General features: G+C 33.7%; 12 protein-coding genes across 29 annotated transcripts in view; 7 read left to right on the forward strand and 5 right to left on the reverse strand.

Annotated features, from left to right (window-relative positions):
- Positions 1-282: 282 nt before the first annotated feature.
- Positions 283-4,206, forward strand: PUR2 (Glycinamide ribonucleotide (GAR) synthetase). 6 transcript variants are annotated; one of them, XR_011084099.2, is made up of 6 exons: positions 318-457; positions 787-1,059; positions 1,708-2,078; positions 2,484-3,014; positions 3,561-4,029; positions 4,101-4,206. XR_011084099.2 is itself a non-coding variant. In XM_068636816.1 (5 exons), the coding sequence occupies exons 2-5, from the start codon at positions 795-797 to the stop codon at positions 3,975-3,977; spliced, it is 1,584 nt and encodes a 527-aa protein (XP_068492917.1). In that variant the 5' UTR covers positions 283-457; positions 787-794; the 3' UTR covers positions 3,978-4,206. The 6 variants fall into 6 exon arrangements, 5 of the variants coding, with proteins under 5 accessions (XP_068492917.1, XP_068492919.1, XP_090161180.1 ...); XM_068636816.1 differs by having other exon boundaries at positions 283-457; positions 3,561-4,206; XM_068636818.2 differs by having other exon boundaries at positions 315-421; positions 3,561-4,206.
- Positions 4,207-4,610: 404 nt separating this feature from the next.
- LOC137829850 (sodium/hydrogen exchanger 1) lies at positions 4,611-10,650 on the reverse strand. Of its 10 annotated transcripts, none has more exons than XR_016523304.1 (14): positions 10,340-10,650; positions 10,094-10,212; positions 9,473-9,570; positions 9,237-9,296; positions 9,080-9,126; positions 8,654-8,848; positions 8,159-8,205; positions 7,860-7,926; positions 6,592-6,609; positions 6,215-6,316; positions 5,906-6,044; positions 5,768-5,830; positions 5,369-5,455; positions 4,611-5,246 (listed from the first exon to the last, which is right to left on the reverse strand). XR_016523304.1 is itself a non-coding variant. In XM_068636815.2 (14 exons), exons 1-14 carry the CDS (start codon positions 10,511-10,513, stop codon positions 4,941-4,943), a joined length of 1,605 nt encoding a protein of 534 aa, XP_068492916.1. In that variant the 5' UTR covers positions 10,514-10,650; the 3' UTR covers positions 4,611-4,940. The 10 variants fall into 10 exon arrangements, 5 of the variants coding, with proteins under 5 accessions (XP_068492916.1, XP_090161175.1, XP_090161177.1 ...); XR_016523302.1 differs by having other exon boundaries at positions 5,906-6,039; positions 6,592-6,692; XM_068636815.2 differs by having other exon boundaries at positions 6,592-6,692.
- Positions 10,651-11,547: 897 nt separating this feature from the next.
- Positions 11,548-14,491, reverse strand: LOC137829855 (tagatose-6-phosphate ketose/aldose isomerase, putative (Mog1/PsbP/DUF1795-like photosystem II reaction center PsbP family protein)). Its single transcript, XM_068636822.2, has 7 exons — positions 13,814-14,491; positions 13,319-13,398; positions 13,172-13,232; positions 12,876-12,933; positions 12,692-12,749; positions 12,285-12,357; positions 11,548-11,870 (listed from the first exon to the last, which is right to left on the reverse strand). The coding sequence occupies exons 1-7, from the start codon at positions 14,120-14,122 to the stop codon at positions 11,778-11,780; spliced, it is 732 nt and encodes a 243-aa protein (XP_068492923.1). The 5' UTR covers positions 14,123-14,491; the 3' UTR covers positions 11,548-11,777.
- On the forward strand, positions 14,483-19,427 carry TLP18.3 (thylakoid lumen 18.3 kDa protein). The gene is made up of 3 exons (XM_068636820.2): positions 14,483-15,111; positions 15,276-15,468; positions 19,008-19,427. The coding sequence occupies exons 1-3, from the start codon at positions 14,674-14,676 to the stop codon at positions 19,253-19,255; spliced, it is 879 nt and encodes a 292-aa protein (XP_068492921.1). The 5' UTR covers positions 14,483-14,673; the 3' UTR covers positions 19,256-19,427.
- A 525-nt stretch (positions 19,428-19,952) lies between these two features.
- On the reverse strand, positions 19,953-23,084 carry LOC137829856 (GDSL esterase/lipase At1g54790). 2 transcript variants are annotated; one of them, XM_090305055.1, is made up of 6 exons: positions 23,019-23,084; positions 22,220-22,473; positions 21,383-21,580; positions 21,111-21,277; positions 20,744-21,014; positions 19,953-20,361 (listed from the first exon to the last, which is right to left on the reverse strand). In XM_090305055.1, exons 2-6 carry the CDS (start codon positions 22,452-22,454, stop codon positions 20,105-20,107), a joined length of 1,128 nt encoding a protein of 375 aa, XP_090161181.1. In that variant the 5' UTR covers positions 22,455-22,473; positions 23,019-23,084; the 3' UTR covers positions 19,953-20,104. The 2 variants fall into 2 exon arrangements, with proteins under 2 accessions (XP_090161181.1, XP_068492924.1); XM_068636823.2 differs by lacking the exon at positions 23,019-23,084 and adding an exon at positions 22,641-22,946.
- A 3,629-nt stretch (positions 23,085-26,713) lies between these two features.
- LOC137829859 (Mitochondrial inner membrane translocase complex, subunit Tim44-related protein) lies at positions 26,714-32,982 on the forward strand. Of its 2 annotated transcripts, none has more exons than XM_068636826.2 (12): positions 26,714-27,078; positions 27,220-27,260; positions 27,397-27,497; positions 27,587-27,667; positions 28,846-28,925; positions 29,201-29,252; positions 29,585-29,674; positions 30,880-30,948; positions 31,086-31,187; positions 31,844-31,912; positions 32,020-32,076; positions 32,719-32,982. In XM_068636826.2, exons 1-12 carry the CDS (start codon positions 26,999-27,001, stop codon positions 32,818-32,820), a joined length of 924 nt encoding a protein of 307 aa, XP_068492927.1. In that variant the 5' UTR covers positions 26,714-26,998; the 3' UTR covers positions 32,821-32,982. The 2 variants fall into 2 exon arrangements, with proteins under 2 accessions (XP_068492927.1, XP_068492928.1); XM_068636827.2 differs by having other exon boundaries at positions 26,889-27,078; positions 27,620-27,667.
- Positions 32,983-33,383: 401 nt separating this feature from the next.
- On the forward strand, positions 33,384-34,171 carry LOC137829863 (uncharacterized). The gene has a single exon (XM_090304654.1). The coding sequence runs from the start codon at positions 33,480-33,482 to the stop codon at positions 34,044-34,046; it is 567 nt and encodes a 188-aa protein (XP_090160780.1). The 5' UTR covers positions 33,384-33,479; the 3' UTR covers positions 34,047-34,171.
- A 238-nt stretch (positions 34,172-34,409) lies between these two features.
- Positions 34,410-36,689, reverse strand: LOC137829860 (phosphoglycerate mutase-like protein AT74). Its single transcript, XM_068636828.2, is given in 3 exon segments — positions 34,410-34,650; positions 34,653-35,057; positions 36,044-36,689. Coding segments are annotated over 3 exon segments (897 nt in total). The 5' UTR covers positions 36,510-36,689; the 3' UTR covers positions 34,410-34,624.
- A 6,544-nt stretch (positions 36,690-43,233) lies between these two features.
- On the reverse strand, positions 43,234-44,200 carry LOC137829862 (uncharacterized). Its single transcript, XM_068636829.1, has one exon. The coding sequence runs from the start codon at positions 44,128-44,130 to the stop codon at positions 43,312-43,314; it is 819 nt and encodes a 272-aa protein (XP_068492930.1). The 5' UTR covers positions 44,131-44,200; the 3' UTR covers positions 43,234-43,311.
- A 1,076-nt stretch (positions 44,201-45,276) lies between these two features.
- LOC137829858 (receptor-like cytosolic serine/threonine-protein kinase RBK2) lies at positions 45,277-48,385 on the forward strand. 2 transcript variants are annotated; one of them, XM_068636825.2, is made up of 9 exons: positions 45,277-45,650; positions 45,766-45,872; positions 45,964-46,317; positions 46,394-46,645; positions 46,732-46,889; positions 47,104-47,183; positions 47,439-47,574; positions 47,673-47,822; positions 47,993-48,385. In XM_068636825.2, exons 1-9 carry the CDS (start codon positions 45,619-45,621, stop codon positions 48,167-48,169), a joined length of 1,446 nt encoding a protein of 481 aa, XP_068492926.1. In that variant the 5' UTR covers positions 45,277-45,618; the 3' UTR covers positions 48,170-48,385. The 2 variants fall into 2 exon arrangements, with proteins under 2 accessions (XP_068492926.1, XP_090160779.1); XM_090304653.1 differs by lacking the exons at positions 45,277-45,650; positions 45,766-45,872 and having other exon boundaries at positions 46,202-46,340; positions 46,435-46,645.
- A 2,825-nt stretch (positions 48,386-51,210) lies between these two features.
- ATG18H (autophagy 18h-like protein) lies at positions 51,211-58,612 on the forward strand. The gene is made up of 9 exons (XM_068636830.2): positions 51,211-51,857; positions 52,636-53,079; positions 53,388-53,828; positions 54,137-54,382; positions 54,645-55,439; positions 55,521-55,696; positions 57,458-57,588; positions 57,799-58,113; positions 58,307-58,612. The coding sequence occupies exons 1-9, from the start codon at positions 51,687-51,689 to the stop codon at positions 58,309-58,311; spliced, it is 2,724 nt and encodes a 907-aa protein (XP_068492931.1). The 5' UTR covers positions 51,211-51,686; the 3' UTR covers positions 58,312-58,612.
- An 8,534-nt stretch (positions 58,613-67,146) lies between these two features.
- The window catches only part of LOC137829857 (histidine-containing phosphotransfer protein 1), a 1,703-nt gene continuing 375 nt past the window's right edge, over positions 67,147-68,474 (forward strand). Inside the window, exons 1-5 of the mRNA XM_068636824.2 lie at positions 67,147-67,364; positions 67,518-67,648; positions 67,768-67,836; positions 68,121-68,192; positions 68,326-68,398. Coding sequence (XP_068492925.1) covers positions 67,302-67,364; positions 67,518-67,648; positions 67,768-67,836; positions 68,121-68,192; positions 68,326-68,398 — 408 coding nt within the window. The 5' untranslated portion in view covers positions 67,147-67,301. The remainder of the gene's footprint in view (positions 67,365-67,517; positions 67,649-67,767; positions 67,837-68,120; positions 68,193-68,325; positions 68,399-68,474) is intronic.

Genomic DNA, 68,474 nt, shown 5'->3' on the forward strand with positions numbered 1-68,474 from the left:
AAAACCAAATTAAGAATAAGGTATAAATAATTAGGATCGAGCTATAAAGTAAATTATTATCACTGCTGTTCGATTTTTGTCGACTAAAACATCATTAATATGTTTATTACTAATAAATACATATATTTTAGTTACACATCTTATATGTAATTGGTGCCCACATTAAATTTTAAATTTATATTTGGTTTGAATTCTTCTAAAATTTCTAATTGGTTTGGGGTAGCAGTATGTGTATGATACTGTTAAATTTTATATTAAATGATGCTTAAGAGAGATAGAGAGTTTAAATTTATTTAATAGGTGGTGATGGTTACCTTCTTTAACATTTAATAATACTACCAGTAGTTTTTTTTGAAGGGGTAAGGGGAAAAAACACAACAAGGCGCACATAGTTTTTGTCGGAAAACATTTGAGGAACAAGGTTGGTTGTGTGTGAGAGGAGGATTGTGATTCATAGGTGAAATTCATTTCATTACTCTCTAACTCTCACTTCAATATTCTTAATCTCTAACCTTGCTTTGTGCCACTGTATATGTCTCTGCCTTTAAAACCATTTTCGGTGCATCAATCCACTTTTTCTTTTCTTGTTCCCTCTCACTTTGCCTACACTTCATCTTTCTTCTTCAAGTACACAACCTGTTTGATAAATTAACTCAACGGATTTTATTTCAGTTTAAGAGTGCTGCTTTTGGAATTTTAAAATTTTCTTCTTTCCCTCTGCGTGTCTCTTGGAAATATTACACTTTTATATACTGTTTTTACTAAAGCTGGATAATTTTGTAACAGGGAGTACAATGTCTTGCGCCACCTTCAATGTTGCAGTTTCTTTGAATCTTCATGGATGCAATAAGAATGCAGTTTCTAAGTCAATTGGGTTCCGACACCACACAACTTTCCACAAGTTTTCTTCTCTCTTTTTCGAGACCTTGAATTTGAGCTCCACTGATCGTAGTTTTGTACGGAATACACCCTCACGCGCATTCCATAGTGTTTTCAAATGTGCTGCTCAGAATTCCGAAAAATCGCCTTCAGTTGGCGTTGACACAGAGAACAATTCCGGTAAGCACTGCAGTTATTCTATCTACACTTTCCCATCTTTGTATTGCAATATTATTAGGGACTTTGTCCTCTAACACCGCTATTGGTCAATCACATTAACGTAACCAGTAGTTTTTCTCTGTGGTTCTGAAAATCATCGAAGAGACACTGTATTATGGAGTAAATTTCAAAGTTGTCGAGGTTGCCCTTTCTTGGTTAATACCGGTTGAGTTCTCATTAACATCCAAGTATAGGTCATTGTAGCATAAGTTTACCATATTTAATGTCTTAAGTCCCCAATTATTGTTCCCAGTGAAGTGTAAACACTTGGTATATTAATGGAATAAAGGTTTCGGGTAGCTGGTAAGCTGCTGCCTGACAATAGGAACTAATATCTTTATTGAACAGGTGATAAGTTTCCATTGGTGACTTTTGTTTTTCACTTTTTGACATGATGTGGATTTCCAACGATATGAATGCTGTGCACATCATATAAAGTGTACAAGCGCATTGATAGTTTCTTGACAATTGCAGCTGATGTAATCTTTTGTTTCTGTTAAAGTTTCAGAGTCAAGAAGATTCAATGTCTTATATAAGTATTTATTCACTTTATTACATTTACCGATATTTTTCTTATTACTTTCAAATTTCCTTGTGCCTCCTTTAAAGAAAGAGTGACTGTGCTGGTTATTGGTGGAGGAGGACGTGAACACGCACTTTGCTATGCCTTGCAACGATCACCATCCTGTGATACAGTGCTTTGTGCCCCAGGCAATGCTGGGATTGCTAGCTCCGGAAATGCTACTTGCATCTCAGACCTTGATGTTTCTGATGGAGCATCAGTGATCTCATTTTGCCAGAAAAGGGGAGTGGGACTAGTTGTTGTGGGACCTGAGGCTCCACTTGTTGCAGGTCTCACAAATGAGTTAGTTAAAGCTGGAATCCCAGCTTTTGGTCCATCTGCTGAGGCTGCTGCTTTGGAAGGTTCTAAGAATTTCATGAAGAATTTGTGTGATAAGTACAATATTCCAACCGCCAAGGTCTGTCTTATTTTGAATCTCATCAACCAGATACATTTTTAATCCTAATTCTGCTGGAATGATATTTGTGCATGTTTCCGTGTATTGTATCTTATTAGTAGCTTCTTTGTAAAATTTTTAACATACTAATTACTAATTAGTAAGCAGATTAGATAAAACTATATCATGTTGATTTCTGGATATTAATTTTTGATAACCTGATTGGGTTTCTTTGATATTAAATATGAACAATTTGGCTCTTGATTATTCTATTAATCAAGTCAGAATATATTAAGAAGTCACTTTTATGATATTAGTGAAGTTATCATGTGTGTGCCTCCACTTTCATTTGACCCTATTTATGTCAATTTCACTCTGAAGAATTTTTTTTTGTTAGTTTTTACTAACTGTGGTTTACTAGTGCAGTATAAAACATTTACCGATCCATCTGCTGCAAAGAAATATATTCAAGAACAAGGAGCACCGATTGTTATTAAAGCAGATGGACTGGCTGCTGGAAAAGGAGTTACTGTTGCCATGACACTGGAAGAGGCTTATAAAGCTGTTGATTCAATGCTGGTACAGGGTGATTTTGGTTCTGCAGGTTGTCGTGTCATTGTTGAGGAATTTCTAGAAGGAGAGGAAGCATCATTTTTTGCATTGGTTGATGGAGAAAATGCAATTCCACTAGAATCTGCTCAGGATCATAAGCGAGTTGGTGATGGTGACACAGGGCCAAATACTGGTGGTATGGGTGCATATTCTCCGGCTCCTATATTAACCAAGGAACTTCAATCTATTGTAATGGATTCTATAATCATCCCAACAGTAAAGGGAATGTCAGCGGAAGGTTCCAAGTTTGTTGGGGTTTTGTATGCTGGGCTTATGATTGAGAAGAAGTCTGGCATGCCTAAGTTAATTGAGTATAATGTGCGATTTGGTGATCCAGAGTGCCAGGTCAGTTAAGTCATAAGATGCTTATTAGAATGAATTCACTTTCTAATGTAAGTAGTTAACCCTTGAAATGCGACAGGCTAGAAATCAGAAGGCATTACTGAAAATAACTGCTTTAGAAATTCAGCTTTTGTCATGGTTAGATATATGCAAATTTTAATTCGAAAGACTTGCAATTTTATTATAATCCTTTTGTCGACTTGTTAATTTGAAAAATCTGTCAAGGGATACTGATGTCTAAATTTCTTGCGATGATTGTCCTTGTTTTGGGAGGTCAATTATATTTGTTTACAAATTGCAAATTGACAAATTGGTGACCAACTCTTTCAAAGCATTTTTAGTCATCTCATCTTTCTAGTTCCTTGATATCATACGTCTCATTTAACTCAAGCACATGCGCACAAACACACAATCATAAGTTGATTTCCAAAATACAAAGTGTACAACCTATGTTTACAACATATCACATTTTCGCTGTTTTATGTTAGTAACAAGGAAGCTATGCTAACGGATAATGTGCATAATTTTTCCTTCTGAAATTTTGAGCAGGTCTTAATGGTTCGGTTGGAGTCGGATTTGGTACAAGTTCTGCTTGCAGCATGCAGAGGAGAGTTGAATGGGGTATCACTGAAGTGGTCTCCTGGGTCTGCCATGGTTGTGGTAATGGCAAGTAATGGATATCCCGGATCATACCAGAAGGGAACAGTGATTGAAAACCTTGAAGAAGCTGAGGTTGTTGCTCCAGGTATCAAGATATTTCATGCAGGAACCGCATTTGACTCTGAAGGAAGGTTTATTGCAACTGGGGGACGTGTTCTTGGGGTTACTGCCAAGGGTAATGATCTTGAAGAGGCATGTGATCGAGCTTATCGAGCTGTTGAGAATGTTAATTGGCCTGGAGGCTTCTACCGTCGGGATATTGGCTGGAGAGCCCTACCTCAGAAACAATATGCTAAAAAGGAATAACTTACTGATACTGAGAACATTAGTAATAGACATTGGTCAACGCTCAATACTGGTAAATTGGTTTACAAGCAGTATGTAAGAGGGGATTTCTAGTAGATGAATCTTGTCATTTTTGCTTTTCAGGTGTAACAACATCATGAGCCATGGTGGGGAACCTCGTGAGAAACTATTCATCCTCCCCCATCTCTTCAAATTGGTTTCAATAAAAGAAGTTAACTTATATATTAAACTGGGTGAAACGAAATCCTTCCTCAAGACATTTTAAGGTTCAAACTTGAATTCGGTGTATTTCCATTGATTCTTTAATTGAGGGGTCGTAGTTCACATGTTTACAATGAGGCTATTAAAAAAGTAGCTACTGATGTCAACGCCTGTCAATGTCCCCTGTCAATTTGCTCATCACATCATTGAACAGAGTCAATACTGCTAAATTTTTATAGACATGTGAACATCTTCAAAGGATTAAAGACAAAGAGACGACCTTTATTTACGCTTGGAACATTGCAAAGGTTAACTTAACAGTAAAATGCTAGATAAATATAATCTTGTGCAGTTGGTGCTATATAATCATAATCACTATATCCATGACTCTTTGAACAAAAATAAAATAAAATAAAATTAACAACTAACAAGTAATCGTTTAACACAGTTCAAGAATTCATTGAGCACAAGGATCATCCAACACTCACAATGGAGTGAGGGACTTAGCTGTTTATATAAAATTTTGTATTCAGAATTCTTTGTGAACTTTATGAATTTTTTTTCTTCAAAAAATTATCACAGCACAAATATTACATGACAATATATGATACATCTCTTGATCACACTCAAATCCGATTTCCGCCATTTAATTTACGGCAGTTTAGAGAGAAAATGTATCAAACATACAGTGCATATAAGGTAACCTTTGTGCACCACATTATTGAAGGAAAAAAGTGAAGAGAAGCTGCTAAATTGTGTGTTTCAAAAATTCTCCGCTGCTTCGACAGGAACAAATGGCACAAAACCCCTTCCACCAAACACAGGCCTCATAAACTTGACATCAAATTTTCTCCAAAAGTAGTGAACAGTTATGCTTGGATGGCTTATTAGCATACTTATCCTACTTTCCCTTTGAAATGGCTGATTGTTGCTTTGGTTAATGGGACCATTGTTTTCAAGCAATAGTAATCTCAAATCTTCCACGTTATCAGTAGAATCAAAACTGGTTGGTTTTGGATGCCTTGGTTGCACAGCCTCTATCAGCGGCTTAGTAATGGAGCCAAATACCTGTTTGCATTTTTTGATTGTTTGCAATGAAAGTAAAATACGCGAGAAATGAGTAATAAAATTCACAAAATAGTAATTGAGTGATATTAAGACTGTTTATATCTATAGAAGATGAAACCCACCACAGTGCTGAACAAGACCACAATTATAGAAGAAGTGATCATTAATGCAGAGTCTTGAGTTGATGATGTACTCTTGGCTTCTGCAAACTACATTTCAAAGCATCACGGATGATTTAGTCTCCTGGATTCAGTCAAACTTTTTTTTTTATAATTTTGATCATTGCAAATATTATTTTCTTTTGAAAGGATTTGCATAATTATTTAGTAATGACATAACTGCTACTAGATATGTCAAGTAACTACTTTGAAATAGCATCAGCCATGTCTAGATGCACAACATGTCGTTATAAAAACTATTTTTAAAATTTATAAGAATTAAAACAAAAGTAATGAAAGACTAGAACCAAAATTTGCATGGACTAACATATAAACACATAAAACCTTATATCATGCACTTGCCTGGTTATAAGATAGGGCAATAGTCACTGCACCTCTCATCAGGCCAGCCCACCATATGATAAACTGCATTTTGAATAGTTTAGCAGAAATTCAGTGAGGTCAATTGAAAAGTCAATGTTTGAGGTCCACAATTATCACCTGTGAACGAAATTCAATTTTGGTACTCTCTCTAGTATTGATGCGATTCTTAATATATGCAATAGGGAACACAAAAGCTGCTCTTCCAATCAACACTAATGCAAACAAAGTTGAACTCACAGCAAATGAAATTCCTGTACTGCTCCAACAACATGGTAATGTGTTGAGAAAATGACAAATGATAAAAATAGAATACTATGTGTTCCTTGATGAAAAAATATGGTTGCATCAGTGGTGCTGAAGATCCTGGCTAAAATAATGGTTTTTAACTCAAGCTATACAGTGCAACACAGAGACTTTTTTAGTTACCTGGCTTCGCTGGATTTCCATTTGTCAATGTCTAGAGCATCCATGCCAACACATATAAATATAAAGGTTTCAGCAATGAATGAGAGGGTTGCAAAGGCGTGCCTGAAATAGTGAAAGTGTTTTTCAAATTTAGATTCTAACTTGTTTCATTTGTTTGGTTAAAAATTATTTATTTTACACGCTTCCATGGTCAACTTTCTTTGAAAAAGAAGCGTCAAAACAGAGTTTAGATTGCTGAATAGCAATGGTTCAGTAGAATGAAATGGTTTTCGTAAATCTCATAACTATGTGATTATTATTGCCTTTCTCAGGGTTGACTAACATTAATGTATATTAATTTTTCTCTTTCAAAAAGAGTTAAAAGATCATGTCCTTACTTGGTTGTTGTCCTTGAGCTTAATGAAACATTGTGCCAAGTGTAGTGTGACATAACAATGCCACAGAAGAAAATAGTCAATATCCCACTGAGATTCAAAAGCTGCAGAAGCCAATCATATGTGTATATATATACATATATTGAATTTCTAAAGTGAAATAACTGCATTTATAATACACTTTACTAGTGAGTATTTTTAGCCATTCTGCAAAAAAATTATGACCCTCATGTAGTAGAAACCACTGTTGATACTAATTTATTCCACTGTTTTTACCTTGTCTGTCATAATTTAATTACTTTCATCCACTTCCTAAGGAATATTGCCCTGAATAACCGGAAGGGTTGGAACTTGGAAAAACTATGTTAACTATTTGAATGACACATATTGTTCTTGACACTGTATTTGTCGCTGGTAAGTGGTAATGGGGATTTGATGAAAACTATATATACTTTTGGTATGGCCCTCATTTTCAATTTTACTTTATGCAAAAGTTTTCAATTTACTCTCAGTATGTATAAATGTTTGATCTTTACTATATTTTATTGTTATAATAGTTTTTTATAACTTTTTGGGTACATGGATCAATTGATATCGAGATTTTTTAGTTTAATCAATAGTTTTCAGTCTAAGTATTATATAACTGTTAAATACTTGCCTTTTTTTTTGTCGTCGTCTATACTAATCCTACTAAGCAAAATTACATGTGAAAAAAGTTTCTAATATTTTATATTATATTAAAACTGATTTTTCTAAATAGTTGAAAATAAAATAAAATTAAGTTTTGGCGTCTAAAATGTAGTTAAACAGTATATATATATATATATATATATTAATTCAAGCACCTTATAAGTGTAATGACATTATATAAATTTTTAATCAAGCACTTAATGTGTCATGGGTCACATTATATTGGATGTGAGAAAGATGTTAAATCTTACAACTTACAATATCTCTTTTTAATAGGTCACGAGCCATTATAAACTCCACACTTAACCTAATTTTTTTAAAACATTTAATTTCAAAGGTTTTTATGCATATATTCTTAACTCTTTTTTCGTCTTATTATCTAATGCAAGAGATCTTACTTATACTTGCATTCTAAACTTTAGTGTGTCTGTATCGAGGAAAGTTGCAATTAAACCCTAAATCTTAAATTTCATTTTAAATAATTTTTAGTCGGAGGAATGAGGATGTTTTTAACCTAAAGATTCAAGAAGAAAGTAAATAAAATAAAATAAAATATGCATTTTGTAGATGGTGATTTGTACCTCAGCGATCATATATGACAAATATGCCAACAACATCATAAGTGCAAGTTCACGATCAGTAGAATGCCTGCAAATGAAAGGAACTATGTGAGGTACATCGCACAAAGCCACCAGTTAAACATAGTACAAGTCATATCTATAGTTTCATTAAGTTTTCAAATAGATTCATATAATTCAAAACTAGTAATTGGGTTATCATAAAAGTTTGTAATTGGGTTCTGATTATAAATTACAAACTTTTAAACTAAAGGAAGCTATTTGAAAGATTAATCAGTAAACTAGAGGGAAGGAAACCATACCTTCCTAGGTAGAGTGTTTTCATAATATAAGCACTTAAAAGGCCAACCTGAAAAAGCCATCATCTATAGCAACTCAGAATAAATCTGCTTCACCACTCTCAACAATTAGTAATTCAAAAATTGGACGAAACTTGAATGCCATTTTTTTAAAGTATTGATGGTGTTATTCTCCTATCAGAATAACTATGAATTACTGAGGTGAAACTTCAATCTTGTTTGAAAAACAATAGTAGCTCACCTAAGAAACTGTATCTATTTTGTTTGCTCATAAATGTGGCAGTTGAATCATGTTTATGTAATGCTTTCATGGAGCAAATATTTCTTCAGGCTGTTTATTGTTAATGCAGATAATGAGACAGGTGACTACAGAAAGAGAAAATACAACCATAGGAAGCACAAATATGCTGCCTTACATTAACATATAGAATTTCTCAGTATGACATAGTTTTGCCTCCCTGAAGTCTGCTCTAAAGAGTCTTTTCAAGTTAAACTTACTACTATGCCAAGGGCAGTACTAGAGCAGAAGAGGAAAAGAAAGGTCCCCAACAATTTCAAGGCTGTCATAGAAGTGGTGCTGCTGAAGTCAAGGGATTGGACCGAATTGAAAAGCACAATAGACGTGGCATCATTTACTACTCCCTCCCCAAATACAATGCTGTAAAGCAAGGGTGTTTCATCTTGATTGAGAACCTTCACCACAAAAATGGAAAAAGGAAGGCATTTAAATGATAATATATGAAGATTTTAATTTCAATGGCTGTCACTGTAAATAAAAAAGCAGGGTATGTATGATTTTTAATGTAGTTATTGTGAAAGACCCTAAATTTAATGTTTACTTGTGATTAAGTAATAGTAAAACCTTTTACAGTGTAAACTATGTTGTTTTATATAAATTGTACCTCCACCAATGTTAGAATATACCTGCAATGTACAAACTGAGTCCGTTGCTGACAATATGGCACCGATGGCTTGACATGCACGGTGCACGAACAGTTATCAGAATAGAAGGACAAGTGCTGATTAGATTAAGGGATAGTGAGTGAGATGAGATTGCTCTAAACGAAAAACTATTTCTCACCTAGATAATCTTTTATGTCAAGGTTAGCTATTCCAATCCACTGAATGAGCAGAAGGGCACCTACAGAAGTTGCAGGAGAAATTATAGAGTCTTTAATGTGTTCATTCCACATAGATTGTGTAATTGACAATGAAAGCAATACAACTGTTTATCATTGGTATTCACCATAAGGCTCAGTACGTCTGAAATTAAACGATTTGAAACTGAAAAAGGTTACCAGATAAAGCAGATCTTACCAACAGATATCAGACAGAATGAAATAACTGTTCCAATGACTCCAAAGAGCAGTATAATAGTGAAATTCTTGAAGAACTGTTTCTTCTTGACTTGGAAACTAACATGCCATTTGAAATTATACAAAAAATCAAATAAATTATAAATAAAATAATTGATATAGAAATAATAGACAGATGGAGAAAAATGACAATTGTTGGGTTAACAACAATAACACAGAAAACAAGAAGAAAGAGAGATGATAGAAACACAAGATCAAACACATAATATTGAAATCAGAACCTTATTTGTAGAGTGGTAAACATCTATATATAGACTTGAGTGTAACAGAAGATCGGAACAACGGTTAAGACGCTAGATGCATTACATCATCGTATAAACAAGAGTAGAGGATCTAGCTAGAAGGCTACTAGACGTGTCTCACTAGTGTCCATTAGAAGCATCCAATTACCAAACACTCTCATGTTCATAGATGCACTTAAACACTACTAGACCACCATTCCTTTCTTAACACTATTACTAGATTGTTTAACCAGACAAACCAGTAGAAGATCTCATGCACTCTTTATAAGACAATCATGATTTTAGAGTCAGTTATTGCAACAACTGATAAGCATACTTACCCGGCATTGAAAATGATCGGCGGAAGCAAGTAAAGAAAGAACAAGTCTTCACTGAATATTAAAATCTTGGCACTTTGAAAGTTAGTCACAAACAAAACCACCGTTCCAGAACACAAACCCTGCAAGTTTTTTAAGCAAGCCAAGCAAATGTACCATAGTATATTAATATTGAAACTCTAGAACCACTATATTGCGTGTACCTACGTGGAGAGTAGAAGAATGAGTTGAATGTGTAGTGTTGTGTACCAGAAGGAGGGCAATGATGGATTCATTAGCCCACCGATTCTCTTCCAGAAGATGGCCAATGATGACACAAGTGCCTAGGAGAGTGAAGAATACACAGAGAGCCACAATGGTGCTGGTGCTGAGATAGGGAGTTGAAAGATGGAGTGGTGGCAGTAACAAAGCCATTGCGAGCATTCAGGTTAAAGTACTTAATAAGTTTGTTGTCCTTTCTGTCAGTGGTGATGAAGATCACTGAGGTGAGTTATATATAAATTTGGTTTGCGTGGTTTGATTCTTTACACGTCTGAGAGTTTTGGCAAGTGATATTTATTTTGTCAGAACGTGAAGGATAGCACATATTAGAAGTAACGTTCAGAACTGACAACAAACTGCAAGTCATGTCTTTCTCTCCCTTACTATTTCTGAATATTGAGAGAAACCTAACATTCATGCACTAAACTGACCTGCTGTTTCTATTTCCTTTTCTCATTTCACGTTAATAGTATCACACATATTATTTGCTAATCTAGTACTTTTCCTTAATTATGCATGCGATGCAAAAACAGCATCACTAGTGACGTTTGTTGAAAGAGATCATAAATAAGTATGTATTCCGTGCAGGTTATTCTTTGAGTCCATTATCAGAACAGAACCCACAAAAACAATTTTGATAACTTTTTTTCATCTCCACAATGAATCCTGTGATTGATTTTGGACAAAATTAATTGAACCTCTAGGAGTCAAATTATGTTTTTTAACACCTCGAAAAGAAGTTTGGTTCTCAAAACACACTATTTTAGACGTTTTTCTCAAAGAAAAAAGGTCATTGCGAGTGAAATGGAATTTGCTAGTAAAGGGGCTCAAAAATAAATTCTTCTAATCTCATCTTTAAAATATGATGCCCAAAAACAAATCAATTATTTTTTTAAATTAATCCAAAATTATTTTAACGGAACAATAACACAATCTTTCAAAATTTGGAATTTGTCCCTCTCCTTTAACACCAACCCAATTCCAATTCATCTCTTCCAAACCTCAGTAACTAAAAAAATGCATTTTGTCCCATCAAATGGTACTAGATAAAAAATCAGTAATCAGTAAACGCATTTGCTTTACAACATTTATTAACTTCTTTTCAGCTTTGACTGGCAGCTGAAAGCACCCAAGATGGTAAGGTTTATGCAGTCATGCAGGCGACAAGTAGAGAAGTGGTTCAAATCAGAAAGAGAAAAAAAAAAACATTATTATGGAATAGAAGCTAGAATGAGTCGGTTGACAAGAATCATTGTTCATGCCAATAGAATATTGATTAGACATTTATCAAAATCAATGGCCTACATCGCCAGTTGTGACTTAAAATAGCATATAATATTACACTAGATTAAAAGATTAAAAACCATACCACTTAAGTGTTGAAACTATGAGTGACATACCCAGCTACAAAAAATTCAGTACATGGCTACAAAAGTTTTAATGATATTGCAGCAGAACGAAGCTTTACACCATCGCTGTCCCACTTCGACTGTGGTGAAGTTGCTCCAGCAATAAAAGCCTACAGAACATAAGGACCAGGTATCTTACTTTTTCTGTAATTTATGTTGGCGAAAATATAAGGTGATCGATGTGTATCACCACAGAAAGAAATGAGAATTTCCTCTAGCAGAAGTTGATGACCAATTGGCAGTGATTTATGGACAGTGGCGAATCTACACTGAATTGAGGGTGCAAAGTTTCATCCTCTTAATGTTCTAAATTTATAATAAAATATGGTAATTTTTTATTTTTTACACTTTTTAAATTTATTTATTGATCTTATTGTCAAGTGATAAACATATTATATATTGATGTTAAAATATGCAGATTAATATATTTCATGATATTAATAATTATTATTTATTAAAAAAACTATCCCACTGGTCCAGAGTCACTAGGCTAATTGTATCAGTAAATGGATGAAGCAACAAACCGTTCCACTGCTGACACCTGTCATCATTGCTACGTGCTGATCATCTTTACCAAATTCATAGAAATAGTAAGTCCTGGAAATGTAAAAGCCAATATTGCATTGGAATTTGATGCAATAGAAACACTCAATATTATAGAGACACAGTAACAGGGTTGGTTCCAGTTGAAATAACAATGGCTTAAAAAATTAATTCACACTCAGAATTTTCCACACTAGCATTTTTAGTATTCAATCAAACATTGGGGGAAGGGGTATGAATGCTGTTTACTTTTAGCTATTCTGTTCTTAAGACAACCTCTGTTTTCTATTTAGTAAGAATTTTTTTTAAAAAAACTATTTTTTGTATTTGTCCCAAAAAGGAGAAAAGTTTTGGTCTATATAGTTTGAGTCAGTTGAAATGAACTTACGTAAAACTCTCGTCTTCTTTTATTTTTATTGATCTTGCAGAGTAAAGTTTGGACCCTCCTGCATGCAGAATATGGGAAGAATGAAATACTAAAACCAAGAACTATGAGTAAACAGAAGGAGCAACGAAGCATGTCATATAATTTGAATAACTAAATGTTGGATACAACAATCTACAAATTGTACCTGGAACAAATATTTTTGCTGCTTCCTTCAGGGAACCTAAATCAGATATATTCTGAGCCTACTCTAATCAGAGAATAATACGTAAGTTCCTTGAGAAGTTCTCATAAAGAATAGCAAACAGTGATATAATCTCAGTTACAGTGGCTTGTCACAACATAGGCACAAAAACTTGATGACTGATATGCAGTACAGTTCTCCTCGGACAAACACATTAAGAGGTGAATTTTGTCTTACTGAAATAATTTAGAGGATAAGTGTTCATGTGTATAATAAAATGTCATTGACAGCCTGATTACCTGTAAGAAGGTGATTTTAAGTTGATTGGTTGGACGAGTAACAACACTTAGAATCTCAGATCTGTTTCAATCGCAGAGAACATGCTCATGTTACACAAGTGCATTGCAAGAAAATGTGGAATTGTGAGGGATTCAATATAAAATTACCCATCGGAAGATGAAAACCGTGCTGAAAATGTTTTTGCTTTTGCCTTGTCCCCATAAAGAGACTCTCCAGCATTGAAATCCTACAAGTAAATGAATATTATCTCACTCAACTAAATTTCACAAATGTTTCAAAACCTTCAATGATATTGTTGTTAACATGCAAGTTCTGAAAATGAATACTATTGAGGAGCATTATGCTGATCAATCAGCTATATATAGCTGTACAATTTCAATTCAACTAATATTACATCAAACTCCAACTAACTGAAAACTGGATTCAGCTGAGTTAAACAAACCTCTCATTACTAAAAGTTGTAGACACCTTCAACTTTCTATTTACACATTGCACAATCATTTTTCAATTGTAAATTTCTATATTACAATATACTAAGTTGAACAAGGAAAAAAATTGACTAAATAAAGAATTAATTTGATTTTCAGTAATTCAGGAAATTATAATTAAAAATTGAGAGAGAAAAGTAGTTAAGAGTGAACCTCAGGTTCCATGATATCCTTAAACTCTGGCGGGACTCTAATGGAAAACCCATCACCGTAGAACTGAAACCAAGATGCCGTGTTTTCAATGCCAGAAAGAAGCGATTTTGACGGCAACGCTTGAGGTGACGATTGCGCAACTGAGACAAGAGGAGTTAGGCCAATGCCGATGCTGACAAGAGAAGTTTGAAGGATAAGGTTCCGTTTGGAAGTGAGGTTCTTGGCCTCACAAATTATGGGTTTTGAGGTGAAAGAGAAGAAGGGTTTGGTGTTGTTGGTGATGCAGAGATTTGATAAAAGAATGGCCATGAAAGAAAGTGCATGGAGACAGTTATCATTAGTTTCAGCCAAAATAAATTGATTTTGAAATTTACCCAATTCAGGGGCACATGAATCATTGTAAAAAGTAGCTTTTTTTTTTTCAAGAACATTATCCTCACAGAGGAACAATCATGATCAGACAAAAATTACCGCTTAAGCTTAAACACTGTTTCAAGAATACATTATAGGTAACAAATTCTGAAAATTCAGAACTCAAAATAACTAGTTAATCAGAGAAAACCCACCTTAATTTATTTAGTGTAGTAAACTTTATTTATGAATCAGGGAAAATAATATATAAAGATTTGAAATAGGCTTATTTATTTATTTAATGATGCAAGCTCACTTGGGGAAAATGAAAAGAAAAATGAACATTTGTAGTTCTGTGGACCAAAAGATCCACATGGCTAATAGACGTTATCCACTTTCAAACACTGCCAACCAATGGAGACCACCCGAAATCTGAACCAAATCAGAGAACAAGGAATGATGTGGAAGAGAAGGAGCCTTCTGCAATTGAATCCTTGCTGATCCTCATCATGGGAACCATTTTTCCTCCTCACTCCCTCTCTCCAGTCCTCAACATCAAACCTTCACCCTCAAGAATCCTCTTGGCTCCATTTCCCCAACCCAAGTCAAGTTCTCTCTTTTGCTCCAAACCCATTGTTTCCAGCCTCAGAAAGAACCAAACTTCATCTCCCAAACCATCATGCACAACCTGGTTGTCTCATGCTCAACAGGGCCTAGCAGCTTTGGCTATCTCCTTGGCCCTCAACTTTAGCCCAGTTTTGCTCAGTGGCAATGCACTGGCATCTGAGTTTGATGTGCTTAGCGAGGGTCCACCCCAAGATTCTTATGTGGTTGATGATGCAGGAGTGCTTAGTAGGGTGACCAAGTCTGATTTGAAGCGGTTATTGTCTGATTTAGAATCAAGGAAGAACTTTCACATCAATTTTATTACTGTTAGAAAACTCACGGTTAGTTACACAATATGTGGTTAAATAACCAAACTGTCTTTCTTATTTCCGCATGACGTTCTGTGAAGAAGCATTTGGCTTCTTGTGCAACTAAATGGAGAATGAAAGGACTAAAGAAAATGCTAAATGAAATGTTTTGATTGTATGAATGTGGCCAATTGCAGAGCAAAGCCGACGCATTTGAGTATGCTGACCAAGTCCTGGAGAGATGGTATCCTTCTGTAGAAGAAGGCAACAACAAGGGTATTGTGGTTCTTGTCACCAGTCAGAAAGAAGGAGCAGTAACTGGTGGTCCAGCTTTTGTCCAAGCTGTGGGAGAAACTATCCTTGATGCCGCTGTCTCAGAGAACCTTCCAGGTATTTGCAAGTTTGTAATACTATTTATAAGAGTTTAATTGTCATACACAGATTTTTATAGTATCAAACAATTAGAAATCATCCTGTATATGACATTCAAAGATATTATTATAAAAACTAACAATATTTATAAGTTTAAACACAATTTAATTCTTATATGTGTCGCAAATTCTTAATTTGATTCCTTTAAGCACTCTTAGTTTGGTTCTTGTAAACATAACACATTCTTAATTTGGTCTCATGTATGTAATTAAAAAAGTGTTAAGAGTGTAGAAAAGTCACTGGACAAGGAATCACATGGAAATGATGAATTGGTTAGAAAGGAACCGAGGAAAACCATTATGCGGAATACATGTGACAGAGGGTGAGGAAAGCCAGGCTAACAAAAAATAAGGAGGGCCAATCATGAGGTTACTACGTAAGGATTTGAGAGAAGGGATCAAAGGGGAGAATATTTTGGGAATCTATTTCTATCTCAAGGGAAATTTCTCTTCTTCTCTGTTTTCTGCTTCCCTGATTACAGTGCTAGCCTTCTTTCTGTAAGTATGAAGAACCGGTAGTGGGTCAAGCTGTTTCAAGAAGTGGTATGTATGGCAATGGATCAGTCCAAAGTGCAGGCAATATTGAACTGGTAGATTCCATCTACATTGAAGAAACTAAGGGGTGTTTTGGGCTTAACTGGATATTATAAAAAATTTATTAGAAGTTATGCATCCATAGCTACACCTCTCACTAATTTGTTAAAAAAAGGATGTTTTGAGTGGAATTCTCATGCTACAACAACGTTTTAGCAATTAAAGGAGGCCATCACAAGAGCGGAAGTTCTAGTAGAAATAGATTTTTCAAAACCTTTCATCTTTGAGACAGATGCTTTAGGTACTAGTATTGGTGCCATCCTATACTAGGACCCTCACCCTATTGCATTCTTTTCTAAGAAATTATTTCTTAGGATGCAAAAACAGTCAACGTATACAAGGGAGTCCTATGTTATCACAAAAGCAATTTCCGAACTCAAGCATTACCTATTGGGCCACAAATTCGTTGTTAGAACTAATCAAGAAAGCTTAAAATGCCTCATGGATCAAACTATCAAAATACCAAAACAACAAGCTTGACTTCATAAGTTTCTTGGCTATGAATTCTCTATTGAATATAAACCTGGTAAAGATAATGTATGGTTGATGCACTTTCTAGATCATTTTTCATGGCTATTTCTCAACCTACATGCTCTACATCAGTTGCTTTAATGGAAACAAAGATTGGTCATTCCTCCTAAGCATCCCTTGATTCAACAAATTCTCCAAGAATTCCACAACTCTCCCGTAGGAAGACATGCCAGAATTGCACATACTATGGCTATAATTTTTGCCCATTTCTTTTGGCAAGGCCTATACTATGACATTAAGAACCATGTGCAACAATGTCTCATGTGCCAACAAACTAAAACGAATAAAATGCTACCTATTGGTCTACTATTACATCTTCCCAAATTAAGGAAGACTCAGCCATGGACTTTGTAAAGTTAGTTTACCTCCCTCTCGTGGCATTATAGTTATTTTGGTGGTTATAGACCAATTATCTAAATATGCTCATTTCGACACACGCAAAACCAATTAAACTAGCAACCAAGTTACTAAAGTATTAATGAACGCACATTGTGAAATTGCATCACCTTTGAAAAAAAATTGTATCTGATTGAGACAGGGTATTCACTAGCAACTTTTGGCAACAATTGTTCAAACTGAGTAGCACTTACCCTTGCCCTGAGCCCATCATATCACCCTCAAAGTGATGGACAATCAAAGGCCTCAATAGGTGTCTAGAGATGTACTTAAGATGCTTCATAGTGAATCATCCAAGGGAATGGTTCCTTGCGCAGAATTTTGGTACAATAGTTCCTTCCGATCTAGTATTGACATAGGTCCCTTTCGAGTTGTTTATAGCAGAGATCCCCCAACCGCTACCAAGTACCAATTGGATTAATATGATCCACCCTCCCTACAAGAGTTGTTGCAACAATGGATTTAGCCTTTACTCAGCTAAAAGCTCATTTGCTTAAGGCTTAACACCAAATGAAGAAATTTTATTGATAAAAATAGTATTCCATTGGAGTTTGAGGAAAAGGTGGATTAGTGTTGGGCAAATTACAGTTATACAGACGACATTCAATGGTCCTTGGAAGGCATCAGAAACTAGGACTCAGATATTTTGGTCATTTTCCAATAATCCAGAAAATTGGTACAGTAGCATATGAGTTAATCTTGCCTGCTTCAGCTAAAATTCATCTAGTCTTCCATGTGTCCTTATTGAAGAGATGCAAAGGTGATCATCAGGAGCCATATCTACTTCCTTTACTCAACAATGAGTTCGGCCCTATTGTTCAACCAAGTAGAATTCTAGATTCTCAAACTATCATAAGAGGTGATCAGCATATTGTCCAAGTTTTGCTACAATGGGATGGTTTTCGATGCAAATCAAGATACTTGGGAGGACACTACGAGGGTAGAATAGTCATTGGACAAAGAGTCGCATGGAAATGATGACTTGATTAGTAAGGAACTTGGGAAAAGCATTATGCAGAATACACATGTAGAAAAGGGTGAGGAAAGCAAGGTTAACAGATAGAGTGAACGTACGAGGAGGCTCAATCAAACGTTGAAGGAATTTGTGTGGTGAATGAAGTCACTCTATAAGGATTAGAGAGATGGGATGAAAGGGGAGAATATTTTCAGGATCTGTTCTCTCTCTGGCCCTTAGAGGAAATCTCTAATCTTCTTCTTCTTCTTCTTCTCTGTATTCTGCTTCACTGATAATAGTGCTTGCCTTCATTCCCAAATGTAAGAAAACCATATACTACTATATCCATAATACAATACAGAGATATTTCATTATTACACTTGTTTTCCATTGCCTTTTACGGTGAGCTTCTTAAAGAATGTGTGTATAGGAACCAAATTAAGAATACATTACATGTATAAAGAACACATAAATTAATAATGCGTAAGGGGTTAGCATGTTGAGTGTGAAGCCATAATCAATTGGGTTGGATTGACTAGACACCATGCTTTAGTGAGTGTCTTAATTATTGTGTCCCCTCTATAATCTCTATTTAAGAAATCTTTGTTCTTGTAATAAAATTGTAACAAACAGAGTGAAAACATAATTAGTTGTCCATGGACGTAGGTTGCATATTGGCGACCGAACCATGTTAAATCCTGTGTTGTTTATTTTCTACAGTTGAGTCATGATTATGTGTGTTGCTTCCACGTGTGGTTTTTCCCATCATAGCAGTGGCATGAACCATATCGGTTATGTTTACATGTGTAAAGACCAATTTAATAGCTTTTTTTCTAGGGATGTGATTGAGAATTCATGCAATATATAACTACTAAAGAAGTATATGTTGAACCATTTACAATGGGAATGCATTCTAAGTAAACTCTATTTGTAAAACTAACTTTACTCGTTAAGGAACAACTATAATCATTTTAATTTTCTTGAGGTGTACAAAACTACCTATTTGTGGTTTATATATGCAGTTTTGGCTACGGATGAGAAGTACAATGAAGCTATTTTTACCACTGCTAAACGTCTAGTTGCTGCCATTGATGGCCTTCCAGATCCTGGTGGGCCTACATTCAAAGACAACAAACGTGAGTCTAACTTCAAGACCAAGGAAGAGACAGAAGAGAAGCGTGGACAATTCACTCTGGTTGTTGGCGGTTTGTTGGTCATTGCATTCGTTGTTCCTATGGCACAATATTATGCTTATGTATCCAAAAAATAAAATAATATAAGTAGATCTGTCTTTCAAATTCTTACTCTTTAAATTCAGATGTATAATGTGCAGTTGTAACCATGCTCATCTTACAATTGAGTTTGGGAAGGCTGAAGAATAAGATGAGAGTTTTTTCTTGTAAATGCAATTCCAGAATATATGCATATGACTGTTATTAGAAGGAGTTCTAGTTCTCCGCCTCTCTTCCAATACTACTCTTGTCAAAGTGCCTTTTCTTTTTCAATGAAACTAAAGGAGGACAAGGGTTCCTAGCTTTTGTACATTGCATTCTTGCATATTCTTTAATCCCCTCCTAAAGAATTTGATCCTCTCATACTTCTAAAAGCCACATTTTAACATGTGCACAAGTTAATTTTAATTATAGGAAAAGTTTTTGCCTCTCCATATTATTTTCGTCTTCTATGTTATACCATTTTTATTGGAGATCTCACATAAAAAAACATTAGAGAGTAAGACATTTAATAATTTATAAAGTGGAATTTGCATCCACTTATATACTATTAAATGTCCTACTCTCTAGTCGATGTATAATCTCCAACACAAGCCCCTGCAAACTCATGCGTGAGACTATATAATAATGGGTAGTCCACTTCTTAATAACTTTCATAACTTCAGTTAATCAATTTTTAGTTTTACTTGTATGATACGTCCAAGTAAGCTCCATAGAAACTTTTCACTGACCATATCACAAAGTCAGTTTATTTGATCTTGAATCGTATTAGTTTGTAAGATCATGACTTTCAGTCAAGGTTACAATCAGCTGTTCGTTTCACTACAACAGTACCAAGAGAATAAAATTGTTAAAACAATAAATAGATAAAGGGTTTAGAACTTGAGCTAGAGAAGGAAGGGCGTTTTGTCTCCCAAAAGAGTATTGGAGTAGTTTCCAGTGAGAATTTGTGATGCCACATGTTGATTTGCTGCCTCAGTGTAGTGAGTTCCGTCCCAGTTTACATACACACTGCTGTCTTTGCAACTTTTTGCTGTTATTTCCGTCCCATTCAATATCTTTGTTAGCCCACAAGAAACTCTGCTGTCAAAGTTCAATGGTGGACCTCCATATCCACAACATGCCATACGGGATTGTTTAAACCCTGCAGATATATATTCACAGAAATTTAGTTGTTTGGTCCAACAACTAATGTGTTAGAAAAGAAATAATGCCATATTGGCCTATCCTGATCCCTAAATTCATCAGACTTAGACACAATTCTAGAATTTTAACGATTTTGAATGTAATAGATAACTGGAATATTTTGCTGCAATCACAATTGTAATGCACTGAATTCCCATAAAGTGTTATGCAGTGTATATGTGAGTTGCTCTTTTATACTCATGATGTGACGAATTCAAGATTTACATAAGCTAGCATCTATAACTATTGGAAATAAATAATCATTACCCCAGAAAAAGGTGAAATCAATAGTAATTGGAATTGAGATGAGGCAACAAATAAACTTCTTAACTTACACTCACCATATCTAGAATAGTTTGCAATGAGGTTTAACTTTATGGTAAAGATGTCAACATGTGTTACATTTGCATCTGGATACTGTCCTTTCAATTTACTACAAAAGGCTTGAAGCTGTACATTAAAGGCTTTGGCAGCTTGGTTGGGTGAACTAACACATCCTAGTTCATCAAGTGTTGAAGGATTAGTGCCAAATTTGGCAACAACCTGAGGCAAGCATCCGAGTGGACCCGTGTTATGTATCCAGAAATTCCTTGCCCCTTGATCATACAGTTTCTAACTCACAAAACACAGAACAAATGTTAAGTTCAGTATAACTATTTTTATGGAAGTAATGAAATGAAACTTTTAGAATAAAAGTATGTTATCAACCTTTATTCCAGTTTCAAATTCCAATAAAATTGCTGGAATTGAGGCGAGTATTTGGTCCAATGTTTTTGAATAAAACGCACCAGCTAGATCGTTCTGGCCTATGTCAAACATGTATAACCCCTTCTCAAAGGAGTCTTCAGTTGGGACGTACTGATCAAATTTCTTTTCTGAAACATTATTGAGATCACTTTCCTTCAAATGAACGGGATAAGCAGAAAACTATAGTTTGAAACCAAAGGAGTAAGAACACAGTTCATTAATTTATCATATACCTTGAAGCAATTGAAGAGACAGAGCTCTGAATCTCAGAAACTGAGATACCTGAACCCCAAAGCTGAACGGGCTGATGGATGCTGCAGTGGCTGGAAGTATGGTTGAACCTGCTGGTGCAAAATTGCATCCTCGCTGAAAATTTGGCAATCCCACAGAATCCATGTAGGCATTCAAGAATGGCAATTTCATCGCATCCACTGCAATGAACAACCAACAACACATGGATATGGTGGTGCTCACATCGCTATATATGTTCACAATTGCATGGATAATATTCAAGCCTTCAGAGTTATATATGCTTAGTTACCTCACATTTGTAACATCAGAAGGTTTGTCTAGTAAGTCTTGTTATGGAAGTGAACCATTGTTGTATTCTATCAATAATTAAGTTAGTCCAACCTCTAATCTTAAAGTAATCAATGAGAACCATTGACAGTAACACGACCTCTCCAAGAAAATGAATTTACATCTTCTGATTGAGCATGCACTCATATCACTCAGGCTTGATGTTTGAGGTGTTGTGGACCATATGAAATATGATAAACACAGTTAAGTTTCAGATCCTCAGACCTAGTATAGTCATTTCTAGAAAACACACTCAATAAATAGAGATGTGACTCATGCTTATGAGATGATGTACTGAGATTTCTTGAGTTCCAAACTAACTTTAGGACTTCTCAGTGTTCTCTCTCATGTGAATATATTAGAGGTAAGGTCCTAAATTTGAAAGGAATAGTGAAAGGTGAAATGATTGTGAGTATTGAGAGTCTCATCAACATTCTTGATTAATGTTTGCAGTAAGTGTATGACAATTTCATGAAAGATTAGAAACTTACTTAGGAAATCAACAATGAGACGTCCATCACAGAACCTCCCAGATGGGGTTAAGAAGTAATTTTGTCCATTAGGCGGGGAAACTAGAAATCCCATGGCTGCAGCAAGTTCACCTGTGTCTGAGTTTGAATCACCAAAGTTGAAAACTGCAGGGTAACTGAAATCAACCGAATTTGCAGCAGCCAAACATAGGCAAAATGTTACAACTCGAAAAGCAACAACATTCTTAGAATCCATGGCAACTCTCACTTTATGCCTGCCAAATACCAATAACACAAAATGAATTCCAATTATAGCTAGATTTTATGCATGCTTGTGCCTTGCATTGCACTTGCTTCAAAGTGAAATTCCAACTGTCATTAAATCAGATTCTATAATTTCGAAATAAATAAATTTAATCAAATCTTTTGCCTTTTCTAATACCTCAAAAATACTGCACCAACATCAAAGGAAAAGCTTGCTTATGATAGTAAGAAAGCAACTGAATCCAGAAGGAAACCGTTCCTTTTGCTTTGCATTACCATGTTCTTATAAACTAATTATGCTTTTCAAGAAAACTAGACTTTTGCATTATTCAAAGACTATTCCATAAGTTAAGAGATGGTTTATCTTGCATTGGAATGCATGAATTAATTGTCTTAACTTCTATTGCTTCCCGTGAACCTTTACACATTGCAATGACAACTGTGTGCATGCAATCCAACGAGAGTGAAAAGACAGAAAATCATCAGCATTAACAAATCACACGCGTTCTCGGTATGTGTTACATGCAATGAACATTTTGATTCTTTTGAAGCATACCCGTGAGCAATAATGTGCCAAATCTGCAGCAGAAACAGGATTGGTGATCTTGTTATTAGATTCTTTTGAAGAGAAAACAATAAGTACTGTTTTGTGGCAATGTTAGAGGACACAAATAACTTTACCCTTAAAAATATCAGCATAGAATAAATAATTTTTAGGTACAGATATAGTCAAATGAACCAACATTTAGTTAAATTTCAAATGTACTTTTTGAAATAATGGTATAAGGTCTATTCTAACTAAATGTCCTTTGCATATAATAAATATATAATATGGTTTTGTTCACTATTATCTGACGAGTACATGTTCCAAAGTAGAAAAGTTTCTTTGAAAAAGAAATTCATTGTATTGAAAATATAGAAGTCACCTGACTCGTTTCTTTAGTAGTAAGTAAAAGTGTTTAACAAGATGATCTATTTAATGTTTCTTAATTGGCATCATTAGGATAATGATTAGCAAAATAATACTCCAACATTTATAAAACTAAAACTCTTAATATCATTCATTATTTTTTGGTAAAATATAATGTGGCTTTTTTCTTTTTACAAGGATGCAGTAATAATGTTTTGTAAAAAATTAAAACGTTGAAATTAATTCGAACATGTGATTAAAAATTATTTTAGTTTAACTGTACATATAAGTTAAATTATTACTTTTTCAAGAAAATAAAATAAAAAACATGGAAAAATGAATATTGCATATGAAAAGATTTTTCCGAATGGTATGGTTATATTTATTTATTTTTTAGAAATGATATATTTAAGGTTTGTAAGTTTAAAAAGCGCTTGGGGTGTGTAGGAGAAATTCATATGTACTGTGAGGAAGAACAAGTTCTTCCTGCATCTCCATATTTCTTCTTACATCTTCCTATTGTAATTTCAAAAATGTCTTAGGAATTTGTATTTTAAATTTTATAATTTAAAAATTATTTTCTAAGTTAAAAATGACTTTTGAATTGTAAAATTTGGAATACAAAGTTTCTTCCAAATTATATACCTAATTGTAGAATTTGAAAGTGAACTTTATATTCTAAATTCTAGAATTTGGAAGTCATTATAACTTGAGTTTTATAATTTAGAATACTTTCTACACTAGAACGAAGATGATGGAGGATGAAGGACTTAAGCTTAATTTTTAATTAATTAAGGGTAAATTTGACTTTTCAGCAAAAATATGGAGATACGGGAAAAGACTATGGAGGTGGAGGAAGAAATTGTCTATGAGAAAATAGTCTCTCTTAAGATTAACTCGATGGGCCCAACCCAAAGATGAGGACTTGTTTAAGACTAATTCTCCCTATACTATATAACTTCTGACCCGTACCCAACACTTTTATAGTAATTGACTATTTTACCCATAACATTTTATGTCCGCAACACAAATAATGCATTTTCGGATCTGATTGTCTGGAACTGATAAGTAACTTTCAGATATCACCATCCATAGTCTTTCTTATCAAGATACCCAACAATGATTTCTAGACGTCAAGATCTGGAGGCCTTTCTTAACATTCTGGATGCGAATATTCGCAATCTACATTGAATGCTTTCGGATATCTACATCCATAAGCCACTTTCCAAAAAATGAAAATGAAAATTAAAACGAAAACGACCTGCACCATTGCCACTGCATCCACCACACGAAAACAAAAATGCTTACCTGAAAACACAACTCCATTGCACCTAAATACAATGTCTTGACCTCCACCACCACAAATGACTACACCACCACCACCTCCACTCAAAGCGCCTCCACCACAGCAAACCAACTCCTTCGCAAAAAAAAAAAATTGAAATAAAAGTGACAAAGACAGTTTGGGAATTTAAAAAGATGTTCAATGCATGTTACAATTGATCTGGTACATGAAGAATTAGCCCTTGGTCCAATCAAATGCTATTCTAAGTAAATTTCAGGCTTTTTCTTTTTGCACCCTATGCTTTCCTTCTGCACCCGTGGGAGTGTGTAAAATACGAAAGTACTCTTAGTATAATATATATACATAACCTAATACTCCATCATCTTCTCCATATTGCCTCTACTTTGCTTGAATTTCTCAACAGTCAAAACGACCTAGTTGCCAGTATCATCCTCATTGTCATTGGAACTTTCATTATCGCTACAAGCAAAGAATCTTTGTCACTCAATGTCACAATGTTCTCTTTGAGTTGAATTAGGTTTGGTTTCATCATTTTTGTTCCCTTTGTTATTGACAATTACTCGAGAAAACACATCCACTTTAAAAAACAACTCTCTAAATATTTTAGTTGTTTTTTTTCTCGTTCACTTGCTAATAACACAAAAGTCACAAAGAAAATCAATATTGTGGACGTCACACCATTAATCTCAAGTAAAGACAGCCTAAATCTATTGGTTGTCCATCAACAATACAATATTAAATGCATTCACTAATTTCACTAAATCATGATGTGTTTAAAATCATCTATTACAACTTGTGGAAACTCATCAAAACTACTCTAGTAATTATACATGTCACACTCCAATAATATTTTTAACTATTGCATTTTAGTTTTTGGTTCTCTTTATGATTTCCTACATGCATACTTGTCATTGTACATTTGCTTTATAGTGGTCACATTGTTCTCCTTCAAAGTGAGTAGGATGTTAGTCGAAGTTCCAATAAACTTTCAGTCATGTCAACGATCATGAAAGACTTGTTAAGTTTTAATTTGTTAGCGTATGAATGACTTACTAATGTATCAATCAACTCATGATTATGACTCCCACATATTAACTTCACAATCTACCAATCTTCATTGCATACTAGTTTACCTAGCAATTTAAATGGACAGTTACATATTTGTGTACTAGTTATAATGAGTTGTAATTCCTTTTTGTATCTCTTATATATTTACTTTCTATGTCACATCCTAACAACACATATGTCTTTCTTCATCGTTCTTTGTTTTTTATATCAGACCTCAATATCACAATTATAAATCAAAGTTTAAATATTAGCTAATAGACGCGTTTAAGTAAGTCATATCGTGTTTTCAATAACTACACAAATATATCACAAACTAAACATATATCTCTTGTCACATTTTTTACAAAAATAATAAATTTTACTTTTTGTACAAACTTCAACGCAATCACTTTCAACTAATTTATCTTTTGTTGTCTCAAATTTCATAATATCAAGCATTTCATCCATTTGGAACAACTTCAACTTCATTTTATATTTTACTCTAAATTTGAATTCCAGATCTATAAAAAAAACAATCACGGATAAAATAATGGTAAAACTGATAACAAAAGAATATAACACTTTGATATTGTTATGCAATTATTGTTATGCAATTAAACAACCTTAAGTATGAACTAAGAAAAAAAATAATCAAATAATATTATTAATTTTAACTTTTAGATTGTATAATCAAATATACACAATTTTTGTTCTCAAATACACAATTCAAAAATCAGTTATATATTATGAATTTTAAAAAACTGAAACATAATTGACAAGTCAATTTTAACTTTTAAATTATGAAACTCTAAATACAATTTTTTCTAAATGTCATAATTCAAAAGTAATATTAATCTAAACTATAAACTAGAAACCCAAGACTACTTTAAATAAAAAAAAACCTGAAATTTAAGACTAAAATAACTACCCCCAATTTGACTTTAACTTAATGATGTGTCAAAATCTATCTCTCAGCTCCTCCTTTTGTAAACTCTCAAAAAGCAAAAACTAACAATGGATGTGCCTACAACAACCTCCGTTGCCATTTAATTGAAGAATGGTAAAGTGGGCATTTTGAAATTTATGGGGTGCAGAAACAACCTTTTGGGGTGCAAAAAGAAGTTCCCTATATTCCAAGCTTCTGCCTTTTCTAATGAAGAAGGCTTAAACCCTTGAAAAACCAGAAACCTGTGTGGTGGTTAATCTTGCATTCACCGTTCATCTGTTATCAAAGCTGTAATTGTAACATTAATGTTTCTGAATCACGTTGAAGATGATGACGCCGTTCAAACGCTTTCACTTAGTTCGCACACTTTATCGTTCATCTCAGATTGGAGAATCTTCGTCGTATCTGTGAGTAACAACACTGCTTTCATTGCGATCTGACAAAGTGCATTTTCTTCATCAACCCAAACGATTGTTTTCCCCTTGAAATGAAAGCCATGGTGCAATTTTCATTTCCTTACTATCAATTCGCTGTGTTTGAATTTTCAGACTTGGTAGCTCCAAGACTTATTCCTCTGCTATATCAAACGGTAATCTACTTTAATATTTTCTTGTTGCTTCATTTCTATGCGAAAGGGGTTTTATAAGAGAGATGTATCTGAATGATTAGGAACTGGTCTTTAACATCTATTTGTTTACCGTTCAAGTTCATTTTTGCCTGATCAGGTTCTGAGGGTAATTTCAGGAGCTTCTATCCTAATTTATTAAAGGGCCAAGATGGTTTTCCCTTTGCTGGTGTAAAATCTTTGACACTTCGATCTACAATGGTAAATATTCTTGAACGTTTTAATTTATCAGGACCGTGGTTTTTGGGATTTGAATTTCTAGCTTTCAGTCCTTTTTATGTTTCTCTTAGGCTGCTGAGTTGTCCATTTTCATGAACGATAAGAGGATGATAACTACTCAGGCCAAAGCCCCAGCACAAGCGCGACAAGTGGTATCTCTCTTACCTTTCTTTTCTTTGTTTTATGACACTCAAGTGTTTTCTGCTATTTTTCATAGTATATAGTATATTCTACATGTGTTTTATCCGAGATATACTTATTGCATTGGATTGAAAAGATTTATGGGATGATTTTTTTTGTATGGATGTTTCCTATATCTTTTCGGCGTCAGTCTTTAGTTATGAAAGTGTTGATTTTGTGGTGTTTTGAATTGACTTGTTACTATCTCTCTCTCATTTATGCACTTCTTGTATGCTGGATTATATATCCATTTCTTTGAATATTGGAATTCAATTACTGGATTTATTATCTTGTTTCCTTTCTATGAAAATAATTGCCATTTGAGGTAAATGGGTTCTTCAAAAGAGTTTTTTCTACTCTTCAACGAGATGGTGTGCGGAACCTAAGAGATGCAGTTTATGGCTAAAGTTAAGCTAAGGCATTAGAAAGATTTTGATCATTCATAAATTTTGAGTATTGTCAAAAGATTCAAAGCATATTAGCATTTCAAGTAACAGACCACCCGAAAAGCCTCCATCATTTTAAAACTTGGATATGCTAGATGTAAGTACATGTGCTTCAGTTGGGTCTTGTTCTCTAAAACAGCCACCTTGAGAGTTGATGATTAGATGGATTTCAGGCTACCCTCTTATTTGAATTTGAGCATTTATCTACAGCTTAAAAGATATTGTAAATGAATTTTATATATAATGGCTTTCTGTGATTATATAGAGATTGTTTGATTTCTGTTTTTTAGTTTTTAAAGATAAATGAACAGATAAAACCATGTTTGATAGTGTTTTCTTACTAGATGTTAAAATTATCCTATAAGATCAATTTTGAATACTAAAAGACAGGAACAGCTAAAAGATGTTTCCTCACCAGTTTCCATAAAAACATGATGGCACAACTGTAAGTATATACATTCACTAGAGGCAGTTTTCTAACTAACAAAAATACAATCTTATCATTTGCATATCGATGAGAAGTAGACCACTGACATACAAGTTTTTCATTCATTCAGTTTTCAAAATGTTATCCTAAAAACAAATTTTAAAGCAGTTTTAAGAACATGTTTTTAAAATTAAAAACAGAAACAGATGTCAGACAAGGCATTAATTTGCAGATCAGATAATAATTTTGATATTTTGCTGTCATTTAATGTATGCAGGCTCAACAGATATCCATATCAAGTCCTGGATTTATCTATGAACCTTATGAACCTCGTGCAAAAATGCCATTTTGGAAGAGGTTAGATCTCAGTGGTTTTAGATCTCTATGGTTTATACAGGGCTTTTCATCACTAACAGAATTTAGTTATATATATATATATATATATATATATAAACAATATTTAAAATTTGCATAGCCATTTTTGGTTTTATTTTAACATTTAGAATTGTTTATGCCTTTTTCTAGTTATTTTCTTTCAACAATTTGATATGCCTTCCATGTATTTCCTTATAAACTATTATAATTAGTTATCATGATCTTATGTATAATTTCTCTGATATTTGATGCATCAGATGGTTCACTAGAAGTGGTTGGAGAAGAACAAAACATGACATAATTCTTGAGGTGATTATGTATATATATCTTATTTTAATTTCGGTTTGCATTATTCCCCCAAATTTCGAGAATAGAGCCAAAATTCATCCATTTTTTTCTCTCCATTCTCTCTTTTCTTTACACCCAATCTTGTAGAATCACAGAAGATTGTTGCTTTCTTTTAATGAGGAATTATTTTCTTCTCTTTGATTTCACTTTTCCCTTTTTTCTCCTAAATATTCTCTTTTATGAGAGATTGGCAAAGAAAGAGAAAATTAAAATTACTCTGAAAATATTGACCCTGGACCCTAATGGAGGCTATCGATAACCTTAATCAAGCCTTGTGTTTTACTCTATTGCAGCTCAAAAGTGCCTATGCTATTGCGAAGTTAAGAAAAAAGGGATATTCAAAAAAGCAGTTCTACAATGAGGCTGTCAATATGTACAAGGAGGTGTGGTCTGTAGTCTTTACTATGTTTTTTTTTTTAATTCATGGTGACAAGATCAAACAACAACTGACCAACAAAGTCTTTCTCCATTAAGTGCTGGTGTCTGCTAAATAATTCAAACAATGTGATTTTGTTTCTCTTACTACTGATTCTGCCATTTGATAACGATCTTTTACCCATTGCCCGTTAGTTCAGGCAGCACTACAGTAGAACTAAAAGAAATTTAGGAACTAAAAGAAAATAAGAAGTGGAAAAAATATTGTATTTTAATTACACTTTTGGTCCCCCTAGTTCCAACTTTAACAATATCATTCATATTTTTCAAATTCCAAATTGATATAAATAAATAAATTCAGTCTTCCATGAGTTTCATTGTTTGTATTGTCAGAAAGATAGTGCCACTGTGCCACGTTTGTAAAACTGACTTGCATGCCAATATCTTTCCTTACGGGGCTCATGTTTGCCTGTGTTGCACTATCTCTGGATTCTCTACTGACATGGAGATGATGTGGATCAGTTCCAAACCAACGAGATTGTCATATGATATAGGTCTACTTTACACCAATTTGTTGAAAACTAGAGGAATCAATTGTTAATTAATTTAATTTCATACAAGTGTTTAAATTGGTAAAAATTATGAATGATGACTATGTTGCTCAGAACATGCAGTCTTTATTTAAATTTGAAATCTGTTTTGGTTAACTACCTATGGTGATTTCAAATCCTTATTTAATTGAACAGATTGTGTGCCTGGTAGAGCATATATCTAAATGGCATTTGAAGCCTTCTTAGAAACAAATTCGCTCTTATTTTGTAGACATGCCACACCTTGTGAATGCCAAAATTGGATGCATGCAGTTTCTTTTACAGAATGTAGGTGTATGATTGCTATAATTTAATATATTAGGAGAATGTATTGTTGGAAAGATTTGAAGGGAGACCATTTTGGAGTGATATACAGCCACTACAGATAGTGTTCAGGAGAGTCAATTTAAACAAAATGCCTTGAAGAAATTAAGTACAAAAGACATTATGTCTGATCTTTGTTCATGCTTTGAATTTTTGCCAGCTAGGACATTTTATAATCCCTATTTCTTGGTAGTTTCTTTCTTTCAGTTGCAGGATGTGTTTTGTTCTATTGACTTTCTTTTCCTCTATGATTTCAGTAGGGATATCTTGTTTGCCCCAATGCTGATTTTTTTTTTCAGATAAACACGCTAATTGCTAATGGTGACAGAAGATCATTACGGAAATCAGTTACCGAGAAGATGTTTTCTGTATGCTTCAGTTCTTTTATGTGGTTTTATTAGTGAATATGATCTATAGTGCAATTTTGTATATTTTTTGCATTAATAATTTCCAAAGAGAATATAGTTTAATTTATGAGATCTTGTGTTTCATTCTCTTGTCCAAGGCACTTAAGAATGAAATTAAACTAAGAGAATCTGCATGGAGCAAGGTATATTGGGAAATGGTTGAGCCTGTTGTTACGATTCGAACTTTGCGGGCACGTCTGGTTAGTATTCTTCTGCATTGTGTTTAAGTTTTGGTCATGATGTGGCAAGGTAACTCGAAATGTAGCACAAATATGAAACAAGAGAAAGAACATCTGCCTTTACCGGCACTGGATCACATCAAAGAGCTGACATGTGAACTTGCTAACACTGAAGCATCACTGATCAAAATCTGGTCCCACTGGATCAAGTAATAGTATAACTATCATTAGCTTTGCTAGGATGCATTACTGGAGATGTTCTGACAATTTTACGAGTGAAAACTTTGGAGTTAATCCCTTTTTGTTTCTTGGTATCTTTGTTAAGTTTCTCTGGAGATCTCCTTGGAGTTACTGGTTATATCTTGTAGGCACCACAAAAAACTTAATTTCGAAGTTTTTAACTAGTTTGTGCTGTATAAAGCTTTTCTGGGATTAAATAGTTAAACAAAATTTTAGTTGTATATAATTGGTATTTTCTGCTTGAAGTATGCTGACAAATCTAGAAGTGCTAGTCAACCAAACACGTCCTTCTGATCTATTAACTTTATGCAGATATGCAGATTATATATGATGCTGAATTGTACTATCAGTCTCTCTTACACAAGAGTGCACATATTTTGAAATCAGTATTTTGCTTTTCAATATTTTTTTAGTGGTGACTTTCTTTTCAATTACAGATTGGAGTTGATCGGAAAGACCTGGATAAAACATTTATTCAGCTTACTCTTGAGATTTTGGCTAAACAGGTATGCTTTACATTAAAATTGGTCCAATCCCTGAAAACTTATGCGTTTCATGAGTAATGGGAATTTCAACAACTCAGAACATTGAATGAATGTTAAATTAATTTCAGAAATTTGAAGCATATGACTCGAAAGGATCTGTGGTAGCTGGAGATAAAAGCAAGGAGGTAATAATGATGCTTGCTAATTATTATTTTTAAAAACAGTTTTTTGTCATTTCAAATTTGTTTCTCGTCACATGTAAAAGTGATTATCCCATGTACATATTTATGCTTTTTAGAAGTTTGTCTACGGAGCAATCAAGCAGAGTTTTTTCAAGAGAACAGAAGAGGATGAGAAACCATCTCCTAACTATTTTTGTTTTTTTTAACTTAATAGAACTTGAATTCAATATTATTTTAGGAAACACTATTTAAAACAAAAAAGTATAAGAGAATCAAATGGGCTCTTGATTTCTTTGTTTCCATTCTGTCCCTGTGGCATTCCTGAATATTCATTTCCTTTTTCTTTCTTCCAATTTATCAAAAAGCATTAAACCATCAAGGAAAAGTTAGTTGGTTCTTTCTTCATTACCTTTTATTTTCTCGCTCATTGTTGGTATAGAAGGGAACAGTTTGGAATCAATTTTCTGTAGCATGAATTATATAGTAGTTGGTTACTCATTAATTTTCCGAAGGGAACTTCAAACTTTTGAGGATTCAACCTTTTGACTTCCAAAATCAATTGTTCACTCAAGTTCAGTACATTGCTCTTTATTTTATATAAAAGGTCTTCTTTCGCCCTGACTTCTGGTTTCCTATGTTTACCAGGTTCTTGTCCGTGATATATGGGTATTTGAGAAGTCTATGTTTCACCGTGGCGCAAGCTGGCGTCTATGTGGACGGATAACACCAAAAGCGTCAAAAGCCTAAAATTTATGATAGTTAGGTGTTCCTATGTTGCATCTTGTAACTGTTGAGCTGAATTCTTATATTTGTTTTGTCTGGAGCTTTGTCCTCTGAATATAAATCAAGTATAGGTGTAAACCTATGCAAATTTTGTAATTCGAATGAAATTCATTTGGAAATGCTTTATTTCTTCGCGTGTCCCCTTATCAGTTTCTTTCGTTGCGGGAAAGGAATTTGCCAACATAAAATATTAATAAAATAGTAAACGTGGAAGAATGGGCAAAATAGATTCTCTTCTCCAACCCCTTGTATCACCACGAAAAATAAATTATCAACTCCCTATTAATTTGACAACCCTGCTAATAATTTAGAAAGAGTAACTAAAGCATAGAAATTTTTGCATCTGTCTTAAGTCATGATTAATTACCTCGCTTAAATGTGCTGATACCATGCAGTAAACATAATCTGAGCAGGGGAGATGCAGTATCAAGCAATGCCTTCTTATATTCTTGCTTTCTACTTTCAGATTCAATGGCAACTTTCTAAGAAAAGCAAAGAATATCTTCCAAATATTTCAACATCTACTTCCTGATATAAACTTGTATTGTTAGTTGACGGTGGGTTTAATCAATCTCTTCTTCCACCCTTTTCATATCTTTTATTCTCTGGGTAAGTTTTAGCGGATGAACCTAAGAGAATTCAATCTTCAACCTATGGCCTTTTGTTGCAGGCTCTACAACTTTCTCAAAAGAGCTCTGACTTTACAAGCGTCGAAGACAGTGACTTTAGGGCGTTCTAGACATGACAGTTCAAGCTCGACTGCGCTAAGCAGTTCTGACTCTAAAGAAAAAAAGGAGGTTCAGTCAGAGACACCAAGCGAAGTTGATGATGGCAAGAAGCTTCCACCAACTGAAGGTGTTGTAGGTGACTCTGTTTCTTCTCATGTACAGCAAGCTGAAGAGAAGAATAACTCATGCATGAACATTGATGATAAGAAGGAAGGAAAGAATGAGGTATTAACATCGGCAACGCCAACTTCAACTTTAGCACCAACGCGATCAATAAAGAAAACCGTAAGCATAAATGAGAATGTGGAAGAGATTCGGCCACCTAACAAGCTTAAGAGGATCTGGAGCAAGTCCTTCCAGAAAATAGGTTCTCGGGATGAAGAGGAAGAACCAATGCCTCCTCCGCGACCAATTCTGAAACTTGCTTCTGATCTCACTGACAAGTCATATTCCTGTTCTTAATCTTATTAATATTTCTAAGTCCTCTTCTGCTTCTTAAATTCTAAGAAATACAATATTTATCTGATAAAATCCACAAGTCCTCTCATCTGAGTTTCTCACGAATAGATATAAAATATTTGCAAATACTCCAACTTTGTCATGTGCAAAATCTGTTTGTTTCTACACTATATCTAAATGGCAATTTAGAATTCTTGGGGCACACAGTACTAAACCACATTTGAAAATGAATGAGACAAATTTAATAAAAATGAGCGTGCCTAGATTCATCATAACCATTATAGAAACCATACTACTGAACTCATTAAAACATCGCAATCTTTGTAAACAATGATAACGCAGGCTTTGCCATCGTAACAAATAGTCTACAAGAAGCAAAAGAAGCTTTAATACAATAATGCAAAGCCCTACAAACAGTATAAAGTTGAGTAGTCGACCTACAATCAAAAGGCCAGCTATTAGTGTCAACTACCACTTTCCTAGTTTTCTTCCCCTTAATTTTCCCAATTGCATTCTATTGAAGACCCTTCTCAAATAATTTAAAACTAAAAATCAATCCATAAACCCATATGGGAAGCACACTATGTACATACACTTAAAGAATTAGTTCCCCTTCATTTTCCACAGCATCATCATCATCATCAGAGTCAGGAAGATGATCAAAAAAATCACCAAGGTACCAGGGACACTGATCATTCCACTCACCCCGGCTCGCCGTGGCGCGCCATTTTTGGTCAGCTATCATATCAGGAGAGAGTCCCCATTCAAGCATTTCTTCTTCTGTATGATGAACAGCTAAGCTGTATTCACCACCACTTCCTAGCTGCATAACACGGAACTCGCAGTTCCCAAAATTGTTTAGGTGCTCAAACTGGTCAACCGTCCACTTGAACCACTTCATAAGGAAAATACGCGATGTCAGCCCGTGAGAAACAATTACGAAATTCAAATCATTGGAAGGATCGTGACGAAGCCTGTTCATGTCTATGTCCCTCCACAGAGATTCAAAGAAACCTGCAAACCAATCAATTCAGTAATCATTCATGTTTTAAAATTAAAGAAAAAATTACCTCTTTTTTCCTTTAGAACTTCGACAAATATTAAAATAGTGACTACGTGACACATTCATGAACTATGAAATAGTTGAAACTAGACTAAAAATTTTAAAAATGTAAAATTTGTTTTAGTTTGACTCTAATTGCAAATTTTACCATTGAAATTTTTATTATCTAAGTTTCAATTCAATAAGTTTCATCACTAATATTTTAAAAATAAATACATTTTATTTCTTAATTTCAGGTCTGATAAATGTTAATGTTATGATGAGTGACAGAACAAGAAAGCAAAATATACTTAATTATAAACAAATTATATGGAAAAGCGTGAAACCTCGATAGTGAAATGTGTAATGAAGTTTAAATGAAAAAAAAATCTTATTTTTTAAAAAATTAATTTCATTTCAACATCATGTCAGAAAACATTAAATATTTGGTGGAAAGATAAAATATGCTAAATTTTAAAACATGATGGGTGAAGTTAAGTCGACATTTTTCTTATTCTAGTAGTACGAAAATTTCGGATAACATGAACCATGTGACAAATTTTGTGGTCAAGATTGCTTTGAAATTTTGGGAGCGTTTTCATCGTTGAAATTACAAAACAAGATGATAATTTGGTTCCTAAAACCTAAATTTAAAACTCATTAAATCTAGTAAAACATGTCAATTCTGATCATAAAATCAACACAATGATTTTAAAAGACATCCCCATAACATAAAAAGCTAAGATTCAGCTTTTCGTAAAAAAAATTATAATCTAAAATAAGATAATACATAAATTAAAAAAGTGAAACATTTTTGCATACTAATTTTAATTTATAAAAAAACTACTTTAATTTATGATGTGAAAGTTTGTCCTAATCGTGTTAATTTCAACTGAAAATGCAGGATAACGAGAAATTCATTTGGAGAGCAATGATAAAGAAGAGAGAGAGAACTTACTGGAAACGCGATCGAAAACGTCCGCGGCGGACTCTCCCTCCGGAAAGCGATAGAAGAACCTTCCGAATCTCTCGCGGGTTTCCTTTATTACCTTCATCCTCTCTTCCACCTGAAAGTTCCCGAAATCCTGCTCCCGAATCCGTGACTCTTCTCTCACGCCAATAATCCTCTTCTTCGAGAAACACCGACCTACCTCGCGCAGCGTCGATCGCGTCCGGTCGTACGGCGACACGTAGAACTGCACTCGCCAGTCCGGGGAGCAACCAGAGGCGCCAATCGCGCGGCGGAGGCGGACGCCGGCGTCACGCGCCTGCTCCAAGCCCTGCTCCGTTAAATGAATGCCGTGGTCGGGAGTGGTGGTGTACGCCGCCGTGTCTAGGTTCCCTTGCGACTCCCCATGCCTCATCAGAATTATTCTCCTCGGCAGCACTCCTCCCTTCATTTCTTCTCCAATATTTTCCCTCATATTTTTTTCTCCCTCAATTTCAAATTTACTATCTTCTAACTACTTCAGAATTTGAACAACCCTTTCTTTCTGCAACTGATTTTGAAAATAAAATATTGTTACTCGTAAATATCAACATTTATGTTATATACACAACTCTATGTAAACATTTGTATTATGAATAGAAAACTGTTTTTATAATAAAAAGTAGTCAAAATGACCTTATTATTATATTAATAATTAAATTAATTTGATTTTAGGAGTTCCTCTGGTCACGCCCACCAGCTTAAAGCGTAAAGGTTTATTTGGTACCGTTTTGTTGAAAATTTTAATAACTTTTTCCTTTTAATTTTGAATGTTGACCATATTAGCGTACACGATGTTTACGCATTTTTTTTTATTAAAATGATATAATTTAAAAATATATAGAAAACAAATAATATTGTGTTATGGGAAATACAATTTCTATTATTGGACGCTCAGATTCACAGGATTAAGATATTATTTTTTATTGAAATACTCTGACATAATATAAAAAAATAAAACTTCAAATCTCATATAAGATCTTTAATTATAAAAATAAAAATTATATTTTTATTTTGAAAATATATATTTTTATTAATAAGCAAATAAAATATTAATAAAAATATATGTATAAAATCCTTGTATTGGAATAAAAATTATAGAAATCTTTAAAACTATATGGCACATTAAAATTCACAAAAAAAATAAATTAAAATTTCATATAATAAATCGAAGAGGTTACATTCAACCACTCTTAAAATGTATTATCCCCGAGGAAGCCACCTATGTTATGCAGAAGATACACGAGAGATATGTGGTACTCATTCAGGAGCTTGAACAATGGCAACTAAAGAACTACGGTCGGTTATTACTGGTCGACCCTAAACCCCATACAGTTTGACCTATGGAACGGAAGTTGTGATTCCTGTCGAAGTAGGAAAGTCCTCTCTACGACGACAAACACTGGATTTAGATTTGAATAAAGAAAGTTTGTTGGTCAGCCTTGACCTTATCAACGAACTCAGAGACAAGAGCCGAATAAGAGAAGAAGTGTGCAAAGTGTGGTGGCAAAAAGATATAATTCAAAGGTAAAACCAATAAACTTTCAAAAGGGAAACTTGGTTTGACGAATGTGCAGTGACACCCGAAAGGATGGCGACAAGTTCTCAAACTGGGAAAGACCGTTCTGCATAGACACAACGACATGTGGATCTTATTATTTAGAATTTTTGTCAGGTAAAAATGTACCGAGAATGTGGAATGTCACACATCTCAAAATTTATTATAGTTGATGAAATTTAATAAAATAGTGTACTATTTCCTGGCTTGGTTGTTTTATCCCTAAGGAGGGTTTTCGATCGAGAAGGTTTTAACGAGGTACTTTAAAATTATCTTGTTTTTCATATGATTAGCCCGACCGATCGGCCAGAAATAACAAGGAGTACCAACTCCAACTGAATCCATTGAGGATAACCCCTCAACCGGCGTAACTAAAAACCACAAATAATTGTCTGAATAGAATTAAGGAGTCACAACTTCAATCGCATTCATCGAGAGTTCATTCTAGACCCGTGCATTTTAATAAAATTATCGCTAAATGCGATTTGAACCACATAAAATATTGCGTCAAGTGATCAAAATAAAATAAATATCGCGTCGAGTGATCGGAATAAAATAATTTAACACTGGAAATCCCTACTTCATATTCGTTCAAGCCATATTTTCTTTAATTAGAAAGTAAAAGTGTTAAAGTTTTATCATACTCCATTGTTCAATTGGTCAGATTTTATTTGTCAATGATCGAGTTACGTTAGTTAAATTACTAAATGCCAAATTATTTTTCTATCTACTCGACGGTCATATATGGATTATTATACTTATTTTAGTCTCGTATATCGATTTAAAGTACGATATTTGTAATCATTAATTGTTGAAAGAAATTTAGGCTCAGTCAGCCAGATCTTTAATGAAAAGGAGCAATTAAGGATAAAATACAAATAATATACATATTATGTTGATCGGTCCATCGGAAAGCAAAGTATTCAAGCATATGAAAATATTTTCAAGTTATAATGTAAAATTGTTTCATGCTCACATCCCGGGTCTAGGATATATCCGTTTAAATTGGTTCAAATATTTCCTCAAAGGATGCGTTCGGCTCATTGTAGGGCGTTGTGTTCTCTCCACCGTTGGTTTCTTTCATTTCCTCATCAGTGGCTCTGTCGAGTGGCACCAGCTTTCCTTCCACGACATCTTTTTCAATGTCGTATTGAGAATCTTCGACAGGTATACCGTGAAAAAATGCCGTCTGACGAAGGCCTTGTCGGAAGTACTTCCCACTTATACCCAACATAAAGGATTGACACTTCTCCATTTTCGCATATATGTTTTCTCCCTTTCTTTAACTTCCGCTTTTTCCTTAGCTGCAATATTCTCTTGGCGCCCTTTCTCTTTGAATGCTTCCATGGCATCCAAAGTTGCTTTCAAAGAACTAGTAAACTCGGCCAACTCTGTTTTCAACTTGGGCACCATCAAAGTCGTGGTCCTTTGTAACTCTTCTCCAAGCGTTCGGCCAACCAACAACGTCTGACTCCATAACTCCATCCACTTTGCAATCAAGTTGCTAGTTGAAACTAAAACGCTTTCATCCTCCGAGGTGATTGCAATTTGCACCCTCGACGCCACTTACATGAAGGGATTGAGCATTGAAGGTTGTTGAGAAGACGGTCCTGCCTCCTTGTTTTGTGGGACTGTCTTAGCCAGACAACCGCTCTTTTGACTCACCGGAGGGGCGTTAGTGCTCGAGGGGACAACATCACCTGGAACGATCAGGTTACCCCTCTCGCTTCGAAACTGCCTATCTTTCTGTTGGTCGCCTAGCATCTCAAGATGGTCATAAAGTTTCCCAGAGTTGGATCCATTCGAGTTACAATAGTTGCAAGACACAAATGAATTAAACAACATCAACATAATGAATACAACCTTACGCATGAGAAATCTACATACCAGTAAAATCCACCTACTTCTTGGACGACTTGTATAACGCTATCAACTCCCGAGTAGGTAACCTATACGGAAGCTGATAAAAAACAACAAAATCTAACTAGTCCAACGCTGACATTGACGATCTCAGTCCGATGGCAATTTGGGTCGGATTTTGGGTCTAGTGGAAAGGAAATTTTGTTTGCCCCTTTGTATCGTAAAAATAATCTCGGGCGTCCGGCTCCACAAATATTTTGAAGTATTTTTCTTTGAAAATTTTGTACGAGGTGGTAAAAGGTGCAAAACAAATACTCCTTGGTCGGCTCAACAAGGACAACCAACTCATAAGAGTACTCAGATAGGAATTGTAATAAAACAAAAATGGTTGGGGTGTGGGAATAAGCTTAAAAATATCATAAAGAACCCGTAACGCCTGGAGGAACGCCAACGAGTTAGGGTGTAGTTGGGTCGGTGCCACTTTGAGAATCCAAAGGACCCCATGGTAAAGTCATCAAAAGGAATGGTAACATGTAAATCCAAGAAAAAAGGTATTATAAACAAAAAAAGAAATCGTGAGGCACATTTTCTCGACTGTGACAAACTCGGTCAGTGTACCCACAAATGCCAGCCATTCACGTATCTGAAGGTGAATCAGGTTTTAAAAAAGCAATTTTAGATAAAAAGATATCCAAGTTATTGGAATCCTGGAAGGAAGTAGGGATATTTAGGACACGAGGATCGACCCACTCATTACTCGGGCCTTCTGATCTCTAGTTGACTGAACGGTCTGGGTTACTTACATCCCTCGCACTACCAGATGCACTGCGAGTAACCTCAGAAGACTCGACATTAATAACATTATCAGAGGAATCGATAGAAGAAACCATCACTAACCTGAGTGAGGTACGAAGAGTGAAAGAAAGTGGAGGGACTTGACAGTCGAAGCACTCAGTAAACTCTTTGGAAGCAATGCGTAAACCCTACATTAAAATGTTGCCCTATTTGTAGAAAAACAAGGAGGAAAGAGATTAACATGTCATCTGTGCGGAGCCGTTAGATCCATACTCATCTAATGGTTCCCATCACCTGGCATACGAAACGACATGAAATCCTAATTGTTAGATATATCTGATTGAATAGTGCACGTTAAACAACGAATTTCTCCTAAAAAGCAAACTTCACATCCCGACCAGACATTTAATGCTCCCAAAACGATCATATCTTACATCGGGAACTCCAACGATCATCTCCGGCTCTGTAGAAATTAATTTCTTCGATCCTGGGGGACAAGTGTACCGAACAAACCAGTGTCTTGGTCCCTGTGACCGACCGCCCGAGTCAAAGGACATGAATGTAGTAAGTAACAACAAGCATGATGGCGTTGAATATACGAAAAAATATCTCTTACGTAACAGATATTCAACCCATAAAGGTCAAAGTCCATAAACCAAACACTATAAATAGAGCCTTCTGTGAAGAAGCAATGTATATTTTTACATTCTACTATAATACACCTAAATCATAACACTGACTTGAGCGTCGGAGTACAATCGCAGGTACCTCTAATCGACTGAGCATCAACATTGAAGAAAGGAGACTTAAAAGAATTTGGAGATCACCGACATGTTAGCAATTGTACATCCAGTCACAAGTACTATTTGACCCCTTAGCCTATACAGGTAAAAAAAATAATAATTTTGTGCATAATTTTAACAAAACATATTTAAAATAAAAACATAAGATGAAACACAATTTCAGCATTGAACATCGTGTTTGAAAACACGATTTTTTTATTTTAAAATCATATTTTTAACATGATTTACGTATTCATGTAAATTTTTTTAAAAAAATGTTCATTTTCATAATAACACATTAAAATTGCACTACTTTGATAAAAGAATAAAAAAAACTCTCATTATAAAAGTCTGTGATTGACTTACGTTAAGCTAAAATCACACCTGACACTTTTTTAAAAAATTGATTAAACCTAAGTTTTAATAAAAAATTATTTGGTTAAGAATGTTAAATCTTAGTATTTAAAAATATTTTCAGACCTAATATCAATCTATGTAAATGTAAATAATATTTTTTAGTAAGATTTTAAGTTATTTATAATATACTAAAATCGTTTATTTAATTTTATTAATTAATAAGCATGGCAATACACAAGTAGTCAAACTTATCAGATTAATAAAACAAAAATCTATGCATTGTTTAATGACCTTTTTATAGACTAGATTTTAATAAGTAATTAACTTTACTCCAATACATATTACATTGTACTATTTAGCTAATAATATAATAAGTTTACTAGTCTTTTAAAGCTTTTATAATAAAATAGACTATTTTTAAATCACATAATTAAAAATAAATATAACAAATAAATAAATCTGACTCATACTTTATTTTTTTTATAAAGAACATACTTAAACGTTAAATTTTAGCTCAATACGATAATCTATTACCATCTTAAATCTTAGTCTTTAAAATTTTATTTTTTTAAATCGTGTATTTAAAAAACTCTTTATTTTAATTTTTGTCTTTTTTCACACTTATCATAATGGCAAGTTATAAAACTTTATAATAAACTACGGAAACACAGACACAAGTAAGGTGTATCTGCATTTTTCTCTTTTACTCAATTTTTATGATAATAAAAATTTAACCTACATACAAAATATCCTTTATATATAGATTTAAATGTGTAAATTTTAAATATTAAATTTTGACTTTATTTTCTTTTTAAATAAGGTTGTTAGAAATTTAAAATCAACATAAGTAATGAAGGATATAAATAGAAAATATCTTTTCTTGAAATTCCCAATGTTCAAAATCAACTCATCAAACATATCAAATTGAAATCCCTAACATTCCCTTACCCACAAACATGAACGAAAACACTATATTAAGAAAAACACAAGGTTTAGAATTTGATGATGACATAAATAAAGAGGAAGTTATTCAATGAGAAGTTACTAAGAAATTGAAGTTATGATTAAAGAAAATGAAAGAATGTAGAAGAACTTGATTTGTCATCCATTTATAATATTATTATCATTATAATTATTAACTATTATTATTAAAAATAACCATCTTATTTATTGTTGCGATTTTCACTAATGTTTGTATTATAATTATAATGGTTAACTGTTTCATTTTCATAGAGTTCTCACTAATTTTATTATATTTTATTGTCCCCCATCCTGTTCATAATTCCATCACCAAACAAACAAAATGTACATTAAGAAATAAGAAATTATTTATATACTTTTAATTTAATAAAAGGAAAATTAAAATTAATTTCAATATTAATATTTTTAAAATAATAAACATATCAATACCTAATAGTTAGATTTAGAGTAACTACAAAACATCCTTCAACAATATATATCTCTCATTTTTTTATTCTCCCGTCAATTTTTCATTATTTGAATTTTCAGAATAGGGTTACAAAGTTTTATTAGTTCCATAACTTGTTGTTTTTTCAGACAAAATTCTAGATTGTATGGGACTATGATAAATACTACCACACAAAATTATGTATGTAATTTTTCAAAATTTTCGAGTTGATTCCTTTAAAATCACTAAGTGAATATTTATGTACATAAACACTGTTTTTTCTCCAATAAAAAAATAATTTCACTTATGTTTATGATGTTTATGTACATTTCCAATTTATAGCATCCATCATGCATATTTTTATATTGGGAAATTTAGTAATAAAAGAAAGGATACATAGTAAAATTTACAGTCATAAATATACATTCTCAATAAATACAAAAAGTAGGGCTACCATGTCCGAGCCTCCAACTTAATGTCATGCAATACAAAATCCATACTTATGTAGATGGTGATGACTTCTATGAGCATGATGATGATGTTCAATATGATTCAAAACTTCATGATACTTCATAAATCTATCACTAGAAAAATTCAATCCTTCAATATCAATATTCGTATGGTTATGCCTACTTATCTCTTGAACCACTTCATCATTCTTTTCATATTCCTTTATTAATTTTTCTCTAACTTCTTTTTTTTCTTCTTTTCCATCTTCATCAACTAGCTCTTGTCCTTCCTCCTCTTCCTTCTCCTGAGGCTCCTCCTCCTCCTCTTCTTTTATATTGTCTTCTACACAATAATCTGGAATGAGAAACAATCTCAATCGTCCATCTTCTCTTGTAGCATAGAGAATTTCAGGTCTCCTTATTCTCACTTTGTTAAGTTGCATCCTTCCATTTTCTCTTACTGGTACAAGAATAAAAGTAGGTTGTCCAAGCTTATTTAGTGATGAAATTGGTGGAGGGAAGTTTCCTCCATCCTCCACCAACTTATCGTAATCTTCATCTTCATCTTTAATAATTTCTTTATCAACATCAATTTCATCATTAATATCGATGCTTTGAAAATCAATATCTTTTGTACAAGTTATCAATTTTTCAATATCTTTATCAATATCCTTACTTAATCCAATCCATTTTGGCAATAAAGAAGAATTCAAAACACGCATAGTAATGTTAAAAATGGTAACAAGATCTAATGATAAGAGTTGAATGTGCTTTTTGAACACATGCAAAAGGAAAGAAAATGAAAATGAAAGAAGAATAGGAAAATACAATAGGAAAATTATCACCATATGTATATCAAAACATATAGATAAATTTTTGTACAAGAAATGTACCTATATGTTATTGTGTTTTATGACTGTAAATCTTAAAGATAAGGAAGGTGAGAATATTACAATGATATTCTCACCCTCCACACAGATAGATGGTTATGGTAAGAATGAGGTGAAGAAAGTGGAAAGGAGAAGATTGATGATAACAAAATGGTTATATGAATATAAAACATGACTTGTAGTGATAGAACAAAGTTAACAATTAGCAAATTGTGCCGAGTCCCACTCAGATAGCCCTATGATTACTCCCATAATGGCACATTGCTATTTTTCTTCCGCATTCTCAAACTACATTCTCATCCTCACTTTATTTTTCATGAATAATGCATTGGCTTAAACATGAAAAACTTTAAAAAAAATGTTATGTTTTGCATATTATTTTTCTTGATTTATTTTATTATTGAATGTATGGCTGTCAAATATCTATTTTGAATATTTGAACCTTTTTTAATATTACTCGTGTCCAAAGCAAAACAACAAGTATAAAAGAATTTTCAAATAGATCATAGCAAAAAATATCAAAAATAATATTTTTTTTCCTCACTTAAGCATAAAGTCTGAATATGTACGAACAATATACTCATCATAGGTTTAATTAAAGAGACATAATATAAAATAAAAATCAATAAAAATTAAAATAAAGAAGACAAAATAAAGATTAAACATATATAAAAAAAAAATAACTAAGAATTAGAAAAGACAAAATTAATATTAATTTTCTTATAGAAAGTCTTGTATTCATATTTTTTTTAAACATTAAATGTTTTAATTTTGATATATGTGTTAATTAAGGTATAAAACTGAATAAATATGTATACATGTTTTTTGATATACCAAGATAGAATATCCTTAAGAATTTTCAATCAAAATAAAATGTAAATCTGATATGTTTATAAGATAATAATTAAAGTGAGACCAAAATTTATAGTAATTAACTAATTATTATTGAGGAAAAAGGCAATTTATATCCTCTAATTTTATCTAAAATCACTGATAAGACACTTGATTAATTTGGTTTGTTAATGCAAAAGGATTGAGTAGATATAAAATAAATAAATAAAAGTAACCCTAATAAAACTAATGGTGGGTTCTACTCCAACCTTTGTTCGTCGTAAGTAAGTGGTTCACTTGGCTTTTTCTGTCTGTAACGTTCTCGTTTGTGGTTGGTTGAGAGCACATATCGCCACAAAGTGCAAACCTTTCGTTTCTGTTGTTTGTCCCTGTCACAACACAATATGCTCTCATCTCATCAATGTCTAATGCAATCTAATCTAATCTAATTAATCCTTCTCTTTCTGACTTCCATTATGAATTTCATTCATCTGCATCACTGCACTTTCTAAAGCCTACAAACAAATAAAATACGTCTTATTATTTAACAAAAGGGCCTCTGAGTTTCCCTATCATCAAGTTGTATCCGCTCTCTTTTGCCTTTTCTTCTCTTTCATGGCCAATCCCACGCTAGAACAGTGTTTAAGGTATTCACGTCCCTTCTTCTTCTTCCTAAATGTTGCCCTGAAAGCATGCAAAATTAATATCCACTTTTGTTTACAATTTCTATATTATGAGATATTATGTGACATGCATTTACAGGGACGATGAAAAAGACAATCTGAATAAACCGAAAAGGGTTTCACTTGGTGAAGCTTTACATCTTAAACCCAAAGAAGAACATTTGTCTTGCTCATCTTCTGCTCATGGTTCTTTTCAATTCCTCAACTTTCATCCCAATTGGGAAGACTCAAGACTTCTCTTGCTTTATGCTCATGATTTTCATTTTTATGTTCCTAGACTTGAGGCATTTAGAAGAGGAGAAAGAGAAAGAAAATATTGCATCACCAAGAGGAACCTTAGAAGTATGCATGAATGACTTTGACTTTGACTCTCCACCATTAGCTAAACGGGAAGCCAGTTGTTCAAGCACAAGGGCACACAATAACTGGAGTAATTTTTTCAAACTTCTGAAAAAGAAATCTTTTAAGCGGCTAGGGTCCCTCACCCATTTTATTTCTCCAAAGATACCAAAGTGGAAAAGCAGAAGTAGTAGAGAAAGTCATGTTTTAAGTAAGCTATACAACTTCAACTCTTCGTGGGTCACTTTCAACCCTTCTGACCTCAGAAAAGCGACCCACAATTTTGACAGTGGTATGAAACCTCACCCTAACTAGGTCAGAATTCGATTCTAATACTCATTTTTTACTCTTATGTGATCGGTTTGTAGAAAATATAATTGGAAGAGGTGGTTTTGCTGATGTTTACAAGGGGTGTCTCCAAGATGGACAGTTAATAGCTGTGAAGAAATTGAATAAAGGAACCACAGAGGAAAAAACCGCGGGCTTTCTATCTGAGCTAGGTGTAATCGCTCATGTTGACCACCGTAATACTGCCAAGCTAGTTGGATGTTGTGTAGAAGGAGAAATGCAACTTGTCTTTGAGCTATCTACACTAGGAAGTTTAGGATCTCTTCTTCATGGTTAGTACCTAGTTTGATTGCAGTATCCTCGTACCTGAAAGTTGTTATTATCTATTTCATGTTTATTTTGTCATTATGTATTCCAGGTTCAGATAAAAACAAATTAGATTGGAGTAAAAGGTATAAAATTGCTCTGGGAATAGCTGATGGTCTCCTCTATCTGCATGAGAGTTGTCACAGACGAATCATTCACAGAGATATTAAGGCAGAGAATATTCTACTCACGGAGAATTTTGAGCCACAGGTTTCTAATAAACTTCATTTGAACTTGTTGCAACTTTGACACATGAAACATGCTCCATGTTTGTGCTAATTTGTTAAATGTTTTCTTTGATGACTTGTTGATACATTTTGTGTTATACTACTAAACTAGATCAACAACAGTCTCTTAATAAGGTTGTATACATTCCCGGTTGTGTTTTATACATCACTTCCTTAATAATTGAATTGTTTTCCAGATATGTGATTTTGGGCTTGCAAAGTGGTTACCCGAACAATGGACTCACTATAATGTATCAAAATTTGAAGGCACATTTGGGTATGTAAATAATTTTTTTTACTAATCATAGAGTTCTTTAAGTCGGTATTTTCAATCTGTTTTTCAAAGCTTTGTCTTTGTGAAACAGTGAAAAGTGTTGTTAAACTAGTTTTTGTTTACATTGTGTACTATACAAATATTTAAAAACAAAACTAAACAAGGGAATTTTTTCAATTAAAAAAGAAAGAGAAAAAGTGATCAGAGTTTAGGTTCTGATGATGATTTAATAAATTCCCCTGATGAATCACTTGACAGTTATTTTGCCCCTGAATATTTCATGCACGGAATAGTAGATGAAAAAACTGATGTTTATTCATTTGGGGTCCTACTTTTGGAGATCATAACGGGGAGACCAGCCGTGGATCATTTGCAGCAAAATATTGTGATATGGGTAAATCATTTTCCTAGAATGCGATATCTATTCTGGCACTGCATGCATGCATGTGAGAGGCCTTAGCTTTTTGTACTTTCTTGATATGTGTATGACAGGCAAAACCTTTGCTTAACGGCAATCATATCAAGGACCTTATTGATCCTTCTCTAGGTGATGATTATGATCGAGGACAGTTGGGTTGTTTAGTTATAACTGCATCACTTTGTATTGAACAAACTCCTCTCTTACGCCCCAGAATGAGGCAGGCAAGTTGTATACATCACATTACCATTACAATGTTTAACTCTTCTAGTTTTATAACACTAGAGATTGGATATGCAGTGAGAATTAAGAAAGGGACAAAGAATGGTGAAAAGAACAAAAATTGTACAAATTCATAAAAGATTGATCATACGTTTCTTTGATGGATATGCAGATTGTCACACTACTAAGAGGTGATAAGCACCTTATGCAATTTCCAAGAGCAAGGGGAAATAGACCTCTCGAAAGAACATACTCAGAAGAGCTGTTAGATGCGCACGAATACAACTCAACAAAATATCTAACACAACTCAAGCGGCATCAAGAAATTGCATTGGGTATGGAGAGCTAAGGACATTGTTAGTTTTTAGGACTACAAAAGATGTATAAAATTCTCAAGGCAAACTTCCATGAAGTCCATACCATGGAAATTATACATTCATAAACTTTGCACAATTAGCTCCCATGGTTTTATCTGTAAAATATTAAAGGCTACCTGGATTTCAATGGACCAACTTGTATATATAAATGTTATGCGTGTGATAATATCAGCACTTTGCCAAGACAACCTTTGATGTATACACATGTATAAGTAACGCCAATCTTTTGATGTTCTTATTCATGACTTGGTGTATGTTTGTGGCTATGAAATCGAACATTGATCACCATAAACAAACCACTCTAATAAATTGCTTATGTATATACTATCATGCCTTACTATACTACATTATGCATGTTCATACAAACTGCACAATGAGTCAACCAAAAAAACCAGAACTCTGCAATGCTTCTTCATGGGATATAATAGTGTTTTTACATTGGTCCATTGTCTAACATATTATGATTTCCCCTTCTAGCCAGCTGAATATTAATATTAATCATCCTTCCTCTGGCTCATGTCTAACTTTCAATTCTTGGTTCCATTGATTATTTAATCTTTGTTATTCTCAGCTACACATATACCTGCAAAAAATAAAAACAACTTTTGGACTAGAAAGTCTGAGTTTTATTTAACTCTCACTGCATTGTTGACAGATATTTTGTTTACTTTTTCAGAATCATCGAATCCATGTTTATATATCAACAAGATTATACTGTTTTAGCCTCATCCCTCTCTTTCAACTAATGTCATCCCTCTGTTGCAATTAATTTGACTACCATGCTCACGGTTGCTTTCATGGTTATGCTATCCAGATTATTGTTGCAACCTGCGCATTCCCATATTGCCTCTCCATATTTTGAAACAGTGTTAGCCAGCCCACAACCCTCACTTGTTGTTGCAGTTAGCCCTCTCGGTTGCTTCTAACTATGACGGATGTCTCCATCCATTCTGTTTTTCCTTAACAAAGTAGGCTTTTACAACAATGTTCTAATTATATACCAATCAATATCAGAAACTAACTTTTGGATTTTCACACTTCATCTATACACATATACTCTGTAAACATCACATAATAGCTATCTACACTCTTCTCCAGATCATATTCCCTTTTTGGTTTAATTTCATTAGATAAAATTGTTGAAAGTGAGTTAGCTTGAATATGATGTACATTCCCCAACCCATATACACACATGACTCACACACGAACAACTATCTTTCACCCAATCAAGTTCTCAAGAAAGATAGGTGATCACCAAAGGACACACTTAAATACAAAATCTTTCTTAACCAAAACTTTCCTTTAATAATATATTAAGAACTGAGCATCTTCACATCACTGCTCATATTACAATCCCAACATCTTTGATTTTTCTTCGTAGCCACTCTATAGCATGAGTTTACATGCAAAATATTGTGCAAAGGGTACCTTCACTCTCTATGTTAAACACAATTGTATCTTCCCCATTGTAATTATCATCCAGTTTTGTATAAATACAAAGTTGATAGAGAGGGAGCACATGGCTCGGTGGATAGAGTACTGGGTAGGCGAAAACTAAGGTTGACACCAAATTTAAACTTTTAAGGGGAGGGTCAGTTTTAAAGTTGCAAACAATTAGTTTTAAATCTGCACTTGTTGTCCATAAATTGATAGTTATCGATCCATGAATCATAAATTTCTTAGTATCACTTGGTTCTTCTGTGTTTGTCAATTCATGTTATAATCTTCTATATTTTTCATTATAATATTTATATATCTAATTATTTTTCACTATTTTTTATTTATTTTGACATAATAATTGATAGATGCCACGACTATTTTAACTTTCAATTTTGTATTAATGGTTATAAATTTTGTTTAAATCTCTCTTTATTAATGGTTATATATATATATATATATATATATATATATAGATAGATAGATAGAAAGAAATGGATAGATAGATACAGTAGAAGTCGAAAAGGCTACAGAAAGCATGTGTTTGTATTGATGAGTGGTAAGTAATGTAACATCTTGGCAGATTAAGAAACATTAAATTTTATTATTAATAATTTTAATTAACAATAACAAAATCACGCGCCTAATAATTTTCTTTGCAAAATACCCATAAACGTAGGACCTCTTTGGTATTTATTTTCAAAGAAAATGCACATTTTAAATGAAGGAGATGTTCGTAAAAAAATTGTAATATACGCATAAATTTGTATAAATAAATAAATAAAAAAACTATTTTAGTTTTAAAAAAAAAGTGTATGGTATAATTAGTTTAATGAAGTAAGCTTATAGATCATAGATTACAAAAATGTTTTACATTGAAATGGGGCATAAATAATGGACATGAAGGATGGTGAAAAGATAAGGCAGGAATTTGGGGATTTGCGTGGGCTTAGGGTACCCCCCCTATTGCCAATTCTATACATAACCCTAAATAATCTGGTTTGAAAAAAAAAATGATTCCCGAGGTGGATTTACATCCACTCTAACTATACCTACAATTACGACTCAATTATTATTGTCACTTTCTTGGTAAACAAGTTGATGTTGGAAGAGCAATAAAATTTATTTTAATTAGGTTCGCATCTAGTTTAAGATATTCCCACGCCTTGTCCGTTTGGTAATCAACATGCCGTGTGGACTCTATTTTTTACGACAAATTATACTTCATAATCAATTTATAAAAAACTAGAAAAAAATCTGCAGAGAGAAAAACATGTGATACAGTAATCGATATGACAAATAAATAAATAAATACAATTTGTTTTCATAAGAATATTATATAATTCTTTTTTAATTCCGGAAGGTATCCCTACAAACTTGCGTATCAGAATTCTCCCCTAAACTTGCTCGTAACTCGATAACGCCCCAATCTTATACCATCAAAATACCACACGCACGATACACACGACCTCGGCATTGTAATGTCCAATTTGCCCCTCACACTCATCCACCAATAATTTGCTTCCAAGCATTCAATTACCAACCAAACCGTCCTTTCCATTCACCAAACCCCTTTGATTTTGCTTTGCAATATAAATAATAATAATAATATTAATATTATTATTATTATTTTATAAGTGTGATTATGAGTTGAAAAAGAAGAGGAAGAGATGAAGGGGTGGATGGTAATTTGGAGCGAAGTTGAAGTTTGAAAGCAGAAGAAAGGGACGTAACGGGGATTTTGGAAAATGTCATGGGAGCGAAGTGGCAATAGTGAAATAAGAGTTGAGATTAGCACCAAGCAGAAGCAGAGTAGCGCTGAGTCTAAAGTCTAAACGGAAGAAAGAGAGAGAAGAGGAACCGTCTTCGTTAAGGTCAAATTTCATCAACCACCAACTAACACGTAACGCCGGAGTCCTCCGCCGCCGCGCACGGCGAATCCTGACGCCTCTCAATTTATGCTATATTCGATCGCCTGCGTTCCGCGACTCTCGTCGACGGAATTCCCGGTCACTCACCGGTGGCCCGTGGAAAATCGTTTAATTCCTTATTATGAAGAATCAGACCAAGGACAACGGTGGCAGCAAGAGCAGCAATGGATTCGTTCCTTCTTCCTTCAAGTTCATATCGTCTTGCATTAAGACAGCCTCCTCCGGCGTCCGTTCCGCCGGGGCCTCCGTCGCCGCCTCCATATCTGGCGAAGGACACGACCGCAAAGACCAGGTAGCATTTTTGCGTGAGTGCTACTCTTCGAAACTTGTCAGTTGATGTTGCCTCCTGAAATTGCGATTTGTGAATGCTGTTGAAAACTGACAAGTCAAACATGCGTGAGTTTTGAGCTTTGTTCATTGAGGAAAATTTAGTGCGGCAAAAATTTGCTTATGCTGGGATGTCTTTCTGGAGATAATTTTTTTTTTGTTTAGACACTGTCTCCAATCTCGCGATTCAACTGTTTGTCGCTATTTCATGTGTTTTGTCTCTAACATTGGAATTGGATTTATTCTGGATTATTGACCGAAGCTAAGAGCTTAATCCATATGGCTATGTCTATGCAATTCCATTCCGATAGTTTTTGTTTATTTCTGTCCTTTGGTTTCGTATGAAGAGGCATTGAATATTCTGGTTAACAATAGCAATTTCTCTAACTCCAAAAAATTGAAGAGATGTTATTTTGTTTGTTTTATTTTTTTCATTATTGCAGAACATGATTAATTTGAGACTGGTTTGTTTGATGATAATGGAGTAGTTAAACAACTTTCAACGGGCCTTGTAATTGCGGATAGGGTTAACGTAGGATATAGAATAGGCATTATATGTGTTGGTTATTCGAAGCACTCACTGTGGTCTGGCACTACCGAGTAATTTACGGATCCCAATTGTAGTGTTGGAATTGTAGTTTGATCAATACTACCCTGTGGCGAACTTCACGATTGCTCTCCAGCTGTAACCTTATTACTTATGAATGGAGTCAGAAATATTTACCTCTTTATTTGTGAAACAGGTGCTTTGGGCTTGCTTTGACAGGCTAGAACTAAGTCCGTCTTCTTTCAAGCATGTCCTCTTGCTTGGTTATTCCAATGGCTTTCAAGTTCTTGACGTGGAAGATGCCTCTAGTGTCAGGGAACTTGTCTCGAGACGTGATGATCCAGTTTCTTTTTTACAGATGCAGCCTGTCCCTACAAAATCAGAAGGTTGTGAAGGATTTGGAGCATCACACCCTTTACTGTTGGTTGTTGCATGTGACAAATCAAAGATCCCCGGTAAAATGCTAAATGTAAGAGATGGCCATAATGAAGCTCAAGCAGAAAATATTGTTAGCTCAGCTACAGCAGTTCGGTTTTACTCATTAAGGTCCCATACCTATGTTCATGCTCTGAGATTTCGTTCAACTGTATACATGGTTAGATGCAGTCCTCGAATAGTGGCTGTTGGTCTAGCTACACAAGTAAGTTGTTTTGACTTGAGTACTTCTTCAATTTGTTTGTAGCACTTACATTGTTAGTTGTGAAAAAAAATACATGTTACTTTGTTGAGGAAGTTTAGCATATGATTGTTTTGGGAGATTATGGGCAGGTCTTATCAATTTCCTTGGACATATTGCAACTTTGCAGGTTAATGATAGATTATCCTGTCATGTAATGGATCAATTATGTATACTATTTATAATTTCATTGTAGTACAGCAACCTAGCTTGCTATTGCCATTGGTAAAATCTGTCTAATTTTGTTTTCTTCATTTATACTTTCCTCGCAGATATATTGTTTTGATGCTCTTACTCTTGAGAATAAATTCAGTGTTCTTACTTACCCCGTACCTCAGTTGGGAGGACAAGGAATGATTGGGGTTAATGTTGGCTACGGTCCTATGGCTGTAGGGCCCCGTTGGTTAGCTTATGCTTCAAACAGCCCATTGTTGTCAAACACTGGTCGCTTGAGTCCTCAGAGTCTTACTCCTCCCGCAGGCAGCCCATCAACATCACCCAGCAGTGGAAACTTGGTAGCTCGATATGCCATGGAATCTAGCAAGCATTTGGCTGCAGGGCTGATCAATCTTAGTGATATGGGATACAAAACATTGTCTAAATACTATCAAGATCTAATACCTGATGGATCTAGCTCTCCTGTATCATCAAACTCAAGTTGGAAAGTTAGTCGATTTGCATCAAATTCTACAGAAACTGATACAGCTGGAATGGTGAGTATTATATTTGGTGACAACTTAACACGTTATAGTATGATTTTATTTTGCAATGTGCTGGACCCTGACTAGATATTTTCTTTCTTAAAGTAATATTGGCATCTGTATTACAATTTGCATGAGATCATCTATTGGTTCAGCTTAGCCATAGAAGAAGAATTTTATAAGGTAGTTAATAGCCCTGAGTATTTTGCTGTAGTCTTTTCTCTTTCCTTGATCTTCTTTTAATCATTGTTTTATGTCAGTTGAAACAGGAAAGTAATCATTCTATATGCTTTTTGATTAGTATTTCTCATCCATTGCAGGTTGTTGTCAAGGACTTTGTTTCTAGAGCTGTTGTGGCACAATTTAGGGCTCATACTAGTCCAATATCTGCTTTATGTTTTGACCCAAGTGGGACACTTTTAGTTACAGCCTCAATTCATGGCAACAACATTAATATATTTCGAATTATGCCATCCTGCTCAAGGAATGGATCGGGTTCTCAAAGCAGTGATTGGAGCTGTTCACATGTGCACCTTTACAAGCTCCACCGTGGCATGACATCTGCGGTATGCTTCTATTCTCACTGTTTCTTTAACGCCTTTTATGTTTAGAGCCCAAATTTGATAAACTGTTAGTATGAAGCTTTTTATACTATCATCTAATGATGTGTTGACACATTATTGAAAGAGTTACATTTTTGAGGTACGAAGTTCATTACTAATTTGGAAGTATATGTTTGGATGACAGTGTAAATAACAGGATATCAAAATTAAATTCTTATGTGTATTTGCTTGGGAAGGGCTTTACTTAATTGTGCATATTGTACAGGTAATACAAGATATTTGTTTTAGCCATTACAGTCATTGGGTTGCCATCATTTCCTCCAAGGGAACTTGTCATATTTTTGTTCTTGCTCCTTTTGGTGGTGAGACAGTTCTTAAGATGAACGATCAAGACACAGATGGGCCTGCTCTTTTACCAATTTTTCCTCTACCATGGTGGTTCACTCCACATTTCACCGTAAATCACCAGCAGTTGAGCATGACACCCCCACCTCCGGTTGTTCTTTCGGTGGTTAGCAGAATAAAGAATAGTAATGCCGGATGGCTCAATACAGTTAGTAATGCGGCATCTTCTGCAGCAGGGAAAGTTCCAATTCCATCTGGTGCTGTTTCTGCTGTCTTTCACAGTTCCATTCCTCACGTTTCACAGAATGCATACTCAAAAATTCATGCTATGGAGCACTTACTAGTTTATACCCCTTCTGGTCATTTAATTCAATATAAATTATTATCGCCATTGGCGGCAGAGTCAAGTGAAACTACTTTAAGAACAGCCCCAGTTCCATTAGCACAGATACAAGAGGAAGATTTGCGTGTGAAGGTTGAACCTGTTCAGTGGTGGGATGTCTGTAGGAGATATGATTGGCCAGAAAAAGAGGTTTGTGTACCGGGGAATACTGTTGGTGGACTGGAAGCTGCAGAAATGATTTTGGATAATTCAGATTATGAAGTTAATAGCATCGGGAGCAATAATTCTATAAAACTTAATAAACAATGTCATTTCTCAAATGCAGAGGTACATATAAGCTCTGGACGGATACCAATTTGGCAGGAGTCCCAGGTAATCATTTGATTTCTGTGCTGAACATTGTACAACATTCTTTATTCTTTCATACAAACTATTTCTTGCTCAATTTTTTAGGTGTCTCTCTTTGTGATGAGTCCTTTGGAAGCTGGAGTGCCAGATTCATATGAACTTAGTACAAGAGGAGAAATTGAAATAGAGAATATTCCCGCTAATGAGATTGAAATAAAACAGAAAGATCTGTTGCCCATCTTCGACCATTTCCACAGAATTCAGTCTACCTGGGGTGACAGGTAAAATTACTTTTCTGCCTTATCGCAGTTGGTCCACTCGATATTATGTCTTACGGAAACTATCCATTTAGAAAAGTTCCACTCTAGATGCATTCAATTTAAATATCAGGCTCTCAGATTTTCTGCACTATGAATATATTTGAGTCTCCTCTTTCTGAGTTGTCAAAGATTAATTTTTAAGTTACAATTAACGCCCGGCTTTGTTCTCTGCTGCTCTGGATTGGATTGGATTTTTAATAAATAAATAAAGATTTTTGATGGACTAAAATAAATTAATGAATTTTTTTATCTGATTCTTATATAATCCAAAATAAAATTGATCCAATCCATCCGGCTTACCACCCTTAATCAGTACTCCTCTAAAGTTTCACCTTGTCTAAATGTGAACAAAATGTAGTAGCAAAAATTAAAACTCCACCAGGGCTTCATTGCGTTATACATAACCAAAATCCTCTTTTTACATCATTAACAGCAAAGTCAGAAGGTGATGAAGGTTCTGATAGATTGGATGATAAGGTCCCTGTTTGTAATGGCACCCAAAAGTGTGGACACGGGTTATAGGTCTATGCAACCGCATGCTTTTGTCCATGTACCAGCTGGACTTGGCTCATTGCTAGCCAAAGAGTCAAATGCAATACTTTTCTTTAAAACCCACTCTTTTTTAGTGATTTGGACTTGGCTCATAGGTCAAAAGATTGACCCGGATTCTGTAATTCCAATCTGGCTCTCCACCCTCTGTTTCACATGCCGTTCTTTTTTATACTTCTTGTGCTTGCAATTCAAAGGATCATTTACCTCTAATAAATTCTGCGGTGGTTCTTATATTGTAACTTACTCTTTACTGATCAGCGTGCATAACTTACTCTTTACCATGACTGAAATGCTTCTTCCAATGGTAGTGTGTTCCCCGGAATTTCCTCACTTCACCCTCGCCTCTTTTTCTTTCTTCAGTTCTTCTGTTGTTGTTCTTGATTATTTTCTTGGTTGTTCAAGAACACCGTCATTGTAGAGCTTATCCTCTCAATGCAAATGCAGCATGCCACAATATTTTCTCCTCCCTGCTTACTCCAATGGTTCTAAGCTACAGATCTAGTTTCAGCACCACCTATAACCTTCCCTCCTATCAAATATTGGCATCATTTTCATGAACAATTCCTACAAAAGTCAAAGATCAGAACTCGCATACTAATTAATAAACTTAATCAGAATTAAATAAAGAAAACTGTCTGACTTACAGAACCTCCGTTGTCTGCATCTCCTAACCCTCTTACAAATGACAAGATGATCTCTCTTCCCTCCCCTCTTATTTTCTGGCTGCATACTTTATTTATTTAACCAACTAACAAAACTAATGGGTACCTATCACTTTGCTTAATTTTTATTTTAAAGTTCTACGTGGAGATGCTTTAAATTTAAAAATATAATTAGGAAGTAATGGGACTTTGAAACATCCCATTTGTGTCATGCTGCTATTTATGTTATTTTTCCTATTTATTTCCCTTTTTTTTTAAATTGTTTATATATGGAGTCTATATAGGGATGGTTTTATTGTGGGGGTTTAAACTTTAACTTTTACTTGGTTCTCTGTTTACTGGCCAATGATATTGAGTGTGATGTTTTGGGGACCGATGTTTACTTGTCATTTGTTTTGAATTTAATTTTGGAGGGTTTTTTCATCTTTGTTGTACTTTTTGTCTGAAATTTGAAAACATCTGCACAACCGTCCATGCATATGCTAACTAATTCCACAATTTTTGTCAGAGGTATTGTTATGGGACGATGCTCTAGCTCTTCGTCTGATTCACATGGAGCCGAGGAGAAGTTGTCAGAAGAAGCTGTAATTTTCAATTCAAAATTGACGGTACCTGGTCTAGCTGAAAAGACATTCGTTGGTAAGATAAGCAATACAATGTGAAATCTTCCGGGTTATATTTTTTAGTGAACTATGTAATTATCTCAGACTTCTCAAGATTTTTTTCTTCTAATAACTTGTCTATTAGTAAGATTAATTTCAAGAACAGAGAGGTGGTTGTGTTGGCATCATCTCTCTACCTCTTTTAAGCCACAAAAGTCAACTGTTGACACAAATTATGTTTCAACAGGTGCCTCAGGTTTTGCGGATGCTATAACTGCAAAAGTTAAATCATCAAATCATGATAAAGCCAGTGACAGTTTCAATTCAAGTTCTAGTGGCTGTGATTTGAATATGAATGTTATTTGTGAGGAGTCAATACGTGACTCACCAGACTTTGAGCAATTTTTTCAAGAAGGTTATTGTAAAGCATCAGTTGACTGTCATGAATCAACAGAAGTTATAACTGAAGTGGATTGTAGCAGTCCATGTGGCAGGGAAAAATCTGATGAAGATGGTGATATTGATGACATGCTTGGTGATGTATTTGACTTCTCTGAAGAAGGTATGAATCTGAAGCAGGTTCCTTTTTTATTTCAATGATATTCAGCTTATCCATAGTTGCTCTGTTTGTGCACGTAGTGTGTGTGGCACTTGATGATGTGCATAAAAAGAACACAAGATATTGAAAATGTTTTCATTCTTCTTGTCGGTTTGGTTTTTATTTTTCTTAAAACTACAGAATGCTTGTGTTGCAGGTTGACGATTACTAATTTTATGTTTGCCTCCCTCTGAACTGCTGTAAATTGGTACTGTAAAGGAGAAATTAATTGACCAATGCAGGTGATTTCCTTGCAACAAGCTAAATGCTACTGACCATTAATTCAAGGAATTTGTTGTTCTTCCCTTTCAATATTCCTTCCCAGTTCAATTATTCTTCTCACCTTCTAATTTCATGTAAATGATGTATATTGAAATTCAAAACTACAAATTATTTGTGTGGGTTCAGGGTGGGTTCTGTACGTGTGTATTATATTTTTTTTTATTCACAGTTCATTGCTTTACCCTGCTCTCTTATGTTTCATTCATGCTGGGTTATTTATATTTCTCGTCAGTCTTTGCTTAATTTAAGAGATTCATTTTGTCCATTGCAAAATAGTTTCTTGATCTTGAAGAGTATCAACTTCAACATACCTCAATATCCTGTTTATATTCTTCTCTCCTTAATAGAACATGAGACCAGACATATAAGTATATTAGAACTACTTTTCGTATCCTATTATTCGTATAAGCCCAATAGAAGTTTTGTTGGATCTTTTTATAATTAACACAATCTTAATTATCTTCTGGATCAGTTATTTTTTCACAAAAGTATCCTTATCAATAATTTCCCCAAGTTCGATAAACAGTTGCTAGAATTGTTACGAATAATTTTCAGAGGAAAACATAAGTTTAGGACAAAAGTAGTGTTATTTCTTAACCAGAAGAGTGGTTATAACCCAAAATAATTCTTAAATGCACTGAATACGCGAGAAATGTTCTAAAATTTCATAAATGCGTTGAATTTTAATTAATTATAGAACTTATTTTTTACATAACGATGAGTGTATATATAATAAATGTTAGATAAAAAGATCAAGAGTATAATTCATAAAAGAATGTCATTAATATTATTTTTGCTGGGGAAGCAATGTAATCAAGGATAGTAATTAACCCAATAAAAAAATAAACCCTTGATTAGTGCATGAATTTTTTTAATAGATATCGAAATTTTGAATCAACACGCAAACACAGTGGTGATGTACATGATATAATATTTGGTCTTTTCTTTATCACGTGTAATTTTCATCAAAAAGTATTTTATTTATAAAAAATTATAGACGCTATTTAATTACTATTTTAAAAATGTTATCTTTGTTGTTCTTTAAAAATATTAGTTATTATTTTTTAACAGTATCTTTATCTTCATTTAATATTTAAATATTTCACACACTTATTATAAATAAAGTAAGAACAAGGAGATGACATAAATTAAAAAATATAAAAAGAGTTAATTGTATTATATATTAAGTGGTTATTTAAGTTTACGAATCTAATCACTTTGTTAATGAGAAAGTTAGAATATTGTTCATCCTTAACATGAAGCCGTTATGTTAAGAGAAAGAACACGTTACTTTGATTTTATTTTGTTTTCCTTAGATGTTTCTTGAATTATTTTTTCACCTATAAATAAAGGGTCATATCTTATATACTACTTTACACACTTTAAAGTAAATGAAAATTATAAATCTATTAGTTTTTCTTTCAAGTGTACTAAACGTTTGGTACTTTTAGCAAATATTCTTATATTAAAGGGATTTTTCAAGTGAGAGAAATCTCATACTTATCCTGTGGCCATTCAAAGGTTACGTGTTCTTCCATTTTTCTCATCTTGTCCATTCTATTTTTTTTATTTTACTTTTAGTTCTTGCCATTCTTGGTTAAGTTATAGATACAAATCTTTCTCAGATTTGATATATCCTCCTGAGTCTAACTAAGGACTACAGCCAGACACTTCATGGCAAAGTTTCACACCCTCCTAGTAGTTAGCTTACAAAAATGGTGACATGGTAAACTGAGAAGAAAATTTGGTTCTTTGGAGGATAGGAAGAATAATTGAAGAATGAAATAGGGTTTTGATGTAGAATTAAAAAAAAAGTTTTCAGTTAAAGAAGAACTTCAACGAGATATCTCAAGAAGACAAGACAAAGTAAATAATAACGTAAAACAATTAGAAGAAATGAAACAAATAGCTTAAAAAGAGACTATATAGACTAGTAATTTACAGAATAACTTATTTTATGATAAAATAAAAATAAGGAGGTATATTTGGTAGACGATGCAGAACCAAGTGTGTAAGGTGCCTATGTAGAAGCTGCATAGTTCTGCATAATTATGCAGCAATCAGGGAGCATTGCAGTTGATGTTACAAGGGTCAACAAGGGTAAAGGAGCATTGGCGTTAAATTACTATTCTTATTTTTAGGTGCTGCTCGTTGGAAGGGGATTCATGACAGCATATTTGGCAGCAGGAATAAGGTTGATTTAATGTAGAAGATGCAGAAACAAGCGTGAAAGGTGCTTATGTAGTTGCTGCATAATTATGCAGCAATCAGGGAGCATTGGTGTTGATGATACAAGGGTCAAGGAGCATTGCGTTCAATAACTATTTCTGTTTTTAGGTGCTGCACATTGCATTATTGCGAAGTTTTTGGAAAGCTGAATTATTGTGTAGGGAGCAATGTGTTTTTTTTTTTTTATGTTTTGGGTGTGTATAGAGATTATGTGAGTATTAGATAGATAGAGAGATGGAGAGGTTGGAGTCATTTGTATATGGATTGGGACATTTCTAAAGTATCTCCTTTGAATTAATTTATTATTTTCTAATAAGAAAAATAACATTTTAAGTGAGTGCCACATTTGTAAATATGACCAAAACCTTATGAATAAGAGGTCGCTTGAACTTGTAAAATCCACCCTTAATAATCAAATTGAGTGTATCAAGAACCTTTTTGTATTTTTTGTTATATGTAAAAGTGTTATTTTCTTAGTGGAACTCTCATGAGTGTTGGATCTCTCCTTTCTTAAAGTATTGAAGAAGTGTGTAAAGAGATCCAATAAGTGACATAATCAAATTTAAGATTGTCTACATTTGATAAGGTATTTGTTATCTCTTTTTCATTTACCTTTGATATCTTGTTCTATCATTTCTTATTTTTTAATTATATTTCTTGTATCATGTGTTCTTAATAAGTATTAAGAAATAATAATTATCAAATTATACATCATTATTGTATGTAATATTGTACGATATTGATATTGATATTGTATCCAATTATATACAATTAATTTAATAATGATAGAATCTCATGATTGGTGGATCTACCTAATTAGATTGTAATTTGGAGAGAGAAAGTCTCCATACACTGGTATATACTTCCTATAAATGAAGTGAAGTAAATATACAAATAAAAACTTTTTCTTTCTTCTTACTATCTTCTTACATACAATTTTCTTATAGTAAGCTTCTATTTATTTTTTTCTAACCACCACCTAAAGTTTGCCCTGAATCACTAAAATATAGAAAGAACCTCTCTACCAAACACCTCACCCTCATTTATTTGAAATTGTTCCAAGAAATTGTCATGAATCCCTCCTTATTCTAATGGGGATCATGACCAATGAATCTTGATAATTGATCCATTGAATATATTCAATGATGGTTATTCCAAAAGTCTTTGAATTATAACTCTCTCTTAAAAATGTGATGAGCTTTAATTATCCATTGGGTGATAAGTCTTCCTCTCATTCTCTGTATAAAGGAGTGAACTTGTGAGAAAGAGAAAAACAAGCAAGTGAGAAGAGCAACATAGAGAGTAAAAGAGAAAGTTGATATCTATTAGAAATCTTAGTGAAAGGTTAGAGAGATGTTGAATTTCATCTGGGTGAGATTGAGTATTATCCTCACATAGTGAGATAAACAAATATTGTAATCCTACTTTAATAGTAGAAACATTTTTTAGACTAAGTCCCGTGGGTTTATATTTCTAAGTTGAGGAAATTTTTCCACATTAAAAATTCTCGATGTCATTATTTTATTTGTTCTATTTTCTATTATTTTCTTATTGCTTCCGCAAGTGTCCATTTTGTAATTCCACCGGACTTTGAATTATAACTTGTATCCTAACCTTTTTGCCTTGCTAAAGAGAGTCATCCATGATTCACCAAACTTAACTCACTAGAACCCTTAAATAATGTGCAATAAACCCCTCCAATTTTATTTTCAAACGCACCACCTACCATATACCTTTCTCTTGCAAACCATAACATTTTCTCTCGAAGAATCTCACTCTAGAACCATAACATTTTCTAAGAAAATACTGTTCAATAATACGTTTCTGTTTTCACGAAATGACTAAAAAAATGTAACTTTTGTGTTTATTACTGTTTTTCATTTTGATAAACACCATTATAATTTTCTATAAAGATTGGTAACAACTTGATGCAATGCATGGCTAATTGGTGTAGCAACGTGTGAGGTGTTGGTATGAATATGAATGGATAAGCCTTCGAGAGACCGAAGAAGTGAAGAATCCAGCATCCCAGCCACACATATATTTCTGCATCAAATGGTTTGTCAACAAAATTATTCAAACTCTATTCTAAGATCAACCAAAACATCTTGCATTTGCTTCAAAACCAAAACCTCAAAAGTAAAAAAAGGTAAAACACTGTCAATACCAATAACTCATGCCATGTTCTAGGAAAAAAAAAACTTTAAACTTAACTCAACCAATCCTATAAAATCAGTATAAAAGATGAAGTTTATGCTGGTTTAGTATATTACAATTATACTTTTTAAGCATTTATTTAATGGATACCTAAAACTCCTAAATATTTGTACTCTTTGGGGCTTGCAGTGGTGGGAAGAAAAGGTGCATTAAGTGCATTTATGTAGCAAATAATACTGCATACGAAAACTGAGAGATGGTGAGGGTGGTCCCTTCACATATCAGTTTCGTAGCTCCAATTATTCACTATAACATATACACAGTTTGTGATGTGAAACCAAACCCACGTTCCACTATTTCATTGTGAAGAAGCTGCATGCTGCCTTCTGATTGCTTTGTTTTGTGGCCCCCCATTTGCTCCTCAACCTTTCTGTTCTTCCTACTACTCACTGCAACACTCATCACTGCACAGATTTCTGTTTCATGGGTCACTACCCTCCTTATCTTTTAGGACCACGCCATACATTCAAACTTGTGTTCAAACATTGTTTTTATCCTTGGACTTAGCTGTCGTTCTTCCATTGTTTTCCATTTTTTTTTTCTCAATAAGAACTATCTTTTATCTTTACTTCATCTGCATCTTACATGTCTTTTCATCATCTTCTTAAATTTAAACTATTTTTTCCTCGAAATTTAACGCATGGCTGATCAAATATGTTTAAATATTATTTGCAAGTTTGACTTGTGATCATGTTCATGGATAAGCCTTCGAGAGCCTAAACAGTGCAATATTGAGATGGTTTGTTGAATACAATTTCAATATGTTTAACTGATCTAGTAAGAAAATTATGTTATTGTGTCATCTCCAAGGCCCACCACAAAAGGATTGGCAATATCGAAGATTGATTTTTATAAAATAAAATGAAAGTTAACCAGTTGTGGTTATTAATATTGATGAATAACTCGTCAATTAAGGATCCCATGCAAATCAACCATTTTTTGAATGACCATAGCCCTTCAAAATGGTGCAAGATTGTTATTAGACAACGTTGAGTGGAGGGCTTGCTAAATAAATATATCATTTTAGATTCTTTAAGTTTTCAAAGAATGTTGAATAAAATAAAGTAAATATTAATAATATTTTATTTATTAATAAAATGATGAATAAAAAATTAATGTAAATAAAGTTTTTTTTTTATGTAATATTGATAATCACCAATTTTATTTACAAAGCATGACATTTATATTTAAAAGTACTAAAAATTAAAAAAGGTAGGAATAGGCTTGTCCGATCTATCCTACTAGTATTCCGACGGGTTGGTGAATTATGTTAATTGAGTTGAAAAAGTTAATTCGTCTCACTTAAATAATTGTCAATGACTATACTAAGATCTGATCCAATTTGTCACTCCTTTCTAAAATTTGTAAATTTTTATCTATTTTTTACATTTAAAATAAAAATACATTTATTTTGACCATGCTAAAATCATTTCACTTTCATATTCAATTATTTCTCGTGTTCGTCAAGAGAGATGTATTCACTTGCTAAAAAAACTCATATATATATATATAAAAAAAAAAAATAGTGTGAGAAAATATTGATGGGACTCACCTATTTTTGGATTTCATCTTTCATATTTCGTTCCTACCATACTTACCAAATTAAATCTATTTCTTTATTTCACCTTCCATTCCTTCCTCGACCAAACATTATCATAAACTAATGTTTGTATCTTATTAGTTTATGTGTATCTATTGGTATACTCTTTACACCAAAAATAGAAAAAGGTGATTGGGGTACCCTATTCACTGTGTGTTTGGTTACATACATACACGACCCACCACATAACTTATTCAGTGAACGTAATGTGTCAATTTCTTTTCCTTAATACACTCGTTAACTTTCTCATATTTTTACAAGTTTGAAATTGTTTTATACATTCAACTTTCACAAACAATAAGTATATACAAGATCAAATGTACATTTACTCTTATCAAGTTAAGAATAAAATCGAATTCTGAATTATTACACTAAATGGTACTATTTAAATAATTATTTAACACAATATGTTATTTTAATAAATATTTAATATAGTATCATATTTTAAAGGAAATAAATGAGTTAAATGTTCTGGTTGAAATTAACTCGTACAAATAAGACAAACATATTATCATGTGATATGTGATGGTAAGCTGTTATTATGTAAATCAAGTTATTAATTAACTTTTTCAAACAAAACACATATTTATTTAAGCATATAGTCTATGGGGGTGCTACATGAATATTATTCTTCACTATTCTCTTTCTTTTTTTTCATTGGGTGAATTAAGCGTTAGAATTTTCGCAAATATCACTTTAAAATTTTTGCACTGTCATATACCATAGATGGAGATGAAATCATCACCTCTTTGAGTCATATCTATGATTATTCCCCCAAACAAAATAATCCAAGTCAAAATATATCTTTTATTAAAACTGTTTCACTCAAACTGATCAAATCTCATCTCTTTGAATAAAATCTATTCAACTTTTAAACCTCTTCCATAAAAATAAAATAAAAGGATACTTTTTTGTATGTGGGTCCTTACGTAAAATATAAGAAAAAATGAAAAACTGTAATTGTATATAGCTGTCATGACTAAAAAACTAAAGAGAGCAACATTTTGATACTTGATAACAAATAGAAAAATGAGAAGTGTGGGTCATAGATGCCATATTCTATGGTAAATTGTCGCTTTTGGAAATAATTAATAGCAGTTGTTCATGAGAAGCATCACCAATGAAACATCGACAGCAAGAGAAAGTACAACAAATGCGAGAGCTGCAGCATCAGCAACTTTAGATATATCATAATGGAAAAGTTTACACACACTTATTACCATACTTCACAATCTTAGAAGGGATAACAATAGATATGCTATGAAATAACTACTATAGTCTAATCCTATATCACACCAAATTCATGTCAAATTAACACGTAAGTTCAATTTTTAATTATATATATGTTACCTACACCATTTCATTTTTCATTTGGAAAAGATAAAGTTCATCAAAAATATCTTTGGATGCCCTCTGCAAACTTTCTCTTCCACTCTCTTCATGACAGCGAGCTCTGAAGCAAGCTTGTGTTGCCAAGAAAGAAAAAATAAACCCTTACTTCACCTACTCTTCATTCGATTCTTTGAATTTTTAAAAAGAGTTAAATATGTTTTTTCATCTACTTTGTGGTATAAATTGATTTTCATTCGTAGTCTTAAGGAAGGAAGAAAATGTATTTAAACTGTTTTTTATCTCGATTTCCAAGCAATGTGAGATTATATTGGCGATATCAGAACAAACCCTCTAGTCAAGGATTAAGGAAAAGAGTTTACGAGGTATTGTCCGCTTTGAAAGTCGGTGTTGTGACGATTTTGTCCTTAAAATGCGCATGGATGAGTTAAGGGGGAAATGTGTATTTAAATTGCCCTTGACCTCGACTCCTAAGTTATGTGAGACTATACTAATAGAAAAATTATTAGAATGAGTTCTTCTCAATTATTATTTCAATATCATAACTGATATCTAGGAAGTCTAAAGTTTAAACTAGGAAAGAAAATCAATTTTGAATGAAAGTGAAGGACAAAAAACATATTTAACCTTGTTAAGAGTTTAAAACACGCAATAATTATATAATTAGCAATTTCTTGGAAAAATTATATCAAAGAATTACTTTTTATAACACCACTCTGCTGCTATGTAAGCTGAATAGAGTAAAAACGTTGTTTTTTCTTGTATATATATCAGGCTAATTTTTTTCTTTTTATGATATGCCGAACATAAAATAAAACTTTTGTGCTGTGTTGGGTCGATTTTTAGTAGTTTATTAAATGTTATCTCTTTGGGTATATAATGATCAGGAAGTTAGGTTAGGTTAGGTTCGTTTTATTGCTTTGTAGTTAAAAAACTAGCAAGTTAAGCTTAGTTTAGCAAGAATTTACAGTGAAGTGAGAAACTTAGGGTCTTGACTTTGATCCCAATATAGGGAAGTCAGCAACTGGGGTTGAGGGTGGAATTGAAAATGATAAGATTGCTTTTAAGAAAATAATGCAGCAAGAAGAGATAAAGATGGAGGTAATATCTAGCAATGTACTAAAAAAATAAAAAGAGGGAGGCAATAATTACCAAATGAAAAAGAAAGAAACATGAATGGTACGTGGCGTTAGTTTTAGATTATATCTATTGATCCTTTTAATTTAAACTATTTGAGGTGAAGGTGGCCATAAATGATAGGTTCATGGGGAAGCAATGAACAGGAACACTATAAGTCACTGCCTTTGAAAACTGTTACCACATTAAAAATATATACATTATTATATGAAACACAAATGATAGTTGTCTCATCTCAAGTATAAAATAAAAACCACACTATATATAAAAACTTGGCAGCAGCAGAAGAAATGAGTACCTAAAATATTGAGTTAGTGGTTAGAACTTGAGACTAACTATGGACGGTCTAGTTCAGCTGCAGAAGCAACTTGTTGATTACACTGCTTCCCTATTTCATGAGGTAAGTAACTATGCTATGCAATTGCCACTTAACATTACAGTGGAAATATAGCTAGAAAAGGAAGGTTCATGAGCTATGTTTATTGGGTTATCTGCTTTCTGTTTTTCCTTGTTATTTCTCACTGTGGTGCTGTCTTTGTTTTTCTTCAAAAAGGGTTTTCTAGATGAACAATTTAACCAGCTTCAGCAACTTCAAGATGAAAGTAACCCAGATTTTGTGGTTGAAGTGGTCACTCTCTTTTTTGAAGACGCGGAGAGGCTTCTTAATGAGCTCACAAAAACACTGTAAGGGCACTGCAATTTCCTGTTTTGTTGTACATCTTTAGACCAAGTAATCATGTCTCTTTGGGAACCTCTTTCCCAACTCCACACTTCAATAATGTTGATTCATTCGTCTCAAACAGAGGCCAGCCCAGCACTGATTTTAAAAAGTTGGATGCTCTTGTTCACCAGTTGAAGGGTAGCAGCTCCAGGTAATTTTGTTCACAGGGAACTTTTTCTCAAAACAAACTATGTTGGTAATGTTGGCCTTGATTTCTTAAGTTGGTGGAAGTTGTATTGTATCCACCTGCTGTCACTAGAAATACTACATTCTTAGTCCCTGTTGAATTATTTTTGCCAAGAACATGTAGCATAGTGGCATGGCCCTCATCTTTGTTAGAGCCTATATTCTGGATGATACACTTCCATTTGTCGTACCTCACTGCTTGGTGTTTATAAAAGTATCTTAAATTTGATGAAGTTATTGGAAATGCAGCATTGGAGCACATAGAGTTCACAGAGTCTGCATTTCCTTCCGAAACTCTTGCGAGGAGCAAAACGTTGAAGGGTAAGGTTCTTCACAATTCCATATCAAAATACACTTCACTTATGTGGGGTGTTTGTGTGTGGTTTGATATACTTTTTTCTGTGGTAAAAGAATAATCTTCATATGCTAATGCGAAATAAAATCTTGGTTTCAGGTGTCTTAAAAACTTGCAACAAGTGACACAAGAGTACTACTTGGTGAAAAGCAGGCTTGAAGCTCTGTTCAAGGTAAGGGCATGAGATTCTAGTCTAGTGCTTTCTATAAAATCCCGAGAAGAGTTAAAATGTATAGTTTTATCTTTCG

This window comes from Phaseolus vulgaris, chromosome 7, assembly GCF_051622355.1.
Source record: "Phaseolus vulgaris cultivar YP4 chromosome 7, ASM5162235v1, whole genome shotgun sequence".
Lineage (NCBI taxonomy): Eukaryota > Viridiplantae > Streptophyta > Magnoliopsida > Fabales > Fabaceae > Phaseolus > Phaseolus vulgaris.

Coding starts and splice junctions, on each gene's coding strand:
- PUR2 (XM_068636816.1), top strand. CDS start 795: ATGTCTTGCGCCACCTTCAATGTTGCAGTTTCTTTGAATCTTCATGGA. Junction 2,079..2,483: donor ACAATATTCCAACCGCCAAG/GTCTGTCTTATT, acceptor TTACTAGTGCAG/TATAAAACATTTACCGATCC. Junction 3,015..3,560: donor TTGGTGATCCAGAGTGCCAG/GTCAGTTAAGTC, acceptor AATTTTGAGCAG/GTCTTAATGGTTCGGTTGGA.
- LOC137829850 (XM_068636815.2), bottom strand. CDS start 10,513: ATGCTCGCAATGGCTTTGTTACTGCCACCACTCCATCTTTCAACTCCC. Junction 8,849..9,079: donor ACTCAGTTTGTACATTGCAG/GTATATTCTAAC, acceptor TTTGTGGTGAAG/GTTCTCAATCAAGATGAAAC. Junction 8,206..8,653: donor GTACTGCCCTTGGCATAGTA/GTAAGTTTAACT, acceptor TGGCTTTTTCAG/GTTGGCCTTTTAAGTGCTTA.
- LOC137829855 (XM_068636822.2), bottom strand. CDS start 14,122: ATGGCCATTCTTTTATCAAATCTCTGCATCACCAACAACACCAAACCC. Junction 12,934..13,171: donor TTAAAATCACCTTCTTACAG/GTAATCAGGCTG, acceptor TGATTAGAGTAG/GCTCAGAATATATCTGATTT. Junction 11,871..12,284: donor CAGGTGTCAGCAGTGGAACG/GTTTGTTGCTTC, acceptor TATGTTCTGTAG/GCTTTTATTGCTGGAGCAAC.
- TLP18.3 (XM_068636820.2), top strand. CDS start 14,674: ATGGGAACCATTTTTCCTCCTCACTCCCTCTCTCCAGTCCTCAACATC. Junction 15,112..15,275: donor TTACTGTTAGAAAACTCACG/GTTAGTTACACA, acceptor GGCCAATTGCAG/AGCAAAGCCGACGCATTTGA. Junction 15,469..19,007: donor TGTCTCAGAGAACCTTCCAG/GTATTTGCAAGT, acceptor TTATATATGCAG/TTTTGGCTACGGATGAGAAG.
- LOC137829856 (XM_090305055.1), bottom strand. CDS start 22,454: ATGGATTCTAAGAATGTTGTTGCTTTTCGAGTTGTAACATTTTGCCTA. Junction 21,581..22,219: donor TCTCATTGTTGATTTCCTAA/GTAAGTTTCTAA, acceptor TGTTCATTGCAG/TGGATGCGATGAAATTGCCA. Junction 21,015..21,110: donor AATTTGAAACTGGAATAAAG/GTTGATAACATA, acceptor TTTGTGAGTTAG/AAACTGTATGATCAAGGGGC.
- LOC137829859 (XM_068636826.2), top strand. CDS start 26,999: ATGATGACGCCGTTCAAACGCTTTCACTTAGTTCGCACACTTTATCGT. Junction 30,949..31,085: donor TTACCGAGAAGATGTTTTCT/GTATGCTTCAGT, acceptor CTCTTGTCCAAG/GCACTTAAGAATGAAATTAA. Junction 31,188..31,843: donor GAACTTTGCGGGCACGTCTG/GTTAGTATTCTT, acceptor TTTCAATTACAG/ATTGGAGTTGATCGGAAAGA.
- LOC137829863 (XM_090304654.1), top strand. CDS start 33,480: ATGAACCTAAGAGAATTCAATCTTCAACCTATGGCCTTTTGTTGCAGG.
- LOC137829862 (XM_068636829.1), bottom strand. CDS start 44,130: ATGGTGATAATTTTCCTATTGTATTTTCCTATTCTTCTTTCATTTTCA.
- LOC137829858 (XM_068636825.2), top strand. CDS start 45,619: ATGGCCAATCCCACGCTAGAACAGTGTTTAAG. Junction 45,873..45,963: donor TTGCTCATCTTCTGCTCATG/GTTCTTTTCAAT, acceptor TTATGTTCCTAG/ACTTGAGGCATTTAGAAGAG. Junction 46,646..46,731: donor TTTAGGATCTCTTCTTCATG/GTTAGTACCTAG, acceptor TATGTATTCCAG/GTTCAGATAAAAACAAATTA.
- ATG18H (XM_068636830.2), top strand. CDS start 51,687: ATGAAGAATCAGACCAAGGACAACGGTGGCAGCAAGAGCAGCAATGGA. Junction 53,080..53,387: donor CTGTTGGTCTAGCTACACAA/GTAAGTTGTTTT, acceptor CTTTCCTCGCAG/ATATATTGTTTTGATGCTCT. Junction 53,829..54,136: donor AAACTGATACAGCTGGAATG/GTGAGTATTATA, acceptor CATCCATTGCAG/GTTGTTGTCAAGGACTTTGT.